Consider the following 71,812-nt stretch of genomic DNA (forward strand, 5'->3'; position numbering starts at 1 on the left):
CCATCCCTTAAGGGAGGAGCTATTAATGGGGATTCTCTATGTCTTACAGAAGAGAAGAGGATAGAAATTGATAAAGCACAGGCAGGAATTGAAGAGAGAAAGTCAAAAAGGAGAGAGTCCTATTCAGCTACATCACATGAAGGCAGACAACTAAATATTGACACATTTTGGAAGTATTTGTATACAAATGCTTGAAATCTAAATCCTAAGATAGTGTTAAATGAGTGCAGGATATTAACAGGCATTGCAGAAACTTGGTGGAACAATGATAATCAAGGGACATGGTAATACCAGGGTACAGAATATGCAGGACTGGCAGAGTTGGGCTGGTGAGGGAGTGGAAATATATGTGACAGAAAGAGTCTCAAATATAGTACAAATCTTAAATGAATCAAACTGAACCATAGAATCTCTCTGCATAGAAATTCCATGCCTGACCAATAGGAATATAGCAATAGGGATACACTACCGACCACCTGACCAGGATGGCGACAGCAACTGTGAAATGCTCGGGGAGATTAGAGAAGCTACAAAACCAGAAAACCCAACAATAATAAAGGGGGATTTTGGCTATCTGCATATTGACTGGGAACATGTCACCTCAAGACAGGATGCAGAGATCAAATTTCTAGGCACTATAAATGAGTGCTTCATGGAGCAACTAATGGTGGACCCCACAAGGGGAGAGGCAATTCTTGATTTAGTCCTATGCAGCATACAGGGTCTGGTCCAAGCGAGGAACTGCTAGGTAACAGCAGCCAGAATGTAATTACATTTAATATCCGTGTGTGCATGGGGATACCAAAGAAACCCACCACAGTAGCATTTAACATCAAAAAAGTGTCTGTACCAAGGGAACACTCACGTCTCGTGAATTCCTCTCGCAGCTGCATCTGGTACTGCAGGCCTTTCCCTGCTCCAGGCATCCCCTGTAGGCTGTTAACTAACTCTTCACGGCCTCGGCCCTCCGGCCAAGTCTACACAGAGTAGCAAAGAGTTCAACACACTGTTGGCCCCACCAGCGTCTCCAGCCCCGTCTCTGAGCCCTTTGTTCGGCTTCTAAACAAGCCTTGTCCCTTTCTTGGGGTTTAGGCCATTTTCGCAGAGCCTGCCACTGCTCCAAGTTCCAGCCCGGGGACCCTATAAACAGCAGCTATGAGTACTGCTCCCTTTAATTAGTTGCTGAGCCTCTTCCTACCTGGCCCCTTTATCTTCACCCCTTAACTATGATTACAATTCTCAGGTCCCCACTCCCCCAGATCCAGTAAATGCAACCAGGCAAACTCATGTGGCCACAGGAGACCACCACCACTACCCCTCTGGTCCCAGCAAGGGCCTGCTTTGGTCAGCCTCTGCTGTTCCTTTTATCTGAGCCTGCTGGGCTCCGATTGGCTGCTGCTATCCAGCCTTTCTAGACATGCATAGAGGATCCACCTTCACTGCTCCTTTCTTCCCTCCACATGGCAGAAGATATAAAAGCACCTGGCAACACCTCTATTTTGCCTCTTTCCTGCTCAAACCTCTGCACTATGGCGTTCTACTAATGGGAGCATTCTGGCCAATAGTCTAAGGTCCTTCCAGTGATTTGGAAACAACCAGAGACCTATTAAGCCAGCAGTTTATCCCATCACTGCTACAAGCCTGAACGAACTTTGCATTTATTGTATGTATTTGATTCCTTTAACCAATTTTAACTCTCACCTTTCTTCCTTTTGTTTTTTGAATAAACCTTTGCATTTTAGATTCTAAAGGACTGACAACGGCATGATTTTGGGGTAAGATCTGAGTTATATATTGACCTGGGTTTGTAGCTGGTCCTTTGAGATCAGAAGAACCTTTTATTTGAGGAGACTGGTTTTAAAGAACCACACATCTCTAAGTCTAGTGTTTTTGGTGGATACAAAGACTGGACTATCTAAGGAAACTGCTTTTCTGAGTCGTTGTTAGCCAGTGTGGTGAAACAGAAGTTTACTTTTGTTGCTGGTTTGGTATATCTCATGGGAGAATAACCTCCAGTTTTGTGGTGTGTCTGTCCTACTTCTCAGCGGTTTGTCCTGAATCTGGTATCCTCAGTTGTGACCCACGAAACCACAGTTACACTATACCACAGTGGTAAGACCATTAATGGGTACTGTGTCCAGAACTGTGTCCCTACTTTAAAAAAGATGTTGAAACATTAGGGAGGGTTCAGGTGAGAGTCACAAGAATGACTTTGGGCCTGGATATTCTGCTTTCCAATGAGAGCAGCAAGGTACAGATACACTGCGATAAAAGACCCACACCATGGCTGCAGCTGACTTGCGCTTGCGGGGCTATAAAATTGCAGCGTAGCCTCCCAGAGCTGAAGAGACGAGCTGAGGGACATGTGGATGAGGCGGCCCTGGAACACACGACTGTCCCTGCCCCAAAGAGCTCACCACCTAAAAGGACATGATGGACAAACGGTGGGAAACAAGGTGTGTTATCCTTTCTGCTGGACCCAAAGCCACACAGCCAATCAGCGGCCTAGCCAGGAACAGACCTCAGCGCTGAGTCCCAAGCCAGGGCCCTCACCATAAGACCAGCCTGCCTAGCAACAATCAACAAGTAAAAATATTCGGACATGTTCTATTTAAGGCGGCGCGAGTCTGTAACATTGCGTGTCTGTGCACATGTCCCTTACGCTAACCCAGAGCTCTGTCCCTCCCTAGTGGCTGGGCCGGAGAGGTTATGTCCGTCCAGTCTTTGCGCTAACAGAGCTGTGCCTTTTACCTCAGGCAGGAGCGGCTCATGCTTTTAGCTCTAGGGATCTCGAGTTCAGTCCCTACAGCCAACCCAGGGCATATTACCACACGCACACTCGGATCACATGTGTGCATGGGCACCCAGGCTCTGACTCCCCACCCCATCACACCTGTTTACCCCCAGGCAGAGGCCAATGACGTCAGTGGAGTTACTCTGGTGTGCAGCTGCATTGACAACCAGCTGACCCAGCACTAGTTTTCACAGCTTTCCCATCCTGGGGGGACACCTTTTGCACTGCTCTCCACACCAGGACCGGGGAGCTCCTTGCTTCACACTCTCCCGGAGTGACCTGGTGCCGAATGTTCCCTGGCCCTTCAGCAGCTTTTGTGGTGCTAGCTGGGGGAATGTTTGAATCCCTCCGCTCCAGCTCAGGGGTGGGATTTCCAGCTTCCATCAAGGCTTGCTCTTTACAGCGAGTGTGGCCTTCAGGATCCCTGGCGAGACTGAGCCCACCGGCAGAAGTGCAGCTTGTACACTAGAGTGGAAGCATTCGAACGCTTGCTTGGGTAGATTTACCAACTCTGCTGAACAGCTCCTAGAAGCTGCGACCGAGGTTCTGTCTTTTCTCTGTGGCTGATTTAAGCTCACATTTCAGTGCTGTCAGGCCTAGTTTGGAGGGAAATTCACTTTTCTTCCTACTGTGTCCCACATCACTGCCTCCTCTCCCATGCATGCTGAGCTGTGGTATTTCGGTTCCATACAGCCTTTCATGGCAGCTGGGGAGCCTTCAAGTCACATTCTGAGACAAGCAGGCTGGAGAAGAGTGGCAAGGAATTTGCTCCCGCGGTAAAGCTTTGATGGTGGTGACATGAGAGAGGAACCAAATTTGGCTCATCCGGTAAGTACTGATTTTCTTTCCAGAGACAGAGCTGCAAATTTATTTACCAGAAACTAATAGAAGGAAAGGCTACTAGGGAACCTAGAGGCTGGCTTGCTCCTTCCAACTGGAAGGCGGTCTGTATAATAGGGTTGTTTACTTTCCCCCCTTTTGGCAAATAAAGGTTCCCTTTCTCCCAGATAATGGAATTCCTAGTATTTTGGGTTGAATTCCAGATAAACCACAAGGTTCTATCCTTTGAAAGGGTTTAAGGTGTCATTTCTTGATATTAATTACAAATTCCCAGTGCCCAAAGAAGAGGAATAACACATGTTGCCTCACAATACATATTTCTTGTGAATTGACAATAAATAATGAGAACAGTGTCTGTTAAAGAAGCATCCAAACCTCCTGGTCTTGCTAAGAGTGGAATGTTCTTGGGTTGAATTTAACACATCTCCAGTGTTTCACCCCGTTCGAATTGCAGCTCTGCGCCTTGTCGTGATTAATGGGCCTATTTATGAAGATATTGTTTCAATCTAGTCTCTGACAAAGAGTGACTTTTGTTGTCTCCCACAGCCCATTTGGAAAAAGGGGAGTAGGGAGAAAGAACTGGAGTGTTTTCGATTTCCTATGGTTGATAACTCCCTGTAGATTTCTGGAAGAGAACAGGGAGCTCAACCAGTTTCCTGCCCAGTCTGACTGATATGCCATTTCTGAAGCTGTAAGGCCTCTGCTTTCCATAATTAGAGACTTTAATATTTTGGTTTTCAGATCATTTCTGAAAGGAATGGAAGCTCTCCCGCCCTCCCCTTTGTAAAGAACCATAAAACCAGATGCAACACTGAATAATTCATAATCTCAAGTAATGCAACATTGAACGTTGGTCCCAGCCTTATGCTCCTTCTTCAGGCAAGTGTGTAAGTTCATGATTCTATAACTGTCTCCACCCTGTTCTCCTTTCCCCTCCTTCCTCTTGTCAGTTACACACTCATTCTGTTCTGGTTTTCAGGGCATCGATCATTGTAAGCAAAGTTGGGTGGAACGTTTCAGATGAATAGCGTGTTTGCCGAAAATGCAAACGTTTTGCAGATTGATGCTCAGACCCAACAGGAAAAGTCAAAATGTTTTGATAAATGTCCAATCAAAATGTTTCATTTGGGTAGGCAACATTTCATGTGGCTTTGCACGCATTTTCACAAAAACTAGGGAAGAATGATCAGTCACCAAGCAGCCGAGGAGGAGGAAGTACGGCCCCTGCTGCCTCCCTTAAAAGCTTCAGCCCCCTGGTTCAGGCGCTCACCTGACTATAGACCCCATCTTCCTCTGGGCGGTGACTACACACGATATGGTTTATAGCTGTGCTTTCCCTCCCCTGGGGTAGCCTGGGGGTTGGCTTGATGGAGGCAGCTGCCAGACTGCCCCAGGGGTGATGGGATCAAAGCTCAGAAGGAGGGGGAGTGAAGGGCATGGCTGGATGGAAATGAATTGCTGTGTAGGGTGGGCCTGGGTGCACACAGAATGGGCGGGTGTGGACTGTGGGGATGCACGTGCACGAGTGGCTCAATGTGTGTGTATGTGTGTGTGAGCATGCACGTAGAATGAGTGATTCTATGCTTGCAGTGTGTGTGTGTGTGTGAGCATGCATGCAGAATGAGTGGCTCTATGCATGCAGTGTGTGTGTGTGAGCATGCACACAGAATGAGTGGCTTTATGAATGTAATGTGTGCGTGCAGTGCGTATGTGTGAGGATGCACTCAGAATGAGTGGCTCTATGTGTGCAGTGTGCCTGTGAGAGAGCATGCATGCAGAATGAGTGGCTCTATGCATGCAGTGCATGTGTGTGAGGAAGCACGCAGAATGAGTGGCTCTATGGATGTAGTGTGTGCATGCAGTGTGTGTGTGAGGATGCACGCAGAATGAGTGGCTCTATGCATGCAGTGTGTTTGTGAGAGCATGCACACAGAATGAGTGGCTCTATGGATGTAGTGTGTGCGTGCAGTGCGTGTGTGTGAGGATGCATGCAGAATGAGTGGCTCTATGTGTTCAGTGGATGTGCGTGAGGATGCACGCAGAATGAGTGGCTCCGTAGTGTGCATGCGGAATGAGTGGGGGCAGTTGGCGTGTGGAGGAATTTGGATGGAAAGCGAGGACGGAGGGACGGTAGGAGAGGATGGAATGCCAGTTGAAAAGCATGGAGTGTGTCTGAGTAGGACAAACAAACCAACAGGTCTCTCAATGAGAATCTACTGGTGGTTTGCAAATGTCGGTGGGTTTGCCTTGAACCCCTCCCAAGGATAAGGACATTTGTACCAGCAAGGTAAAGCAGAGGCAGGGCACAGCAGGGCAGAAATTCCCCCAGAGAGTAGCTGCAGTAACAGCTGTTGTTGGGTGTCGCCTGCACAACTCCCCCTGCTGTGAGGCTAAGGGCTTGTCTACACTTACAGCGCTGACTTAGTGAACATGCTGCCTATGTCGACAGGAGAACGTCTCTCGGCGTAGGTTCTCCACCTCCCCAAGAGGCGGTAGCTACGGTGACAGGAGAAACCCTGCCATTGACACAGCTCTGTCTACACCGGGGGTTAGCTCGGGTTAACCACATTGCGCAGGGAGTGGATTTTCCATCTCTGAGGGACGTAGCTGTACCGACATAGGTCTGTAGGGCAGACTAGTCTTAAGGCAGCTTAGAGATGCCTGGCATTATTGACTGACTTACTCTGCAAATTGCTCTGCATTTGGATGCTGGGCCTGGTGTTTCCTGGGAGCCTTGGTCACTGCCCCGCATTTACACAAACGAACCCAGTTTTCAGATTCAGGCTTGTTCCTCAGGCAAATAAACAGGACTACGGGAAACATGGAGGGGCCCATGCTAAAGAAGAAGCCAATCAGAGTGAGTGACACTTTGGATGTTGCTTGATTATTTGGTTCAGTTTGCACAGCTGTCCCCATTGGGTGATCTGGCCAAGGTTTGAATGCCAATCATTGCAACCTTTCACAACTCCCCAGAGAGATTTAATATCCCTATTCATGATACCACGGGTGCCCTTTTGGGGAATAAATCTCAACCAAAATTTCCAAAAGGTGTTAAGTTTTTTATTCTTTTCTTGCAGCCAAAGACTATGTTGTTGTTTAACCACACTAAGCAGGTGTATTAAAGAAGCATGCACAATGTAGTGTTTTGTGGCTAACATCTGAACACACTGAAAATGAGGAACAGGTGCCTAACAATGGAAGTGGTGATAACTTGTAACTGTACTATGTATGTGTAAGCATCATATCTACATATGCAAACCATGCAGACTATTTCTGAATCAGAATTGCTGCCTTCTACAACTGCATAAACAGAACTAACAGCATAGGCAGTGGTTTATCAAACATAAAATATTCACATCTCACAATCCCTTAGCTCAAGCCCTAAACACGATCAAGATATATTTTCCCAATAAAGGATAAAATTCATAGTCACTGCAAAGTATTTTTGTTATAATGTTCTCATGGAGTTTTTCGTTTGGACTCATCCATTAGGATAAAAAGAGCAGTTAATGCATTTAAAAAAGAGTGACCTAAATGACGCAGTGGAAGGAAATGTATATGGTTTAGATGAAAACAAGCTATGGTTGAATTGTTCTGTGTCTTTGCTAAATGGTCAACTAGTTTAATGGGTGTCAAGGGAAACTGTCACAATTGTTGACGCATTGATGGAGATCTTTGGTTCCTTAAGAAATTACAATGCTATCAACAATGCAATTCATCAGGCGACTTGAAGGATCAGAAAACAAGGCATACATTGACTTTTCAATGGATTCCATCACCCATTGGTTCATATGGGAATGAGGTGGCTGATGATCTGGCCAAAACTGGAAGATTGGAAAATCAGGTTGGAGTGACAACAATTGAGGATATTGATGCCCTATCAAGGGAAATATTAGCTGAAATGGTCAAAAGATTGAAAGATCCCATGATTGATATCAAAGCAACAGCTGATTCACATGGCTATAAATTATGTACTGTAACGCCCTTCGCCGCGGCTCAGCCCCGGGTCGCAGGGGCTGCGCGAATGGAGTCTGTAGTCCAAGCCCTTAGGTAAGACGGGGCAACGAACAACAGGTTAGGGGCTCTGGCCCTGTGAAGCAGGGCAGAGCAATATGCAGTCTATGGGCTCTGGCTTTGGATAGGTAGAGCAATAGGCAGTCTAGGGCTCTGGCCTTCGGGACAGGGCAGAGCAGTAATCAGTCTAGGGGCTCGCCTTTCGGGACAGGGCAGAGCAGTAATCAGTCTAGGGGCTCTGGCCCTTCGGACAGGGCAGAGCTACACACAGTCTAGAGGCCCGGCCTTGTGGGCAGGGCAGAGCTACACACAATGGGAGGCGATCAAGTTCAGCAAAGGAAGGGGGAGTCTGCACCCTTAAGGGTGGCAGGGGGAAGCAGGCCCTCCACTCACTGCGTTCCAGCCCGGGCCTAGTAGCGGCGGTCGCCGCTAAGGGGTCAGTTGGATCCCGTCCGAACACACTGACCGGGTGGAGCAGGCAGGGTTCCTACCGAAACACACTGACCGGGTGAGGAGCAGGGTTCCCACCAGGAACCACACGACCGGAGGTCAGTGGGATCCTGCCGACGCACACGACCATCGGCTCGGGCCTTCTGCGGCCTGACTGTAGTCAGCCGCCCCCGGCTCGCTTCCAACCTCCCCTCCTGGTACCTGCCCTTCGCTGGGTCGTCCAAGGATTCCCAGACCCATGCGGTCCTCAGCTGGCTCGGCAGCAGGGGTCCAGTCCAGTCCTCGGGGCGCCGGGTCAGGCGGTCCGATCCAATCCTCAGTGTCTGGGGTTTGGGCGGGCCGGTCAGTCTCGGGGTACCGGGTCAGGCGGTCCGGTCCAGTCTCGGTACCGGGGTCGGCGTCCGGTCAGTCTCCCGCAGGGGAGCGTCGACGGCGGGCGGCCCGCCGCTCTGGGTGCTGGCCCCAGGGGAGGTCAGGCCAGGACCCCTCTGGATACCGAGCGAGGGGTAAGCCGGGCCCAGCGGGAGCTCGGGCATCCACGTCTGCCTTCTCCGGCGGCCTCCCTCTAACTGAGGGCTGGGAGCGGGGTTTTATACTTCCTGTCCCGCCCCCTGACTTCCTGTGGGCGGGAACAGGCCGAAGGGGCCTTGCACTTCCGGTCTCGCCCCTTGGCTTCCTAGGGGCGGGGATAGGTGGCCGGGCCTCTGCCCGGGGCTGTAGGGTCCTTAGCCTATGCCCAGTCGCAGGAGTGGGAGGGAGGGGACCCCCCTCGCTACAGTACCCATGGTGTCATGTGGAATGAACTTCCATCTCAAATGGTCCCTTGCAACTCTTCTTCCTTCATCAAAGATTCAATCTGTCATCAACTTTTCATCTCAGCAATTCGGAAGCTAAGAGGATGTTTAATGTAAACTTCTGTGTCAAGGCAATTGCCTATAATAATAATCCTCCTTACCTAGGAGTCAATCTCAATCTCAGACTTACCTATCAACAACATGTGAAGCAGGTAAGCCATAATATGAAGATTTGCATCAATATCATCCAAAAGCTAGAGGGTTCTAGCTGGGGTTGCGATGCTTGAATGCGACAAATGGGAACCCTGGCTTGAGTTTATTCCGTGGCCAAGTAACATGCACCTGTTTGGGGAAGGAGCTCACACATGGACCTCATTGATATCCAGCTGAATGTGGTTAGTAGATTTGTAATGGGCATCCTGAAGTCCATTCCACTGTGTTGGCTTCCAGTCTTTGCAAACATCCTTCCTCCAACCATCCGACGAGAGATGGCAACGTTGCACAAGCACAAGAAAGCTCTCACTAACCAAAAGCTCCTATTTCATGACAACCTAGTTCACACACCTCACACTCGTAAGTCTTGCTGACCATTCTGGGCAGCTGGAGAAGCTCTTCTGTCATCCAACTTCAACCCAGAAGAAACCTGGTGGACACAGACTCTGATGTAAACAACAAGCTCCTCACAGATGATCCCACCATTGAACCGCCTGGTTCCTTCCTTCGTCAAAGACAGTGGATGACCATTAACGGTATTAGGATGTCACATGGAAGATGCATGCACCTGATGCACAAATGGAGAATCAACAATTCACCACAGTGTGTATGCGGAGACCTCCAAAGCATGCATTCCCAGGAAGTCTAGCAAAGGTGCACGCTGCATCTCCTGAAGCCCTCAAATGGATTTCTAATCTTTGTATTAACTTGTAAATGTTGCTATTTCCAGCGGAAAGAAGAAAAGTCAGTATGGGAGGATTTAGGCTTCTTAAATCCCTCAAAAATTGTATCTTCCAACCCCATTTGGGGCTGTCCTCATGCTCTACATCCTTCAGCCTCAGCTCTTTAAACCTTCTGTAGAAGGCCACTTTTTTCTGCATGTTGGACATGACCTCATCACTTCCGTCATCTTATTCTTCACTGGTGCAAGGCTGCAGCTTGCCAGGACTGCCTCATTGTGACAAAGCAACTCGGGAAATCACATCCGCTCTTGTGAGATTGCAGACAGGGCATACTGCAGGAATGAAAATCAACAGAGAAGGGACCAGGATCTATCCTTTGTGCAAGGTGTGTCCAGAGCATGCTTTAACCCTTGTCCACACTATTCGATTTAATATTGCAAGGAAAGGGAAGCTTTTCAGATCAAACACCCTTCCAGAGGACCCCATGTGAGTCGCCTAATTCATTCTCAAACTTCATGGCCTGATATGATTGTTGTGGGACACGACTGACAACAACTGTCACAAGCCATTCTTACTGGAAGCCATTTTAATTAATGCACACGGTCTAAACAGACAGAATTGTTTCCCTTGCCCAGTCTCTCTCTCTCTGGCCTTAGGATAAACAAGAATGATTTGAATGCCAGGGGCGGCTCCAGGCACCAGCAAGCCAAGTGCGTGCCTGGGGCGACAAGCCAAGGGGACGCTTTGCTGGTTGCCACGAGGGCGGCAGGTAGGCTGCATTCAGCGGCTTGCCTGTGGGAGGTCCGCCGAAGCTGCGAGCCCAGCAGACCCTCTGCAGGCAAGCTGCCGAAGGCAGTCTGCCTGCCGTGCTTGGGGCATCAAAATGCCGAGAGCCGCCCCTGTTGAATGCTGTCCCTTTATAAAGCCCAGAAATTCCGTTTCCCAGTTGCTGAGCTACAAAGGGCTGACTCAGAGCCACTGACGTCTGAATGTGATGCTGCCGTCCCGTATTTCTTACTACCCTACGCTCCAGGCTGCATTCTCCTCCTTAGTGTCCCAGAGCTGAGAATGCTAAGGAAGCGCCAAACCCTGACCTGGCCCAGCAGGAAGGAGATTAGATGCTGCAGGCTGGCACTGGGCTTCAGGTTTCTGGGGAGCCTTTTCCTTCTGTCCTACGGTTCCCTTGTCTGCCTGAATCTTTTTACAATATGAAAGGGGCTCTTTGTGGACTGGCCCATTGCTCTGTTGCAGCCCCCTTATCTCTTGCTATGGGGAGACGCTTGTGCTGATAATTTTATTTTCATTCCAGCACTTCGTGGCTTGCTAGTTTCATTCATTTTCATGTTCCTGGCAGTAGCAGCTCATGGGGCTCTGAGCATGGGTGACTCCTCCCAAGGCCTGAGCCCGATCCACATTCTGGTTGAAACATTGACCTCAGTTCTCCTCCTGTTTCTTTCTGAAGCTGTCACTTGTTTCCCCTCCCAGCACCTAGCTGTGAGAGCCACCCCAGTGCTCCAGCTATGGCTGCAGTGGTGGCGGGCATGGGCCATGCCTGCCCTGGAGCTGCTCCAGGCTACTCATGTGGGTGCATGGCTTAAATCTGCCATTCCTTCAAGGGAGGACTGACCAGGTCACTTCTGTCATGGACTTGGTCTCAAAATCAAGCCCAGGGCCACTCTCAAAACCAGAACTATATGTGCTGCTGCTTAGCCACTCTGGATCTCTCTATATGCAGGTTCTCCTATTGGCACCCAGCAATCTGAGCGCCTCTTGGTTTTATTTTGTTCAAGTGGCTGGAAAAGCTGTGCCAGGATATTGAGAGGACACGGCCAAAAGAAGCAACATTGTTTATGAAACCCAGTTTAGCCACAGGGCATTTGTTCGCCCAGTCCTGCCCACAGTACTTACAACCGAGTAGCTCTGGGGAACTGGCCTTTTACTGAAAGGCGGGCGAGAGGTTTGGCTGCATTTGACTGGTTAAGCTCAAACGCCCAGGCCAGTAGGGTCACACTGAGCTCTGGTAGGAAACGCGTTTACGTTCTTTCTCCCTCATTCACTGCCTGACACAGAGCTGAGAGACGGCGGCCTTCTGACCAGCCGTGGGAACCAGGCTGAGACACATACAGTAAGTAAAGAACATTTTGGAGAGCTCATCTGTGACTTCCATATCCAGCAACAGTGATTTCCGGGGAGGCGGAAGCAGTGCTATTTTGTCTCTGCAGTTTCATTTACTTGACAAGTCAGTCAACTTGGTCCTTGAAGGGGACGTGCCTAGAGCATTGGACTGGGACCCAGGAGATAATCAGCCACTGGCCTGCTGGGTGATCTTGGGCAAGCCCTTTCACCTCTCCATGACTCATTTTCCCTATCTGTAAAATGGGAGTAAAGCTCTTAGAGATCTATTGATGAAAAGTACTATGAAAACTGGGTATTATGATTGCCCACAAGGTGTTGTGGAGGGCCAGGCTGTGCTTTACTGCTCAATGGATTTGAAAGGTCAAGCAGGGGCTGAGGTGCCAGGGGCTCCCTCGTACCCCTGTGCAGCAACAGGGCACCAGTGCGTTTTCTGTACTCTGGTCCCCGGCCTCTCTGTGCTGGAGTGCTCCTGGAGCCCCCAGGGGAAGTGCATGTCTGCCTCAGTGGCTCCAGATATCTGTGCTTGAACTGAGAGAAGAGAGCCTGTAGCCTGTCTGGCTCTAACACAGCTGCACAGGCCTAAGCCCGGAAGATGTTATCGGGCTGGTAGAAAGCCTACAAAGCAAAATCCCAAGTGCATGTGTATTTAGATTAAACAACAACACAGATTTCAAACTCCAGATGTAAATGGATTTAGGATTACGCAAAGATAATGGGCCAGAGTCTTAGCTGGCGTAGGCAAGCGTCTCAATGGAGCTACCCCCCATCTACACCAGTGGAGAATCTGGCCCAATACTGGTAGGACTTGCCAGGGGAAAGAAACGCCCAGTGTCCAAGAGCTACAGGGTTATTTGTGGGCTGTGCACCAGGGATCTGAGCCAAAGCCCACTGAACCCAAGGGCAAGATTCCCATTGCCTTTAGTGGTATTAGCTCAGGCCGCACTTGGGGGAAAGTCTGTGGGTTTGCGTCTCCCATGAATGTGCAGGAGGAGTTTCCATGGGGAATCGCCATCAGCGAGTAGGTGCTGTGTGTCAGATCCTCCTGTGTAGCCATGTGAGCATGGCCTCTAGTCTCCTTCCTGTGTCTGAATGATGATACTATAGCATAAAAGGAAGGCGCATGACCCTCTCACCACAGGGTGCAGGTGCTGGTGCTGGAAAGAAACAGACACATTTCATCTTGAGAAGCAGCCACTGCAGTAATGTGCTGAGATACCTGAGTGATGAGAGCAGGCTTAAAAAATGAACAAACCAACAACCCCCCCCAAAACCCTAGCTGGATGGTAGCTGAATGGACAACACTCCATTCTTCTGCCAGCTCCATTGTTTATCAAGCCACTGAGCCAAATTCTTCCCAGGAGTAGTGCCAGTGATTTAACCCCAAGGCAAATTTGACCTATGAGCTTCTCTGGGGCTGCAGGAGTGAAACTGGGAGCAGAATTTGTCCCAAGCAGTGTAAGACAGCACACACTATTCTGCATTCAAAATGCAAGACGTGGGGCATGGTGATGTCACAAAACCAGCCATTTTCATTGTCTGATGTGAGCTACAGGAAAAAAAAAGTCTAAAAAGAGGCAGATTGGGTCTAAATTGTGAGCTCAGTACACATCTGGAGTAACTCCACTGAAATCAATGCAACTATGCTGATTCACACCTGCTCAGGATCTGGCCCATAGAATTTAATACAGAATGATCCCCTTTCAATAGTTTTTAGAACCATCCAAGGGCTTCATTAACGGGGGGAGGAGGGGTCCATCAAACTCTATGGGAGGGATCAAAATGTCTATGCTAAATGTGAGACTTGGATTCTAACTCTGGTTATGTCAGGAGTGAAAGCAATCGGTGGTCTTAGTCTACTCCACTGGAGATCCAGCCACCCCACAGAACTCCCACTCATGGTGGTGCAATTCAGAACTCAAGGAACTTTGGCAGCTTCCCCCCTGATTTGAATGGGAGCACGATCATGCCCTTGGTAGACTGCGCTCAGTAGCAACAAATGGAACCAGAACGACAGGAGAACTGGAGCCACTAGCTCAGACCTGTCTTACAGAGAATCTTCCAGCGCTGGATACCATGCCCAGCCTGTGCTATTGGCTCCTTGCGCGTGTGTTCACTCCTATTCATAAAACTGATTCAAATGAGTTTTCTAAAAAATGTTCATGGCCTTAGTTAACTGACATCTACAGACTTCAACCCTTTATTGGGGCAAACGCGTTGGGACGCCTTTTTAAGGGGATTGGACAAGGACAAAGGAGTTATAAGCAACATCCATTTGTTCAAAGATTTCACACGAGCCCGTTTTTCCATTGATGGGGAAGCTACTTGTTGTTATGGTGTCACTGATAACTGGTGGGCATGTGGCCCATTGCTAATCTGACTGCAGGGCAGGCCAGATTTCTGGGCGGATGCAGCTGTTGAGAGCACGTGATTTCAGTCACACTTCGTTGCCTGTTTTCCATGTATGTGAGTGTAAAACCAGCCAGAAGACAGAGCAGACAAATCAACCTGAAATCTGGTAGAAGGATATTTACTCTATGGAGGCTTATATAGGCTATAATCTGGATTTCATTGCTACATCTCTGTTACTATGATTAACATTCCTGGAGGCATGTGCTACAGAAGATGGTGAGAAGCAAAGTCAGAAATGTCCAGAGTCAAAACTTCTCAAGAAGAAATGAGTCTGAGATTATTGCAAGCCCCATCCTGGCATTGCCAGAGTAATGTGGTTTGTCTTGTCTCTCAGCACTGGGCTTTTAAGGTCCTGTTTTTTTAGAACTGCTGCAGCGCTGTGGCCTTTCACCATTTCGAAAGGAAGGAATTTCGTTCGAGTCAGCACTGAAAGAAAGCGAGCGATGAACAGGAACAGTCCTTGTGGCTGTTTATTTGCTGACTTGCAGAAATTGCGTTTCTTTAAAACTCATAGGGAGACACAAAGACTGTGATCTTGGAGACATGCTTTGCCTGGAAGGTGCGATCCAGATACTCAGACATGTCCACCTCCACCTCGATGGTCTGGGGTCCTTTCAGGCTTTGCACAAGGATCAGTTCTCCCGTCTGCCGGTCGGAGCGCTGCATCACAAAATGCCCTCGGTTGTTGCCTCCAATAATTCCGAAGCGCAGGCTGTCAGGCCCCGGCCGGCCTGGGGCGGAGGCAGTTGCCATGCGGAAGAGAGGGGTGGGGGTTATTAGATTGGAAGGCAGAGGGAGATAATGGAAGGAGATGGACTTTGGGGCATGATGGCACAATCTGCTGTCCATTGGGCAGGGGTTGCGTTCACATTGGCTAACAATGAAAGAAAGGACAAGGGTTAAGGCAATCCTGGAAGTGGGAAGAGCTGTGCACTCTTACATTGTTACCATTGGGCCTTTGTGTTCTGTTCTGTTTCTGATGATCCATTAAGGATCATGTGGAGAACTGACTGTCCCGTTTATTGCCCACGCATTTCCTAAAGCACCTTCCCCAGAGTAACATGGTGATAAACCAGCACTCACGTACGGAGCCCCTAAACCACTGGAGACTCACGGCTCTAGTGATCTGGGGCAGCACTTTCATGACTTGGATTCCTGCAAAGTAGCAGACCAGGGGGCAAATTCTGTTCTTAGTTAAACCAGTGTAAGTCTACAGGATCTCCACTGAAGTCAACGAAATGAGTTTGGATTTATACCTGTGTAACTAAGGACAGAAACTGGTCCCCCCAGCGACTGAACTAGGGCCTCCCAACCTAGATGCAAAGCCTCTCTGGGTATGTCTACACAGGAGGTGGGAGCCAGCCTCCCAGCCTGGGGAGCCTGATTGTCCTAGCGGGGCTTGAGCTAGCATGCTAAAACAGCTGTCTGGACATTGCAAGACCAGCAGAGGCTCAGGCTAGAGCCTCCATCCTGCCTGCTGGGTCTGAGCTCCGGGAGCAGCCCAGGGCTGCACCAGTGCCGCGACATCCACACTGCTATTCTTAGTGCGCTAGCTTGAGTGGAGCTAGCAGGAGTCTGTCTCCCTGAGCTGGGAGGTTCGTTCCCAGCTGCAGCGTAGACAGACCTTACGAGAGCTGGAGCTAGAAAGCCAGGCTCTGTAGCAGAGGCTGTAGCAGACATCTGGTATATCCCAGACACAGCAGGGGACATGAAACCCATGCTGACCAGTATGTCACACACATATCTCTCTGGAATGCCTGGAGGAGACCCAGGCACTTACGAAGGGTTGGGTATTGCAGCTGAGATCTGCTAGGTGAAGCTGAGGGTGGAAACCAGGAAAGTTAATGGGAGTTTTGCCATTGATATCAACAGGGCCAAGATTTCATCTGCAGAATGGTATTTAACCCTATATTCATAGATGATACGCCCCGAAGGGGCCATTGTGAGTGGCCATCTAGGTGGTCTTCCTGTCTAGCACTGGCCACAGGACCTCCCTGAATTAATTCCAGTTTGAACGAGCACACCCCTCTGCAAGATGCTCCCCTATTTTGGATTTAGTCAAATGAAGAATTGAACTAACTTCCAGCCGAACAACCTGGGAAGGGAGGAACTCTGTCCTCAGGAGTGACAGCGATCTCCCCAAAGCAGGCCTGTTTTAACACTGTTGTTCAAAAAGGTAAATACCCTGTCGAACTTTTCAGTCATGGGCGGTTTTCTCTGGCATTGCCGGGGGTTGATTCTCTCACAGTCCCCTACTACTTACAATGGCGATGTTTTCACATAGCTGGCATTTCCACTGGGCCGAGGGCACTCAGCACTGACGCACTGGAAGCCTCCTCCTGTATTAATGCACGTCATGCCCCTGCTGCAGTTGTGCTGGGACAGGCTGCACTCGTCTATATCTGCAAAACAGCGAGAATCTAACAGAGCACGCCAGACGGAACTGCTCAAAGTGCAGAAAAGTGACCATCAGTCGACACTGAGGGCCTGTCATGGCCGCCGGACTCCTATAAAGCACGCTCTCTTTTACAAAGGGAAAGATGGGGGCATTTTTTAGAGTAGATTTGCCCTTGGAAGACTTCACGCAGCAGAGCGACTGCATTGTCAGAGACATTCCAACTCCCCTTGCGTTATATCTGCCTCATTAGAAACGATTGTAAATAACGTTAAATGTTGTTTTACTGAGTGGAAAGGTTAACACTCCATTGTCACTCAGTCTTGCCCACCTACATTTTATCTCGTTACTGGGGAAATTTGATCTTTTGGGTCAGAGGCTGCTCTTATCTCCTTTTTGCCTATTATCATCATAACAGCTTCTAAAGTGGTTAAATGGTTAAATATAAAGAAGAAAACATGATAGCAGCAATTTTCACTGATCCCTCTTCCTCTCTTTATCTAGCCGTCAGTACCTTCTAAATACACATTAACTGTCTCCCGCAAAGTGAGTTTTTTAAAAAAAAGCTAATGAAAATCATTCAGACTTGATAGAAATACTAGCATTCTCCATCTCTTCCTTTCTTCTGTCCTTCTGGCACATAACGGGATGCTTTTTCTACTATAACCTCTGTCTGTAGATAGGTTAACCCTGCTGGCCCAGGAAAATCAAAAAAGGTCTAAACTAGACCAGAAAAATTAAAATCTATTTTTGCAACAAATTTCAAAATTACAGTTGTTTGAAACTGATCTATTTTTTAAAAATATGAATAGAATATTTTAATTAAAAATCTTACCAAACCATTATAAAAAATTCAGTAATTGCTCCTTCCCCCAGCCCCAAAAATATATTAAAGGGCACTAAATTTTTCACAGAAAAACACATTTTGACAAAACTGATGCTTTTTCCTAATGAATTTCATTTTTGAAAACAGGCTATTTGATGAAAATCTATTCACCCAAACAATTTCAACCAGGTCTAGTCAAATCTTTTAAAATAACCAGCAAAGTTTTTCTCCTGTGAATTCAAACTGGGACAGGTGCAGAGAAGGGCTACACGGATGATCCGGGGAATGGAGGGCCTATTTTATGAGAAGAGGTGGGAAGAGCTTAGCTGAGCAAAATGAAGGCTGAGAGGGGATCTGATCACTCTCTGTAAGCACATCCGGGGGGTAAATACCAGGGAAGGTGAGGAGCAATTTAAGCTAAAGGACAACATTGGGACAAGAACAAATGGGCATAAACTGGCCATGAACGAACGTAGGCTGGAAATTGGAAGGAGGGTTGTAACCCAGTATAGACAGTACTAGGTTGATGGAAGAATCCTTCTTCTGACCTAGCTACCTCCTCTCGGGCAGGTGGGTTAATTATGCTGATGGGAGAACCCTTCCCATAGGCACCAGCAGCATCTACACTGAAGCGCTACTGCAGCGACAGCGTTTCAAGTGTAGCGAAGGCCTTTCACCTGACCTGCCAACTCCTGTGACACCCGGAGGCTGCCTTCCTTCACTAGAGTGAACTCCAGCTAGTGACACACCTTTTGTCCCAGTGAAGACAGGGCCACACAGATACAATAAAAGCCAGAGGCTAAATAATGTGCTTCCTAAAAAGCGAACTGGCCCAGCCCTCAGCTCTGAGCCATTCCAGTCACACACAGGGAGTGGACACTGCCCTCAACTCCCATGTGGGAGAGTCCCCAGCCAGAGAAGAGCCAGCCAGGGGTCGGCTGCTAGGCCACTGCCCTGGAGCCCTGGAAAAGGGATGTCAGTGGGAGGAAGGTGTTGCCGGAGCCCAGCCTAATGGCTCTTTCGTTCCTTCCCTGCCGCACTGGATAACTCTTTGGCTGCGTCTTATCGGGCTAAGTCGACCTAAGTTATGTTACTCCAGCTATGTGAATAATGTAACTGGAGTCGACGTGGCTTAGGTCGACTCACCGCGGTGTCCTCACTGTGCTGCGTCGACAGGAGATGCTCTCCCCCCAACTTCCCTTGCTCCTCCCATTCTGGTGGAGTCCTGGAGTCGACCGGAGACTGCTCTGCCGTCGATTTCGCGGGTCTTCTTCATGAGACCTGCTAAATCGACCCCTGCTGCATCAATCACAGCAGCGCCGTAATGAAGACAAGCCCATTGTTATGGCACAGAATCCAGCAGTGAGCATTCACCACTACTGCTGACCCCTAAGCAGAGGCACCAACTTCCTTTCTACCTGGGGGTACTTGACTCCCAACTCTGCCCCAGGCCTGCCCCCACTCCACCCTTTCCCCCAAAGTCCCACACCGCCATGCCTCTTCCCATCCCACCCTGCCTCTTCCTGCCCCCTTCCCTGAACGCACCTGGTCCCCGCTCCTCTCAGCGCCTCCTGCACGCCGCGGAACAGCTGGTCACGGCAGGCAGGAAGTGCTGGGAGGGGGAGGAGTTAATTGGGGGAGCCACCGGCAGATGGGAGGTGCTGGGGGGGGAGTAGAGGTGGGGAGGAGGGCTTGGCAGCCAATGGGTCCTAAGCACCCATTTATTTTTTTCCATGGATGTTCCAGCCCTGGAGCACTCACAGAGTCAGTGCCTATGTCCTGGATTATTGAAAAATCATGAGCCAGACCACCAAAAAAAAAAAAAAAAAATCAGGAGACTTGAAGCCAATCACGCGATTTATTTTATTTATTTATTTTTTTTACTTTGGGTTCTTTTTATTTACCTCCTGGTTTTTGAGCTATTAGAATCATGTTTTCCCAGCTTTTTTCCACAGCCCAGGAGGGCCAGACCATGACTTCTGTGTAAATGAAAGCTGGGATTCTCACCAAGCACCTGACTTGAGTTGAGGCTTTCAGAAAAACACCTAATATTGCCAGACTCATGATAAAATCCAGAGAGCTGGAAACATCGAGGCCCTGATTCAACAAAGCACTAAAGCACAAGCTTAGTTTTGAGTGAGGAAAATCCCACTGCCTCTCCCTTTTACCTCTCTCCCCCACTTTGTTCCCACTGGGAAAGGGGAGAAAAAGGTGAAAAAAGGGAGAGAAAAGGATGTTTTTGACCAGCTTTATTAAAGATCCACCTTCCACAGAATTCGGGAATGTATCAATCTTGATGAAATTCCACCTGGTGTCCTGCCAGCTCACCCGCTGGCTCCTCACCAGTCAGCCTGGGAGGCTGAAACCCCACCTCCCAGGCTCACTGATCCTGGACAGCCTGTAATTACCACTCTCCACCCAGCTCTAACAATGGACACTGGCAGGGTGAAATCTCCGAGTCAACAGGAGTTTTGCCATCGACTACACCATGTGAGGATTTCAGCCCACTTATAGCTTCCTAGCTATAAAATCTCTGCACACATTCGGCTGGACCCAGCAGGTCTTTGTGACAGGAAGATACACATGAAATCAGAAAATAATACAGCTTCTGGAAATGCACTTTTGTTTCCTGCAGCAGGCCCCAGCCTGCGGTGCCCAGCTCTCCGAGCGTGCTGGCTCACCTTCACAGCTTTTCCCGTCTCCGAGGAGCTTGTACCCGCTGGGGCAGGAGCAACGGTAAGAGCCGGGAACGTTGACGCAGGCGTACATGCACAGACGAGGGGCTCCGTCCAGCTTGTAAACCTCACACTCGTTTACGTCTGCAGAGGAAACACACTGTCCCATACAGTGCAGACCCTGCACAAAAGGGTCCACCCTGGCAAAGAATTCCTGCTGACAACCCTTTTGCTCTTTGCCAGGACAAGAGCACCCAGGAATAGCAGCAAACTGCTCAGGTCCTCCCAAAAGTGGCCAGGAGTGGACCACCATGGAGAAACTAGTGAAACTGCAAAGGCACAGTGTTACCAGAGCAAAGGTATTTCGGTGCTTAGTGGTGTGTGGGATAAAATCTGACTCACCCCCACTTTGGGGCTGTCTGGCTTGATTCCAGCCCATGCTATATGACAATATGAGCGAGCAGTACGTATTGTCATGGGCCATGCAAAATGTATACCCAAATTGGACTAGTATTTCCTTAATGAATGGGCAAGTCTGCTGGGTTCTGCAAGTGATGGAGTTCTCGGGATGCTCCCAATTGCAATAGACATAACTAGATTAGCTGGGTTTAAAATGCTTGGCATTTATCCTGTCCCTTCTACCCACAGATCACAACGCACTGATTTACAGGTAGGGGTCGTTTCATCCACTACTGAAATGCAGGCGCTTTGGGGTTGGGAGGCTGCAGCCAGGGGATACAGCCGATTAGGACACTAAGTGGAGGAGAACAGCTTGGCATGGAAATGCAGGGACTCTGGCTCCAGGGTATAACGTGGCTTGCAGGTACATAGAAAGTCGCCCTTGCATGGCATCTGCCTGAAACTGCAAGAGCTCTCCTGCCGACAAAGCACTGTTCACTCTGGCACTTTCTGTTGGCAAAACTTTTGTCATTTGTGTGTGTGGTTTTTTTCACACTCCTAAACAACAAACGTTTTGCTGACAAAAATCCAGTGCAGACAAAGTCTTAGCTTCTTCCAAGCAGTTCTGTCCACCATATTTGTCCGTAAAAGCTGCTGCACCTACTGAACATTCAGCTGCTTAGATGTGTTGTGTGTGCACTGGGCAGCAGACTGGTGAAAGCTGCCGATGGATATTTCTGCTCATCTCCTACCCTGACATATGCTGTTGTCGGCCGTGCCGCTCATGTGGAAGCCGGCTTCGCAGCTGCAGTGCTGGGTCCTGTCGATTTTCGCACAGCGTGGCTTGCGACTGAAAGCTGGGTCATTCGTAACACTCCATGCAGGTGGGGCTAAAAGAGAGAAGAGAGGAAACTTTAAAGTGCTTCTCGGACACCTGGCTCACAGGCTCGCAGTAACATTTTCAAAAGTGCCTAAACCACTCAGGAGTCTCAGTCCCATTTTCAAATGCAACTTACGCACTTAGGCCTAGATCTTTAAATGCACTTTTGAAAATTCCACTCGATGCCTCTATGCATCTTTTGGCACCCAAATACTTTGAAAAATCTATCCCCGAGGAGCTTAAGTCTTATTGAAAATCACTGGGAATTATACTTTTAAGTCACTTAGGGACTTTTGAAAACGTTACTCTTGGTTCCTACTAGAGCCATGTGATTTTAATTTATTGTTCCTATAATTTTACTTGAGTTTTTAATCACAATTCCTCTTGTTCAGGGGCATAGGTGACATGTAGGGGCAGGCATGCGGGATCAAGTGCCCCCCAAGATTTCTGTCTGGCCTGGCAGGGGAGAGTGAGGGTACGTCTACACTGCACGATTATTTCAAATTAGCTTAAACCGATATTACAAAACAGATCTAATAAAATCGGTTTAGCGCGTCCACAGTGGGATCCCGAAATCGATTGTTTCGGTCCATCGGTCCAAAGCTTGACCATCGACTTCAGGAGCGGGGCACTGTGGGTACTGTCCTCAGCTATCCCATAGTCCACTTCCGTGTGAGAACAGTGCCTGATGGGGCAGAAAACACTGCCCGGGTGGTGCTGGTACAGCCTCACCCCTCCCTTTGTGAAGGCAGCGACAACCCTTTGGCGCCTTTTCGCGGAGTGCATTGAGCAACGCCATAGCACAGCAATCTTTCCCTTTTTTTTTCACGTGGTGGTGGGGGGAAAATAAACTGAGGAGCTGTTCCCGAAACCCGCCAGACACTGTGTTTACCTACAGACATTGGGAGGCAGCCAAGAATGCAAATAATTTTCAGAGACGTGCTTGGACTGTGGGATAGCTGGAGTCCTCAGTACCCCCTCCCTCCCTTCATAGCGTCCATTTGAGTCTCTGGCTTCCGTTTAGCTTGTCACACAGCGCTGTTGTATCCTGGAGTTTTTTATTCAAACGCTTTTGGCATTTCGTTGTCTTTCTGTAACGGAGCTGGATACAACAGATTTGTCTCCCCATACAGCGATCAGACCTAGTATCTCCCCTACGGTCTATGCTGGAGCTCTTTTTCGATTTCAAACTGCATCGGCCGCCGTGCTGATCAAGGCTCCACGCTGGCAAGCAGAGGAATGTAATTCAAAAGTTCGCGGTGTGTCCTGTTTACCTGCCCGCGGCATCCGAGTTCAGATGTGTCCAGAGCGGTCAGTGCTGCACTCTGGATGCGCGCGAGGCCAATAACATCGATTTCGGTCCACTGAACCCTAATCCGATTATCACTATCGAATTAGCGCTACTCTCTCGTTTGGAGGAGTTCGAAATCGATTTTAGGGCCGTTTAACTCGATATTAATGACGACGTCGTGTGAACGGGTACAGCGTTAAATCGTATATCGCCATTAAACCGATTTAAAGTCGCAGTGTAGACCTGGCCTGAAAGAGGCTCCATTCTTCCTCCGCTGGGCCTGCCTCCGGCAGCCTTGGCCTGTCCCTGGCAGCGGCCGGAGGGGGACTATTTGCAATTCATTAATCATGTTGTGTGACTGGTTACCAAGTGTCACATGACATTTTTCTCCTCCTTGATGAGATGTGTGAAAGTAGAATGATTATATTTGTAAAAATAAGAATGAATTAAAGGAATGTTGAGTACCTTATGTGACAAAGTTCCTCCTCTACTTTGGTGGGTCCTGAGCTTACTGGCAGATTTGCTCACCTCATGGATCTTCCTTCAATCTGGATAAACTCCTCCTGTGTCTGATCAGGAGTTGAGAGGTTTGGGGGGACCGGGCCCGCCCCTACTGCGGGTTCCAGCCCAGGCCCTGTGGATTGCAGCTGTCTATAGTACCTCCTGTAACAGCTGCATGACAGCTACAACTCCCTGGGCTACTTCCCCATGGCCTCTCCAAACACTTCTTTATCCTCACCACAGGACCTTCCGCCTGATGTCTGATAACACTTGTACTCCTCAATCCTCCAGCAGCACCCCCTCTCCTTCAGCTCCTGTACCTCTTGCTCCCAGCTCCTCACACACACTTCCTCTCCTCTCGGTCCCTCCTGACTGGAGTGGGCTCCTTTTTAACCAGGTCCTTGATTAGCCGTTTGCCTGATTGGCTGCTGGTGTTCTAATCAGCCTGTCTGCCTTAATTGATTCTAGCAGGTTCCTGATTACTCTAGTGCAGCCCCTGCTCTGGTCACGCAGGGAACAGAAAACTACTCATCTAGTGACCAGTATATTTGCCCTCTACCAGACTCTGTACCCCACTGGATTGGGTTTGTCACAACCTTTAAGCAGAAATAAGAAATGTTGAAATACAGGTGCCAGGAAAAGAAACATTAGGCATAAACAATGGTGCTAATGGTGAAACATTAACAGAAGATTGGTAATAGTTAGTAATGAAATAAGATATGCATGCCTAGTCCAGGTAAACTTATCAGATTCTGCTTCATTTATTATCTTGTTAAGTTCTTGCTCTTTTATCTGTATAAATAAGATAGTTTGTGTCTTGTATGCTGCTCACATTATCTGGGTGTATTAGCAGAGCGCTATGCTAATAAAACAGAGCTAACTTTGACAGATGGGGCAGATTTTGGAAGGTGCTTAGTCTTTGGAAGCTCAGGGCCAGGGACTCTCCTTTTGTTCTGTGTCTGTACAGCACCCAGCACAGCGGGAATGGGCTTCTAAGTACAACCACAATGGAAATTACTGTCATTCTGAGTGTAGAGGCTGACATCTGAGACGGGGCAGGGGCTTCTGCCTTGTAATTCGTCGTCTGCCTTGCTCGAGTCTCTTTCTCTTTCACACCTCACCTGGTTACATACCTGTTTGTGATTGGTACTGGCAGTTCTCAGCAGTCCACCCTTGAGGACAAGTGCATTTGTACTGGTTCACTCCATCCACACAGGTTCCACCATTCTGGCAAGGATTGCTCCAGCATTTGCTGATCACTAAGGGAAAAAGCATTTTTAAAAACAAACTACACTGGCTCTCTCTCTCCTAACGTAAGGCCGGACCCTGCAGTCCGTCAGTCGATGTCAGCAGGAGCTTTGTCTGAGTAAGGACTGCGCGATCAAGCCCATAATTTTAATACTACATTTAAATCAGGATTTTAAAAATGGGTGCCAACATTTAGGCTCCTAAGACTTCCATAAATGTTAATAGGGGGATGCTGGGTGCGCAGCGCTTCTGAAAATCAAGGATTTAGGAGCCTAAAATAGGGATTTAAGAGCTTAAGTTGAGGCCCCCCCCCCATTTTTTAAAATGTTGGCCTTAATTTTAAGCACGCCTTTCCTTGCCAAGCCACCAACACTACTACCCACATAGTACCTTGATGGCTTTAGTGCCATGTGCATGTTTTCTGGTTGGCTGTTTCAGGTCAGTAGGTGTCTTACTGCTGGTGCAGCTAGTTTGTTTAACTGCATCGCCAAAGTAATAAACCTCCCAAAGGAAATTTTCAAATTGTTTTTATTAGCAGCAAGTAACCCCTTTGCGATGACTGGCCCCCATCGCTTGCAGAATCAGTCTAAAAGCTATCGTAGATGGTTAAACAACAAAGGCGACAGAACCCAGTGCAGTTAGTCACACCTCCGCCCCAGGATCATGTTGGCCTAAGTTGGGACAACCCCCAGCTTTGGAAACAATAGACAGTTCAACAGACAGATCCAGCCTGAAGTACTTGCTGAGTTTGGTCTGAATGCTCCCAAACTCCTGTTCGCCTGAGCAATATTGTCACCCCTGCCTGGCATATTCTCTTCTTAAGTTGTTAGTTCAAAGGAATGGTGGTGAAGAAGCAGGCTGTGAATGCTACATGGCTAGCAATTCCTAAGCACATGCGAAGAGCCGAGCTTGCTTGGTCATCAATAGCATATTCTAAATATTTCAGGACTGCTAGAGCATGAAGTTATTGACCAAGACGTGAGACAGCATTAACCGCCCCCGTCCTTGAATTTGCTGCCAGCAGAGATCCAAATCTCTCATCTCACTTGCTCTCTGCGGTGATTGTGTGCAGTGGGCTGCACTGACACCTGGCTGACAAGCTGAGGGGGGAGACAACATGTCCCAAAGTGGAACGCACGTCAGTGGCTGCACAGGTGTTCAGCAAAGGAACGCAGGGTTGTGTTGGTTGCCAAGCACTTTCATGTCAAGGAACACTACATAAAGCCTCCTTTATTTCTCATCTACATACCGAGCCTGGGAAGATTAAATGGCTCTCTGTCCTTAACCCCAGCTCAGTCTAGTCTCTTTCTACAGACAGTCCAGGCTGTCAGCTTATCTAGTATGGCTGAGTTCATCTCTTTAGGCACTTCATAATAGACCATTACAGTGCTCTGTGATGTCAGCAGTGCAGGGGGTACATGTTGGGAGCTTAATCGACCATTAGCATTTTAGACAATGTGGTGGAATTTCCTTAAACAAACAATACTTTCAATCTGCAGAGCTCCAAGCTATTTAAACTTTGTGAGCCCCACTGCGTGAATGTCAACTACCCAGGCTATAAAAAGTATGTTACCCATAGGGGACTGTTTTAGGATCCAAAAGACTGATACAAACATAGGCTTTATCCAGAACAAATTACATGATGTGTCTTGCATGGCATCCATACATGCCTGACTTTAAATTAACACTCAAATTCAATACTTCCCTACGAATTGCTAGGCATGAAAGGGCTGGTACTAAAAAGACTCATGCAGAGCAGCTGGCAAGGTTTATTTTTCAAACTCTCTCCCATAACTCTGCCCTGAACATGAGCTCCCCCAGCGAGCCACTCCACATACCAGCTGAGGTGAGTTCTGGGAGAAGTTTGTGATGTGGACAAACTCCTTATACGCTTAACAACAAAATCAAAGGCTCCATATGGTACGAGATGGCTCACTCTCTTAGCAAAAGGAGAACACAGATTTCTCAGCAGCAGGCAGCAAAGATCCCTAAAGATCAGCTGGGGAGAGAGGGGCGGTGCAGTCAGTGACTTCGTGATTCTGAAGTGTTTGCTTGTCATAGGCTAGGCCGTAATTCATGTTCTGATTGCGTATAGCTTTGTAGGATTGTTTTTAAATCAATGAACACTTTATAAGCAAAGCAGGTGCCCCTGTTCACAGCCCTCCAACTTTAAACAGTTCATTGCTTTACAGATAGTTTAGCATCAAGATCATTTACTTCACGCCTGGCCAAGAGTTTGATTTTAGCAGGTCTGTGAGGCTCCGATCTCTTTCTCAGCTTATCTTTGGGCCTCCTGGGGAGCTTGGTGTTTTTTTTTAGAACTCTTAAGCCCACTCCTAAAAGAGTTTAAATACTAGTAATACTTAGTGCTTCTCTGGCACTTTTCACCAGTAGATTTCAAAACACTTTATAAAGGAAATCAGTATAATTATCCCCATTTGACAGATGGGGAAACTGAGGCAGAGGGCGATGCAGTGACTTGCCCACATTGACTCAGCCGGTCAGTGACGGAGGCGGAAGTAAAACAGCAGGTCTCCTGAGTCACAGCCCAGTGCTCTAACCACGAGGCAATGCTGCCTTGTATAAATAGCCACATCAAGTTGAACATGTTTCTGAGATTCTAGGTTAAAACTGGCCTGAATATAGAGCATCCACTGTAAGTTCATTGGCTTCCTGGCTGAAGCATCCATGTTGGGAGTGGTTCAGTGGGAGGTTTATGTAGCATAAACCATTCTTCTCCCATAGGTGTTTCTTAATGGGGGAATCTTTGGCAGATTCATGTGCATTAAATGAAAGCAGATGTCAATGTCTTGTAATCGACTCGTGCACAGTTTCTAGAAATGCTGCTTAACAGTGTTTCTTTGGACTGATTCAAAATGCTGCATTTGGAAGGGAATGAAGCCCAGCACAACTCTGGGAATGACGAGGGCAAGAGAATGACAGAGGGATTCCAGGGTGGGTTACTGTGAAGAGCTGCCAATATTTTAACAAAGGACCCCTCCGAAATGTTCCCTCTTTTTCTGAGATCAGGCCGATGTGCCAAGGGCTGAGCAGTGTTGAGAAGAGATGTGCAAGAGGCGCTGAGCAATTCTGAGTATCTTCCTCCGGGGAAATGTTTTTAAACAAGCTGTCTTTTGGGGCGATCTGGGCCATTCCCAATGCAAAACAAGTGATGGTGAGAAGTGTTTCCAAGCTCCCCAAGTGGTCAAAAATTATGAGTTGGGTATTCAAAAATCACAAGACTGGTTTAAACAAACAGCTCTGGCTCCACAGACTCACACGTGCTACTTTGGATGGTCAATCTTGAAAAACACTTGGTGCCAGAGGACAAACTAGTATGCAAGTGCCCTTGCAAACAAGCGCCTCGCACCTGTGCCACATCCCTGAAATACACAGTGTTTTAACAGGAAGAATAACCAGTATCCTCGAAATGAGAGACACGTTACATGACAATGCATTATGCCAATTTTAAATGGGTGTAAATTGGATCATAATTTGACCCAAAAGGAAGACAAGAACATGGATCCTGCTGGTAGAAAGCTCAGATGTTGTTACAATAATGTATATGTGAATTAGAAATACATGTGAGAGCAATAATTTCAAAGTAAATTTATTCTCCACCCATTGCACTTAGAGAGGGTCTTTCAGCTGAGGATCTCCCTGTGGGTGTGTCATCTCCCTGTTATATAGAGGAGGGAAAAGAGCCATAGAGACGTTAAACAAGCTGAACAAAGTCACAAAATGACTGAGTGGCAGAGAACTGGGAACAGAACCTGTGACCCCACACTGAGCGCAGGAATGCTGCTTCCGCGCAAAGTCTTTCTTTCTGGTACATGGAAATTTGTGGGGATTGTATTTCTGTTGAGTTACTTTGGTGGTCAGAGCGCCACAGTGGGTGCTGTAGGCTTTGAATACCAGTTTCAATCAGTCTTGTGGTTTTGGAAAACATACTTTAAAAAAAAATCCTTTTTTGTGCAACCGCATTAAGCCAAATGCCTGTTAACTACCATGAAACTCTGCCCAGGAAATTATTTTTAATAGAGGTAATTAGATATAATTTTCTTGTTTGGCAATTTGGATCAATCACATGTTGGACAGAAAGGCAGCCATCCAAATAAACATCTGAGGGGAATTATTATGAATGTGATGTGCCAGCTGCTTCAGACCCTGATATTTCTTGTTATGAAATAAACTGTCTATTGCGGAGTTAGTTTTATGCTCAGAGCTTCAGGACAAGAAAAGCGGAACAGATGCGAGGTTGACTGTTAGAGCCGGGGACCCCCGTTACGCAAAGCTGGAAACCAGCCGAACTACTGGTACACAAGGCAACGTACTCAGCCATTATTATTCCAAGCTGAATAGGGGGACTTTTCCAGTTCAGTGGAGACTGTCCAAGCACAGCTGCAAGTGCGTGGGCTTGCTGAGGCCTGCAAAGGGCCAGCTGTGAGTTCTGCAGGCAGGAGAGGACTAGCTGTGGCATCTCCACATCTCCTGTCCCTGGGAGTTGGTACACCTCTACCCCGATATAACGCAACCCAATAAAACACGAATTCGGATATAATGCGGTAAAGCAGTGCTCCGGGGGAGGGGGGGTAGGGCTGCGCACTCTGGCGGATCAAAGCAAGTTCGATATAATGCAGTTTCAGCTATAACTTGGTAAGATTTTTTGGCTCCTGAGGATAGCATTATATCGAGGTAGAGGTGTATTTGCAAAGAACAGAACATCACTAAGCTAAATGCTGAGGTGACAAGACCAGCCCACTACTCAGTAAAGAGTGTAAGGTTGCTAAAATTCAGGAGAAGAATCCTTAATGGATAAAACAAACCCTCCCCACTCATCACCACACTTACGCAAGAAGCTGAAGTTGAGGAGTTAACTGACAAGCCAAGGGGAAGCAATAGCATCAAGGAGAACCTAGGAGATGCATTAGACTTTCCTGCACACCAACCATCTGCACTAACGAGTTACGACATTTTACAGTAGGGTAGCTACACTGGTTTTGTTTGCTAACCGTGGCATGCACGGGCCTGTGCGGTGACATGAAGATGGGCTCGCACACTCAAACCAAGGGCATGAAAAGGCAAAGTACCTTTGCACTGTGGTGCTTCTCCAGTCCAGCTGCCATTTGCCTGACACACTCGGGTGCTGGAACCAGTGAGCTGAAAACCAGGTTCGCAGGTGAAATGGACTTCATGGTCCACAAAGTACTTGGTACCAAATCTTTTGCCATCCATGGGGGCATCCAGTGCAGGGCAGGACACTGCAAAAGCACAGTGGGAAATGTGGAGGTTAAATACTCAGTATGCTAGCCTCCCCTGGAGTACTCAGACAGCCAGCTGGCTTACAGCCTTCAAACTCTCAGCTCAGTATTGTTCCCATGGAGTAACAAAGCCACCTCCTAGGACAGCCTGAGCAATTGCAGTTGTTACCCCCGGGTGTTGGTCAAGCCATGCCGTGCCTCCTGTGTTTAAATAGTGAAAGACCTAGAATCTGATGTAGATCCTCACAAAGGAGAATTTTATGAAGAACAGGCCAGATACTGAGACTTGTATTTATAGCGAGCGATATTTGAGGCTGGAAGTAGTTCCATTGACTTCAGTAGGGTTACTCTCAGGGTAAGGCACTAGACAAACTCCCTCAGAATCTGCCTGCAAAATATATGGTTTATTTTACATTAGGTATGAAATAATCAGAGAAAAAGTTTATGAAACATCAGCTAGCAGAGCCCACTCCTCCAGATGCCGTCTTCTGACCGAAAGCAAGACAGAAAAGTGAAGTATTGACATTTACAAAAAATCCACAAACCACAGGAGGAGAGTGAATTTGCTGTATCATTAAAGAATGCTCTGGCCTCAGCAAAGAAAATCAGCATGTCAATCATAGGTTCGTGTTCAGAGCCCGCTGGTCTATTTCATGACAGAATTATATTAGTGCCCCGATGGCTAGTCACGTATGAAAGAAAAGAAAGAAAGAGCTGATACCTCACAATGGAAGATTCTATCACATCCCTACTTGTACTTTCTGGGAGGTCCCTACTCTGAGTAGCCATTGGCCGGATGAAGCATTTGATAACATTCAATTGTTACATGCTCTGGGCCAGATCTTCTGCTGGAGTAAACTGGTGCAGCGCCACTGAAGTCAGTTTAGAGCTGCACAAACCTGGCCATCTTTCTGTTTTACATGAAACCTCTTCGCTTTCCCCAGAATGAGAAATACGTCTCTGCGGGAGTAAAACGGCCCCTTGCTAGATGTCAAAAAAGTGACTCTTAGGCAGAGGTTGCAGAGCACCATGTAGAGTGGTGGGGCACAGGTTTCCCCCAACTCTCCTCTTGCTGTCTCATGGGCCTCCCCCGCAGCAGCCTGACTCCCCTGGCCCATGAGTCCCTACACCCACCCCCTCCAAAGCTGAGTGGTGTTGCCACCCTGCGTGTCAGGTCACATCTCACTCTCTTAAATTTGGCCTGCTTGCACCACTGTCATGACAGAGGGGCCACTGGGTCACGTTTCAGTGAGTGGGGATGTGAGCTGGTGCACAGGGTCGCAGAGCCACTCACATGTGGCCTGGCCAAAAAGCAGTTGGCCCATGGCCTGGGAGGCCCCTCTGGCTCTGTGGACTATGCTTTTGAGAACCTGATCCTGCCAATGCTACAGAGTGTAATGCTTCCTCTGGCACGGGATCTCACACCTGCACAAACTGTGTGAAAAGTTTAGGTTGCCATGTCGAGCAATCAAAAGTCACAAGTGTCAGATCCATGGAGCCCCACGCAAGCTTCATTCAGCCTCCTTGTGTATCCAGCCTGCCCACTGAATGAGGCAGGGATCTAGTGGGTGAGCCCATAATTAAAGACCGTACCTGAATGCAGGGTGATGCGAACAGCGCCAGCCACCACGGAGAGGCTCAATATTCCTGTGTCCTAGCTCCAGTGCTGTATGTAAACATGCCCCCCATTGAATGCCTCCCTGTAGCAAGTCCAGTCAGCAGCAAGCGGGACTGGGGCAGGGGCTGGTTTGTCTCATCACCGTTAATGTTTCAAACGGCTGGTAAAAGGTGAGATGGTTTCAAAGGCTCACCCAGCACTTGTGAAGTGGGGCACTCTGATGGCGCTGCCCCAGAGAGGTGACAGGCGTTGGGAAGCCATTCCAGGCAGAGGGGCAGCAGAGCAGAATGCAGAGAGGTCTGTGAATGAAAGGGCTATTGTTGTAGCATTAGCAGAGCAGAGGGGGAACCTGGTGGGGAGGGTGTTTGCGGCTCCCAGAGGGAGTCAGCTCTGGAGAAAGGCTGCTGGGATTTCTGGAGTGTGTATTGCAGTCTGTCAGGTTGACTCTGTTCACTGCTTCGTTGTTTTATTAGCATCACAGGGCAGCAGTGAATTTTATTCAGCATTCTCAGAAATGTTCTCTGACACTCTTCGCCCCCAGTGGCAAAGCTCCCAGATAACACTCAGCCAGCTCTCGGAGATAAGGCCAGCTATCCGAATCTTCACCTGCCATGTGAAGATGTTTGGCCAAAGGCACTTCTGCTAAGTTAAAGCTCTTGGTTCTGGGTATGCCATTCAGTGCGCTATCAATTCTGTTACCTTACAGCAATGTCAGGTAAGAAAGTGAATCAGTAACATCTAAACTATACCATGAAACTGAAAAGGGAACTACAGGGAACTTCATTTATACTTTTCAATTTGGACATGCATTCTACTGACATCAGGTGCCGTGCCCTGGCAGCTAGTGCCTGTGCTAAACAATATCCAGAAAAGAACCCTGCGGTGGCAGAGAAATGGATAGTGACTGGCAAGAGTTAGGAGAACGGAGGGGTAACATTTGCAGGAACATCCGTTGGCAGTTTAATTTCAGTGAGAGCTGGATTGAACCTAATGTGAGACTTTCCATGGACCTCTGGGAGATCAGATATGTGTATGTTGGAGTTGTTTTGGAACTCACTATAAGCGCTTCTGAAAGCGGCTTGTAGGCTGAGTTGATAAAATGACTACATCTTGACCATACATGTACAGCTCACGTCTTTCATGGAAATGCCGTTGTGAGAGACTTTCATTCTGTGCATACTTCTGTTCTATAGGTGAAAGAGACTTGGATGCAAAAGATACAGGCTCTTAATCCGGTAGCAGGGTAGCATCCAATCCCATCTCATTAACATGAGTTAGGAAAAGAACCTAAGTCTCCTGACTCAGAATAATTGTTCTACACACTAGACAACACTTCCCTACAAAGTTTAATCATATGAGATTGCACTGGAAGGGCCTGATTCTCCACAGCCTATCTCCTTGGGGAGTCATTTGCACTGTGCAAATGAGGTGCAAGGTAGCTCATACATTTCAAGGCAGGAAGCTCCATTATGATAATTTTCTCTGACCTCCTGCTAGCCCAGGCCAGAGAAGTTTGCCCAGTGACTCCTGCATCCAGCCCAATAACTTGTGGCTGAACTACAGAGATTTTTTAGGCAGACATCCAGGCTTGATTTACATACCACAGGTGACAGAAGATGTTCCTGTGGTTAATTCCCATTCTGTGTTAAAAATGTGTACCTTGTCTCTAGTTGCACTTAATTTAGCTGGAGCTTCAGCCACTGGATCTCGTTGGATGGATGTAAGTCACAATCATGAAGATTTGGATCAAGTAATAAAAGAATGTGAACATAAGAACGGCCGTACTGGGTCAGACCAATGGTCCATCTAGCCCAATATCCCACCCTCCAACAGTGGCCAGTGCCAGATGCTCAAAGGGAATGAACTGAACAGGGCAATTAGCGAGAGATCCATCACCTGTAGTCCAGTCCCAGCTTCTCTCAGTCAAAGGTTTAGGGACACGCAGAGCATGATGTTCCGTCCCTGATCATCTTGGCTAATAGCCATTGATGGACCTATCCTCCATGAATTTAATTAATCCTCGTTTAACTTGATTATCCTTTTGGCCTTCACAACAAACCCGGCAATAAGTTCCTTCCACAGGTTGACTGTGCGCTGTGTGAAGGAGCATTTCCTTATGTTTGTTTTACACCTGGTACCTACTAATTTCATTGCGTGAGCCCAGATTTTGGTCTTATGGGAAGAGGAAAATAACACTCCTGTACTACTTCTGCCACCTGGTTCATGATTTTATACACTTCTATCATATCCCCCCTTAGTCCTCTCTTTTCTAAGGTGAACAGTCCAAGTCTTTTTAATCGCTCCTTGTATGGAAGCTGTTCCATACCCCTAATCATTTTTTGCTGCACTTCTGTATACTTTTTCTAATTCAGATATAGCTTCTTAGTTTCGAGATGGGGTAACCAAAGCTATATGCTGTTTTCAAGTGTGGTCATACCATGGATATGTCAAGTGGTGGTTGATATTTTTTGTTTTATTATCTATCCCTTTCCTAATACGCTTTTTTGACTGCTGCTGCACATTGAATGGATGTTTTCAGAGAACTATTCATAACAACTCCAAGATCTCTTTCTTGAGTGAGAACAGCTAATTTAGACCCCATCATTTTATATGTATAGTTGGGATTATATTTTCCAGTGTGCTCTACTTTGCATATCAATATCGAACTTCATTTGCTGTTTTGTTGCTTACTCACCAATTTAGTGAGATCCCTTTGGAACTCTTTGCAGTCAGCTTTGGACTTAACTTGAATAATTTTGTATCTGCAAATTTTGCCACCTCACAGTTTACCCCTTTTTCCAGATAATCTATGAATATGTTGAACAGCACTGGTCCCAGTACAGATCCCCGGAATATCTTGCTATTTACCACTTTCCATTGTGAAAACTGATCATTTATTTCTACCCTTTGTTTCCTATCTTTCAAACAGTTACTGATCCACACACAATACGACCTTTCCTCTTATCCCATGACTGCTTACTTCGCGGAAGAGCCTTTGGTGAGGGACCTTGTCAGTTCAAGTACATTATATCAAGTAGATCACCCATGTCCACATGCTTACTGACATCCTCAAAGAATTCTAATAGATTGGTGCACCTGTATTGATTCTTCCCCAACATATTGTGTTCATCTATGTGTCTGATAATTCTATTCTCTACTATGGTTTCAACTAGTTTGCCTGGTACTGAAGTTAGGCTTACCAGCCTGTAATTGTTGGGATTACTTTGAGAACTTTTTTTTTTTTTTTTTAAATCAGCAATACATTAGCTATCCTCCAGTTATCTGGTATAGAGACTGATTTAAGCAATAGGTTACATACCACAGTTGTGCAATTTCATATCTGAGTCCCATTAGAACTCTTGAGTGAATCCCATCTGGTCCTCGTGACTTATTACCATTTAATGTATCAGTTTGTTCCAAATGTCCTTTATTGACCCTTCAATCTGGAACAGTTCCTCAGATTTGTCATCTAACAAGAAAGGCTCGGGTGTGTGAATCTCCCTCACATCTTCTGCAATGAAGACCCATGCAAAGAATGAATTTAGCTTCTCCACAGCAACCTTGTCTTCCACAAGTTCTCCATTAGCACCTTGACACTCCAGTGGCTCCACTGACTACTGGGCAGGCTTCTTGCTTCTGATGTACTTACAAACAATTTTGTTTTTAGCAAAAGACACAAAAAGTAGTTGCTCTTCAAATTCTTTTTTGGCCTTCCTAACGACACTTTTACAATTGACTTGCCAGAGTTTATGCTTCTTTCTATTTTCCTCAGCAGGATTTGAATTCCAATTTTTAGAGGATGCCTCTTTGCCTCTGAGTCTTCCTCTGCTGTTTAGCTATGAACAGACTTCAGACAGACTTCAACGAAAAACTGCAGGACTGGAATTAATTTGCAAACCTGACACCATCAAATTACTCCTGAATAAAGATTGGGAGCGGCTGGGTCACTAGAAAAAATAATTTCCCCTCTGTTGATACTCACACTTTCTTGTCAAGTGCTGGGAATGGGTCACATCTACTTTGATTGAATTGGCCTCATAAGCACTGACTCCCAGCTTGGTAAGGCAACTCCCATCATTTCACGTGCCATATATTCATACCTGCCTACTGTATTTTCCACTCCATGCATCTGATGAAGTGGGTATATCCCACAGAAGCTTATGCCCAAATAAATGTGTTAGTCTCTAAGGTGCCACAAGGACTCCTCATTGTTTTTACCACTACAGACTAACACGGCTACCACTCTGAAACCTGTTTAGCTATGGTGGCATTTTTTTATCCTACTTTCTTTGTGAGAGGGGGCTGGGGTGGTTATACATGTAGTTTGAGCCTCTATTATGGCATTTTTTAGTAGTTTCCATGAAGATTGCAGGCATTTCACTCCTGTGACTCTCCCTTTTAATTTCTGTTTAACTCACTTCCTCATTTTTGTGTAGTTCCCCTTTTTGAAGTTAAGTGCTACCACAGTGGGTTTCTTTGGTATTTTCCATCCTACAAGGATATTACATTTAATTATATTATGGTTGCTATTACCAAGCGGTTCAGCTACATTCATCTCTTGGACACGATCCTATGCATCATTTAGGACTAAATCAAGAATTGCCTCTCTCCTTGTGGGTAGCAGGACAAAATGCTCCAAGAAGCAGTCATTTAATGGTGTCTAGAAATTTTCTCTGCAGCCCTTCCTGAGGCAACATGCTCCCAGTAAATATGGGGATAGTTAAAATCCCCCATTATTATTGGATTTTCTGGTTCTGTAGCCTCTCTAGTGTCCCTGAGCATTTCACAATCATTGTTATCATACTGGTCAGGAGGTTGGTAGTATATTCCTACTGCTATTCTCTTGAATTCCCTACTTGAACAATCTCTTCATAGAGGTTCTTTGGTACAGTTTGATTCACTTAAGATACTCTTTCACATATAGGGCCTCCCCCACACCAGCATGACCTACTCTGTCGTTCCAATACATTTTGTACCCTGGTATTACTGTGTCCCGTTGATTATCAATTGTTCCAGCAAATTTCTGTGTCACCTATTTTATCACTGTCCTCATTTAATACCAGGCTCTCAAGTTCACCATCTTAGTATTTAGACTTCTAGCATTTGTATATAAACACTTATAAAGTTTGTCAGTGTTTGGCTGTCTGTCTTCCGGTGATGTGACTGACTGGGACTCTTTCATGTGACTGTTTCTCTTCAGTTCCTACCCGGACTTAATCACCTTCTATCCTCTCCTCGTCACTAAGATGTTGAGTTTCCCTTTTAATAGCTCCTCCCACTGGCCGAACTGCGTGCTCCTCTCCCTGTCGGCTTCCCCCAGCCCTTAGTTTAAAAACTCCTTGACAACCTCTTTAATTTTAGATGCCAGCAATGTAAGATGCTATGCAGTGTTGCAGTGAAAAGGCCGGGAAACTTGAAAGTCAATATGGAAATGACCTTCTTTTCAACAGACATAGGAGAATTAAGTACGAATCCTGGGGGCTCGAAAGACCCTAAGTGACTTAAATTTCAATGGGACTTGTTCTCCTAAGATGCTTCTATCAATGTCAGCTGACAACTCTCAGGGCTTGTCTACACTGGCAATGTTAAAGCACTGCCGTGGCAGCGCTTTAACGTGGCTTGTGTAGTCACGAGACAGTGCTGGGAGAGCTCTCACTTAAAAAGCCACCTCAATGAGGGGCGCAGCTCCCAGCACTGGTGCACTGTCTATACTGGCACTTTACAGCACTGAAACTTGCGGTGCTCAGAGAGTTTTTTTTCATGCCCCTGACAAGAAAGCTGCAACGCTGTAACGTGGCAGTGTGGATAAGTCTTCAGTTTCTACACTGTTGTGACACTGCAAACCGTGCATGAGAAGTAAAGCTTTCAGGCACTATTGTTTTCCACAGAAAATATTATTTCTGCTTATCATATGCTGAGAAAACTGAATATCATTCTAGAGCAGTGTTTCCCAAACTTGGTATGCCACTTGTGTAGGGAAAGCCCCTGTCGGGCTGGGACGGTTTGTTTACCTGCTGCGTCCGCAGATCCGGCCGATCACGTCTCCCACTGGCCGTGGTTCACCACTCCAGGCCAATGGGGGCTGCGGGAAGCGGCGTGGGCTGAGGGACATACTGGCAGCCACTTCCAGCAGCTCCCATTGGGCTGGATCAGCGAACTGTGGCCAGTGGGAGACGCGATCGGCCGGACCTGTGGAGGGGCAGGTAAATAAACTGGCCTGGCCTGCCAGGGGCTTTTCCTGAACAAGTGGCGTCCCAAGTTTGGGAAACTCTGCTCTAGACCATAGAGAGACATATTTATTACTGCATGTGTCTCCACTATATATGGAGACGAAGCAGCCCCCTGAGAGAGAAACAGGAAAGAGGATTTAGCGAGTGAGCGAGCACTATAAATATACTGACCTAATTTTAAGATCTAAAATTAAGATCATGGGCTTGAGCCCATGTGTTCACAAGGTGGCTGTGTGGGAAGAGCAGGTCACACTGAACATGATCTACTGTAGCTACTTTGGGGCAGATTCCAGATCTACCAATCTGCATGCAAAGTGATCTGTACAGCCATGGGATGAGACTGATGGACAGTCTGGTATGGGGAGAAAAGGTGTATTGGGGCTGTCCCACAATGTCTGGCACCATTTGGGTGGGACACATGTTCCCCTTCTCTGCCAAAAAGTAAGGAGTGGAGGGGGGAAGAGACAGGGGCAGCAGCGCCCCTAGGTCTTGGCAGTCGATAGTGCAGCGTGGCATGGTGGGCAGTAGGATATGCCAAGAGCCAGCTTGCTAGGCCCTCGCTCTCCCTGTCGAGGCGGGGCGGGAGAGGAAGCAGCCTGTCGGTACTAGTGTACACCACAGCCAGATGCTCTATGGCTGCTCTTGTTGCTGAAAAGCCAGATGTGGGTTTTTACCAGATGGTGGGTCCGGGGTGACTTTCATTACTGAGTTCTGCAGAGTTATCAGCCGGTTCTTCATGACGCGCACTCCCTCTGCAAACCGCGTTTCCTGCCCCTTTAAGAACTGCTGCATTTGGCGGATGGCAGCCAGGAGCTGCTGTTTGTTGAGACAGTTCTGTGAAGAAGAAAAAGAGAGAGAGAGAGAGAGAGAGACAGCTGTTTCACCGCCGAGCGCACACGGCATGCAACTGCACGTTAGCTCCCTTTATCTGCAGCTGCTAGGGACAGCTCATTCAGCAAAATTAGCGAGCAATTATTCCAGTGTCTGCTTCCCCTCCTAACACATGTGGTCCATGTACATTCAATGGGGTTCTGAACGGTTTTATTGGCGCACCCAGGCCTTTTCAGGGATATGCTGTCAAATAACTGCAACACGGTAATCAGAGTGAGCAGCCAGAGCTTGTGAAAATTCATCCTATTTTTAACTGTAGCAACAGCAGTTCAACCCCCGGCAGCATCGTCCCATTCTGCAATTCCTCCCTGCAGCCCCAGTGGAGCCATGTGCCTAGTGCCCCCTTCCTTGCCAACCCTCCAGGACTTAGAGATTCATAATTAATTAAAGATTATGTCATGTGACTAAACATCCAGGAATACATCCAGCCAAAATCAGCAACACTTTTGCCCATCCTCATCCCCCTCCCGCATCCCCAGCGTTTTGTAACTCTGTTTTATTTACACATGAAGGGGCTCTGGTGAAGTTTGGACCCTCAGAAAGACCGAGTCAGTATGGCATCACCAATGAGTTCCAGGCACTTTGTCGCACGGCTAAGTGCCAGCATTACGTCACACTGCCCATCTAGCACTGGACCTGCAGTCACCCCATTGCCGGAGCCTTTCCTAAGCAAAGACAATTGCCAGGTAGATTGGTGAGGTGGCCCAGGAGGTATCAAATTCAACGTATAGAAAGAAATGGTAGAAAAGCCATGCCCTGATCTGTGAGGTGTTATGTCGCCACTTGCCATGCACCCTGGGGGCCCCACAATGCTTTGCTACTGTAGCTCCCAGCCTGGACTCCTGCAGATCACATCCTGGGTGTTTGTGTAAAGCCACCACCCTGGTACTGCAATTCTGACCTCAGCTGCCTGTGCACAGCCCCACAACCTTACTCCAGCTTCCACCAGCCTGGGTTATAACAAGCAAGGTGACCCCAACACACTCCCCATCCCAAATTTTCCAAAAACTATGTGCGCTGCAATGTCCAGTCCTTTCCTGGACAACTCAGAGAACTAAAAAGGTTTGTTTGTTCCTCTAAAGACACAAAAGCACATCACAGCTTACTAAGTTAATTGGGTAAATACACCCTTCTATTTAAAACACAGCACTGAGCTGGTTTATAGTAAAAAATAAAACAAACTGTACTAACAATAGGACACAGGTTAAGGGATGCCAAATAAAAGGAATAAAGTTAGAAAGGGTTGCAAGCAAATAAGCGTGAAAATGTGTATCTAAAAGTGTACAACAATCTAGCAAGGTACAGATGTTGTTCAAGATGGTTTCTCAACTATGTTCAGAATATATGAGGTACACTATGGCCTGGTCTACACTACGCGTTTAAATCGATTTAATGGCCTTTAAATCGATTTAACGCTGTACCCGTCCACACTACAACGCCCTTTACATCGATATAAAGGGCTCTTTAAATCGATTTCTGTACTCCACCCCGACGAGAGGAGTAGCGCTAAATTCGATATTAACAATTCGGATTACGGTTAGTGTGGACCGGATACGACGTTATTGGTCCGGGCGGTATCCCAGAGTGCAACACTGACCGCTTGGACAGCAATCTGAACTCGGATGCAGGGGGCAGGTGAACAGAAAAGGCCGCGAACTTTGAGTACATTTCCTGCTTGCCCAGCGTGGAGCTCTGATCAGCACGGGTGGCGATGCAGTTCAAATCCAAAAAGAGCTCCAGCATGGACCGTACGGGAAATACTAGATCTGATCGCTGTATGGGAGACATCTGTTGTATCAGAGCTCATTACAGAACACGAAATGCCAAAGCGTTTGAAAAAAAATCTCCAGGATACACAGCGCTGCGTGACAAGCGTAACGGGAAGCCAGACTCAAATGGACACTCATGGAGGGAGGGGGGTAGTGAGGACTCCCTATCCCACAGTCCACAGCAGTCTCTGAAAAGTATTTGCATTCTGGCTGAGCTCCCAATGCTGTAGCTTCAAACCAGTGTCTGGCGTGGTTCAGGACAGCTCCTCAGTTTCTTCCCCCCCCCCACACATGAAAGAAAGGGAAAGAATCATTCCTTGACTACTTTCAATGTCACCCTATGTGTACTGAATGCTGCTGGTAGACGCGATGCTGCAGCAGTGAAGAGCAGTATCCGCTCCTCTCCCCCTCCTGTGGTAGACGGTACAATATGACTGATATCCGTCGTGCCATCAGCCCGTGAGTGCTCCTGGCTGCCCTGAGGTGAGGCTGGCTGGGGGCGCCTGGGTAAAAATGGGAATGACTCCCATTACTCCTAGTAGATGGTCCAGAACGGCTGGTAACCGTCTTCATCATAGCAACTGGGGGTGAACTTCATCAGCCCCTCCCTTTCCTGTGTAAAGAAAAGATTCTGTACTGCTGGACTGTCATAGCCCCGGGAGGCTGTCTCCAAGTCTCTGTTTCTTTTTCCTGCATTCTTTATAACTTCATGACCCAAATGGGAGGGGGGGGGACACTGCCACGGTAGCCCAGGAAGGTTGGGGGAGGAGGGAAGCAACGGGTGCGGTTGTTGAAGGGGCACCCCCTGTGAATACTGACACGGAGCAGCTGTGCTCTCTGATACACTGGTTCTCTAATACACTTGCCTCTTATTCTAGGCAGGACTGACTCTATTTTTAGAACCATAAGGGAGGATTGACTCAGTCCCAAGTGAGTCAATCCCAATTTTGCTTTCAAACATTTTCAGCAGGGGCACTCATGATAGCAGCAGACAGTACAGAGAGGGAGAGATAACCGTCATTCATTGCCAGTTTACTCCGGCAGTAGACGGTACAGAACGACCGGTAACCATCTCTGCTATCATTGCAAAAGCAAGTGAATGCTGCTGTGTAGCGCTGGAGTATCGCCTCTCTCTCCGCGCATCCAGTACACATACGGTGCCGGAAAAAAAAAAGCTGAACGGGCTCCATGGTTGCTGTGCATGCATCTGCCAGGGCAATCCAGGAAAAACGGCGCAAAAGGATTGTCAGCTGATGTTTTCCCGGGGAAGGAATGACTGACGACATTTACCCAGAGCCCCCGCGACAATTAAGATTCAACCCTGAATTCCAAGGGGCGGGGGAGACTGCAGGAACTATGGATAGCTACGGAAGTGCTACCCACAATGCAACGCTTCAGAAATCGACGTTAGCCTCGGACCATGGAGGCACAACGCTGAATTACTGTGCCTAGTGTGGCCGCATGAAATTGAATTATATATCAGTTTTATAAAAACCGATTTTAGCAAATTCGATTTTATCCCGTAGTGTAGACGTGGCCTATATGTTGTGATAGGTATGTATAGGATCCATGGATCTTGAAAGGTGTGTTGATCATCATGGCTGTGGAATATGCCACAGGTTTTGCATTTGTTGCTCTGGCAGGGTCTGATGCTGCTTTGAGTTGACGTGGCCTGTCTGTGGGGGCTGCCTCTGATGAGCATGGAGGAGGTGGGGGTTGCTTGAAGCCAAAGACAGAACCGGGAAAGATTTCTTTCAGGATGGGGCCCCACTGAGTATGGGCTGTAGTTGTTTGATGATACCTCATGTAGGTTCCAGGTGGTAGGTGACAACTAGGGTGTGCAGTGGGGCGGGGGAGTTATTTCTGTATTAAAGAAAGTTCTCTCAGGGTATTTGGTGGCCCATTGCATGATGTACTACTATTTCTGCTGGGGTATTCTTGTTTGGTGAAGGTGGTTATGTGTGTTTAGATGTGTCTCCCGAACTTTCTCTTTGGAGCAAGATTGTTTAAGGGATAGTGTCTCTTCACCTGGAAAGGGTTAACAAACAGGGAACTAAGCACCTGACCAGAGGACCAATCAGGAGACAAGATACTTTCACGTGGGTGGAGGGAAGTTTGGGTGTGGGTCCTTGTTCTGGGGGGGGGGTGTTCTCTCTCCGGGGTATGAGAGGGACCAGACATTATCACAGGCTCTCTAAAGTTCTGTTCAAATGTAAGTAGAACAGGCGATTTAGGTTTTTAATTGTTGTTTTACTCTATTTGCACATGTGGATCTGGCTGGTTAACTTATATATGTAGTTGCTGGGAATATTTTGATTTGTACCCTGTAATAATTACATCTTGAAGTTACAGAGATAATTCTTTACTTTTTCCTTTCTTTTATTAAAAGATTTCTTTTAGAGAACCTGATTGATCTTTCCTTGTTTCCCTTGTTTTATCCCACGAGATTGGTTTTGAACACCAGGACTGGTGGGGGAGGAGGGAAGGGAGAGAGAGAGGCTAATTTCTCTCTGTGCCAGGAATACTGTCTCTCTCAGGGAAAGTCTGGGGGCGGGGAAGGGGGTATGGTTTATTTCTCCTTGTTTTAAGAATCCAAGGGATTTGGGTTCTTGGGGTCCCCAGGGAAGGTTGGGGAGGTCAGAGTGCCCCAAAACACTATATTTTTGGGTGGTGGCAGGCTATCAGATCTAAGCTGGTAATCAAGCTTAGAGGTTTCATGCAGGTACCCAAATTTTGGATGCTAAGGTTCAGATTTGGGAAATATACCTTATGACAAGCACATTCTGTGGTATCTGAATGCCTGGCTGTAGAGAAGAGATTTCTTGGTGTGTTTGGTCACATACAACAGAAGTTGGTCCAATAGAAGATATTACTTCACCCGCCTTGTCTCAGGCTCTCTCATGAGATTCAAGAGCTTTTCCTTCCACAACCCAGGTGGGCAGGGGTCTGCGAAGATGGAAACTGAAGTCACCCCATTTATTTCAGACCTTGTGAAAAGTTCAGTTCCTGAGGTTCCAGAGTGATTCTAATTTTATCCAAATGGGCTCACACCAAAAACTGACTAGGTGAAGATGATAGCTGACTGTTTCCGAGGAATATGCCCAGAGAATAGACAGGTGGGGCAAATTTTCAGATCGATGGTCAGTGATTTGTTCATCTAAATCCCAATGCTACTAACTTCCATATTCCCTGCACACTGCTTATGATCATCAGTCCACCTGAAAAAGAAACCAAAGGGGATCCAAGTGTGCTCAAGGGTATGAACCACATGAATATCAGTTATCTCAGTCTAGCACTTAGTCCTCAGAAGTGCTGAGGCATTGCAGTCAGTGGGTGCTCTCAGAGTTTGGCTCCCAGGAATTTAGAGGGCCAGTAAAGAGGCAGGATGCTGGGGAGTGGAGCCACTAGCTAGCCCCTTAAGAGCACAGGACAACTACTATCACTTAATGTCTGCAGAGAAGGTGAAAAGCTACCCCAGTTCCCATCAATGGATGCTGCATGGAGGGAAGAGTGTGCCATTTGTGATACTTCTACATTAGGCCCTCCAAATATGGGCATTATCTTGACTCCTAGTCAAGGCAATGACAACCAGAATACTCACTCACAGCAATGCTCAGTAAATAGCGCTCTATCTGGGAATCTGGCTACCGGTACTATCTGTCATCTCATCACAGGCAACGGCAACTGGGTAATACCACCTAGCTCTTCTGTAGCACTTTTCATCAGTAGGTCTCAAACCTACCGGTACCATTCCATGGAGATGCTCTGTACAATAGCTATCAATAAATCTACCGGTTAAGTGTGCAGTGACTGATAACGAGAGAGTTCAAAGTGGAAATTTCTTGTCTGACAGAACTTCCTTCCAGTAAACACGTGCAGGGCCGTGACACAGTGGGAGTTACAGCCGTGACATGCTGGTGTAGAAGACATGAACCTCCCCAAAAGGAGCCATTCTGTATTTTGCAGAGTGTTGCGCAATCACTTGTTATGATGTTTCACTCTCCCAGACCCAAATCTGTTCTGATTGCCTTTGATTTGTTAAACCGTCTCTCCTGGTTGGGTTATTACTGTGGAAAAAAAATATCTCCTCAGAGAGAGAGAGAGAGAGTTTTGGGGGACAGATTGGAGATCCTGTTCCGCTGATCAGGAATCTTGGTCATAGGAGAGTTATTTTCCAAGCACACACAAAGCTGAACAAGAAATCTTCGTGTTGTAGCTGGAAGTCACTCATGTTTTCTTCCTTTTCCAATATTTGAGTCTTCGTTGGTTAGCACTGCCCTCTAATTACAATGAGCAGACACTAAAATCAACCCTTGTAGCTACATTGCACTCCCAGTTCTTGATAAAATCTTCATAAACGTAAAGAAATGAGTTTTCCTAGGATTCATGCTGACTGAATGTGTCCCTGCTGAGCCCAGCATGGGGCTTGCGGGTTGAATCTGGCTCCAGATTTGGGCCTTGATGCTGCTTCCAGACAAACCTCCCAGTGGCTCTGATGGAAAATTCTTTGTAAGATCTGTCTGGGGCAGATCAGGACTTTCTGCAGAGTTTGCTTTTCATGTGACCAGACTCTTGAGTCCTTCATCCTAATAAAGAAATTCTTACTTCAAGGACAGCTTCCTGTGAACTACTTGTAAGAGAATAATTCAAGGCTGAGTATGACAAGGAAGGGCTGTGATTACTTTGGAAATCCTGGGAGGGATTCCATAGCTCATGTTAAGTCCTTTTGGAACCAGAGCTATATTCCACTTCAGTTTTACAAAATAATAGGAAAACAGATGTCTTGTCCTTTCTTAAAGTGCCAGGAACACTTGTGAGATTTATGCCTGAATGCTAACAGTTCTGGTTTGAAGCCGGAGGGACTGATTCACCGGGGAGGTGTGGATCTTTGTGACAACATGCAGCAGAACTAACTTAAAACCAAAAAGCAAGCCTGAACTAAACAGGCAATTCTGTAGCTCAGACTCTCACCAAAACTCGGTTTCCCCCACAAATAAGCAACTTCTGTTCTACTGGGAAATGCCTCTTGTCAATGGGAACAGAGAGAAGATATGGTTCCTGCTTCTTGTCAAGAGCATTTCAGAAGGACCATTGAGTGCATAGGGACTGTCATACAGTCTTTAGCAACCTGCTTGCACACTATTTGCTCAACTTGGCCATGGCCTCAGTCAGTGCACAGAACAAACAGCGAAGGAAGAGAACGATAGTCTTGGGTGCTTAGGGCATTAGCTCAGGACTCAGGAGAAATGGGCACTAACCCTGGTTCTGCTACAGTTGCTGTCTGTAACTAGCTTGGTGAGAGCGGAGAAGTAAGCTGCACCCTCTCCGAGGCTCTCTGTCTGAGGAACGACGTTAGACCCCGAGCTATTCCCGGGGTCCCAAAAGCCACATCCACCTAGTGTTATGGAGGGGTCACCAGATGGCGCTGTAGTGTGGTGCAGATTCCTTGGGGAGGCTGATGCAGTCAACAAGGGAATTTGCTCTCTGCTTTATTCACTAATTAGAGGCAGTTGGGGCAGAGTCCCTTGCTGGGAGCCAGGCACTGGCATTTGGGCCAAGCTCCGTGGTAGGAAGTGACCCACGTTCCTTTCTTCCCCCAGTGAAGTATGGCTTTTTGGCCTAGATAATGGATTTATCCCAAGCGCTACATGTGGGGCAGCTAGGACCCCCTTACCCCAAGGGGGACAAGAATTTGCTACTGGCCCTTACTAGCAGGGAATTTCTACGTCTATCTGCCAAGGTTCTGCCCACTCCTCCACTCCCTGGCCATCTGCTCTTGGGGCAGGGCTGAAAATGGGGCACACAGTGCCTCCCTGTGCATCAAGACCCAAGGTCTGGGGAAGCCAAGCAGCGTAAGGGGCGGGCTGAGGAACCTATTTTCTATCATGCTGCTGAATAGACTGACTCAAGCCTAGTCCTTCAGTCTTTAGAAAGCTCACAGGTGTTTCCTTATAGATGGACAAGCAGCACCAGCAAGATCTGTGTTGCTCCCCGCCTCTTTGAAAGAAGTGGGGAACAAAAATTCAGGCACAAAATATAGATGGCTACATCTGGAAGATGAGGTGTCCCAGCTCGCTCACAGGCAGGGCAGAACAGAACAATTAAGAACTCAACATTTCAATCCTCAAATTTTGGCAGAAATTTTTAATTTTGACCAAAAAGGAGGGATGATTGGGGGTGGAGGGGAGGTTGGGGAGTTTTACTCTGTTTTTTTGACTGGTTGTAATCACAGGTACAGACAGAACATAGCTGAAGGCAGGTCTTTCCCCTGCATCTACCACTCTAACACCTCCTTGAGGCTGTCTAGGGCCACACGCAGAAGCTGCTAGGACACAGGATTTCCTGCCAGGGTGCAGCCGGGAGTCATTTGACAGAGGGGTTCCAGGAATGTGGGCAAGGCTGTGCACCATGGTGGGAAAGTTCACACTGGCAAGTGTTCAAACACAGACCCCTGCCCCCAGGCACACACCGGGCTCTCCGACAAACACAGGCAGCTGGGACCAGCAGCCAGGAAACGTCTCTGACTCTGCCGTGGCGCTGCTCAGCACGACGTTTGCAGAGACTCCAAGGCCAGAAGGAGCCATTGTGATCACCTCCTCTCCGACCCTCCTGCCTAGCACTGGGCAGAGAATTTCACGCCAGGATTCCTGCCTGGACTCCCTGCCTTCTGGTTGACTGACAGTAAATCTCTTTGAAAGACATCCAGCCTCGATTTACAGATTCCAAGTGACGGAGATGCCCTCACATCCCAAATTACTTTGTTCCAAGACTCGATTCCTCTCCCGGTTTAATGATCTGTCCCTTCTTTTCAGTCTGAACGTGTCTGGGGTGACCAGATGTCCCTATTTTATAGGGACAGTCATGATTTTTGGGTCTTTTTCTTATATAAGCTCCTATTACCCCCTATCCCCGTCCCGATTTTTCACACTTGTTCTCTGGTCACCCTAAACATGTCTAGCTTCCGCTTTCCACCATTAGAGCTCACCGGCCCTTCACCTGCTAGAGTAAAAAGCCCTCTGTTCGTTGTGAGACATCTCCCCATCTAGGTGCTCTGGGCGGGGGGGAAACGCTCACTGTGACTAGGGAAGGGTAGAGAGAATGGACGGGGGAGCTACTCCGACTCAAGGGCTGACCCCCAGCACGGCGTGCTGATGTCCTTGCTCCCAAGTTCTTCCCTTCCCCAGGGCTGGGGGTTTCCTACCTACTCCCCAGAGACTGGCCCAATCTGGTGCCCCATGGCGGCTACTCCAGCCCCTCCTCCAGGTCTCGCTCTTGTCTCTGTGCCCCACACATGCGTGCAGGGGCAGAAACACAGCCTGGGCCCATTGTTTTCAATATTTCCATTGTGGGGGCATTAGATCCCTCTGCTTCCACCACTGCTGTAAGCTCCAGTCACCTCTTAAATGTCTCTTCACACAAGAAAGAACTCGGGGCCAGTGAAGCTTTAATCCTGCCCCCAATTGCAGGTTCACCCCGGTTTGTAGTAGTGAGGCAGACTATAGTGGGGGGCGTCTGAAGGGAGCTGGTTATGCCTGCACAGCGCCACGCCCTTACTCCTGGACTTAGCAGCAGCCAGGAAGGATCAGGGCTGGCTTATTAGTGAAAGATTGTGGCCGGCGATTCACTGTCCGTCGCAGCACGTTTTGCCTTGTGCTTGTGCCCTGCCACGCCCTAGGGCTTTGCCCGTGGTGTCTGTCAGAGCGCCCTGCCCCACAGTAAGCCCCACACACAGAAAAGTGACTCACCAGTCAGCCCCCCAATGTGGCTGGGTGAGGGCTGACGGCCGCCCAGACCCTGCAGAGGTCGGGGTCGGTGACTCCGGCTAGGTCACACTTAAAAGCTCACTCCCCTTGCAGGGTACGTGGTCAGGCCCTAAGCTGGCTTCCTGAAAGCCCCTGATCCAGCTCCACCTGAGCCAGCAACAGTCTTTCCGAGCTGTACAGACCCGCATACGAGGAGCCCTCTTCGACCTTACCTTTTGCGATAATCATGCTCTTCCTTCCGGAGTCGCTGGGCCCTGGGCTTCTCCCTGGGGCCCTGCAGGAGAGCTCAGCACTACAGATCTGCCACCACCATAGCCCTGCTGCAAGCTCAGACCTCCCGTCCCTCTGGGGCTTCTCCTCAGCAACACCAGGCCCCGCACAGCCTCCCGGGAGCCTGACCTCGCCCCGGGAGCCTGACCTCGCCCCAGGGCCTGCCATAGGAACTAGCTCCACTCTTACAGCTGTCCCTTCCCAGCTGAGCCTCAGCTGCTCGGCTTCCTCCCATTTTATCCCACACCCTGCAGCTGTGGCAAGCCAGGGCTAACCCAGGCCTCCTCGTCCTTACAGGAGCAGGCCACCCTGTTACAGGGCCTGTCAAACAGAGCTATTCCTGCACACCCTCCTTCCCAGAGCACGACGCATGAACGAGCACCATGCCAATGCAGAGCGTTGCTGATAAACAGAGAACACCAAGTCCTCACTTGCAGGCCACTGCTCTAACCACTAGACCGCACTCCCCTTCCAGAGCCAGAAATGGAACCCAGGACTCCTGACTCCTTACATACACAGCAAATAGTGGTGAAACCCACTAGCAAAATGCATCTTACAGCTCTCTCTGGGGGCTGCCCCGCCGCAAGGATGATAACAACTTTCTACTGCTGCCAGTCACTTCATTTCTTTAGCTCAGCTGGTAGACGTCTGTGCTGGAAATCTAAAGGTCTAGGATTCAAAACCTGCTAATGACCCAAGAGAAGGGTCACTACCATGGCACATAAGATGTCTTTTTTTTTTTTAATCTTTTTTTAAAAACCTAGGTAATTCCATTAAAAAACCCAAAACTATATTAACAGAACATTAAGGTTGCAATTCAAGCACTCAGAAGTTAAGAAAAGCCAGATTAAGATTACCTATGAGACTTTAATTTGGCCCCCTTGTGTTATGAAACAGTCTTTAATTTCCTGATACCCTCCTATTTGTTCTACAGGACCGCTGCATCATTCAGTGCCCAGGGCAGGCAGTAAACGAAGCAGGAATGAGCAAGAAGTGAAATATTGTTGTGTGATTGAGGCACTCGCCTAGCATTCCAGAGAACTGGATCCTATCTTAGCTTAAATTAAAGAAGGTTAAGGGGTGATGATCACAGTCTATAAGTATCAAACAAATATTTAATAATGGGCTCTTCAATCTAGCAGAGAAAGATCTAACACCATCCAGTGGCTGGAAATTGAAGTTAGGCAAATTCAGACTGGAAATAAGGTGCAAAGTTTTAACAGCAAGCAATTAAGCAGTGGAACAATTAACTGAGGGTCATGGTGGATTCTCCATCACTGACAATTTTTAAATTAAAATTGGATGTTTTTCTAAGGCTCTGCTCCAGGAATTGCTCTGGGGCAGTTCTCGGGCCTGTGCGATACAGGAGGTCAGACTAGATGATCACAATGGTCCCTTCTGGCCATAGGATCTAGGCATCTCTAGTTCTGCTACCAACTTCTTTTGTGAAGCTGGACAAGGTCATGCATTTAGGGATTAATAATAAGAATTTTAGTTATAAGTTGGGGACACATCAGTTGGAAGCAACAGAGGAGGAGAAGGACCTTGGAGTATTGGTTGATCACAGGATGACTATGAGCCGCCAATGTGATATGGCCGTTAAAAAAGCTATGCGGTTTTAGGATGCATCAGGCGAGGTATTTCCAGCAAAGATAAGGAGGTGTTAGTACCATTGTATAAGGCGCTGGTGAACCTCACCTGGAATACTGTGTGCAGTTCTGGTCTCCATGTTTAAGAAGCATGAATTCAAACTGAACAGGTTCAGAGACGGGCTACTAGGATGATCCGAGGAATGGAAACCTGTCCTTATGAAAGGAGACTCAAAGAGCTTGGCTGGTTAGCCTAACCAAAAGAAGGTTGAGGGGGGATATGCTGCTCTTTATAAATATATCAGAGGGATTATATTAGGGAGGAGAGGAATTATTTAAGCTTAGTATAATGTAGACACAAGAACAAATGGGTATAAACTGGACACTAGGAAGTTAGACTTGAAATTAGAGAAGGTTTCTAACCATAGAGGAGTAAAGTTCTGGAACAACCTTCCAAGGGAGTAGTGGGGGCAGAAGACATATCTGGCTTTAAGACTAAGCTTGATAAGTTATGGAAGGGATGGTATGATGGGATAGCCTAATTCTGGCAATTGATCTTTGATTATCAGCAGATAAGTCTGCTCAATGGTCTGTGATGGGATGTTGGATGGGATGGGATCTGAGTTACTGCAGAGAATTCTTTCCTGAGTGCTGGCTGGTGAGTCTTGCCCACATGCTCAGGGTTTAGCTGATCGCCATATTTTGGGTCAGGAAGGAATTTTCCTCCGGGGCAGATTGACAGAGGCCCTGGAGGTTTTTCGCCTTCCTCTGCAGCTTGGGGCATGGGTCACTTGCTGGTGGATTCTCTGCAGCTTGAGGTCTTCAAACCACAATTTGAAGACTTCAATAAGTCAGACGTAGGTTAGGAGTTTGTTATGGAAGGGGATGGGTAGGATTCTGTGGCCTGCATTGTGCAGGAGGTCAGACTAGATGATCATATTGGTCCCTTCTGACCTTAAAGTCTATGAGTCTATGAGTCTAAGGTGTTTAAAGGCTTGTGCATACCCTGGCTTCAGAGGCCAGAGTTGCCAGTTTTGCCTTTCATTGAGCTACCTCGCTGGGGCATTATCAGAGTAAGTTCATTATCATCTGGGATGGGTGCTGACACGCTCCATAGAAAAGCCCATGAGAAAACAAAAAGCCCCTTCTTTGGTGCAGGCTTAGGCTGGTGGGCAGTAAATCTGGGACAAGGCCACACAGTGAATGAGGGGGATAAAATAGCTATTGAACAGCCTCTTTCATTGAAGCCATGTCTACCCTATGCACGGAGATAGGCTGGGTCAGGTAGAAAAAGGAGTATGCAATTCAAGACTGCCTCATACAGCATGTGCACCAAAGGACTGACCTGAACTTGCATGGGCAACTAACTTTTGAACACTTAACTCTGCAACCCCAATGTTCTTTTCTTTGTGTGGAATATATCTGTAGATATCTAGGCCAACTACCACTTGTTGTCCAACACTGTCATAAAAAATTGTAGCAGCTGGATGTGGTATACAGAAATCTGGGAGAAAAAAAAAGTTGATTCCTGGCATGTGGTTCACTTTTATAATAAGTTCTTTGTTAAAAGGCTATTTTTAATTTGAACTGCCAGACATACTGCAGCTAGCTTATGCTACCCAGAATAAACAGCACTAGGGAACTGCTCTCAGAAAATTGGTTCTAGTCTTTGTCCCTAATAGGCCAGCAGAGTTTGTCAACGTGATTAAGCATGTGCATTGTATTCAGGATGTAACTGAAAGAGCTAAGTATTAACCATACTGTTGTCTGCTGAGAAAAGGCTTGTGCATACCCTTTGTGATTCTCCTGATAATTATAAACTGTGTTACAGTCGCTGGGTTGTCACAGGACTGCAGAGTTCAGATACTTATGTGACATCTATGCAAGGATCCAAATTCACCGCCAGCATAGTACTGTGAGAACGGACGTATTGCATGTAAAAGCTGCAGGGAAGATCATTACGCTGGGGATACAGGTCCAAAATGTCCAATACTTTTGGCAGTGTGTGGTGAAGAAGAGTTTGAGAATGATGCAGGGTGAAATTATGAAGACTACAGTACCTGTATTTTCATGGATGTGACTTTTAACTATTACCTTGCCTTTGAAAGAGAAAAATGTCAGTGACAGAGAATAGTCAGAAGTAATGGCCTGTGACGGGTAGTTTTCCAGAAAGTTTATTCACAGGATGGGTCTAGAAAGGAATATCACGAGTCCATGAAAAGAACAAGCTGAAGAGCGATACAGTCCTGCTCTGTGCAAACTATTCTGTTCCATAAACCAATTTTTAGCAACACAATTTTCTGCAAATGCACAACTGTCGTTGCTTGGTTAGTTCTGTGAAAGAAAGCTGGTTAGCACTCACAGGCTACCTATGCACAGTCTGTCACCTACATGACATGGAACTGGCTTGTAAAATACACACATCCATTGTTTGTCTTCTACATCTGGCTGAGGATAGGCAGATTCTCCAAATGCCATGGGAAGACATAAAAGACAGTGGGGGTTATAGGGGGTAAGAGACAGGAGACAGCCACCTTTTATGCTGTAGATAGTGTAATTATATGATAGAGACGGAGGCTTACCTGGGAAGCTGGAGATCCCTGGCATGCTGTGAGGCACAGGAACAGAAAGAGGCTGTACTGAAATCCAGAAACCATGGTCCTAGTTTCAAGGTAAAAATCTCTTCTCAGATTATTTTCAAATGCTTTCCCCTCCTGAGTGTTTTCTCAACCTGCCTTAGAAGTCCCTGGGAATGCCTGGAATGCAGCCGAGGGACAGCTGACTCCGGCTTGCCAGCACCAACCTGGCTGCTCCTCTCACGGAAGGGCTGAAGAATACCACTCAGTTTTCAAGTCCTCATCAGCTGGCTGCCCTTGCAGCAGCTGCTGCTGCTGCTGCTGCTGCTGCAATCTGGTACTGCTGCTGCCTGTGTGAGCTCTGACAATCCTACACCTAAGCTGTGTGGGTCTGGCTGGGGGATTGGTTTCTCCCTCCCACTGAAGGTAGTCATGGAAGGCTGGCTGGCTAGCTGGGTCCTAGCAGTAGGTGTTGATCTCAGTGGAGAAACACTTGCCAAATGGATATCTCCTCGTGGCCCGCACACTGGGCAGTGACCAAAGTGGGAGAGACTCTTCTCATTTGTCTTCTAGGAGAGGTTGGGGCTGTATTTCCCCAGAAGGCCCCTGAGAAAGGAGCACTCCTTTGGAATCCAATTGGTTTCCATTAGCCTTGCTTCCTTCTCGGATGGAGAAGAACGGCCCCATGTGCAATGCTGATCTGCTGCAGAGCAACTGGAGAGAGGAGGATTTGGGTGGAGGTTCATCCCTCCCTTGCCCGGCCTTCTAGGGTGCTCTTCTGGGAGCACAGGGTTCAGGTGCATGTCACCACACTTCTGCCTTCAGCTCCCATGGAAGCCTGTGGACTCATGCATGGGTGTGTATCCAAGGGCAGAACTGGGCCCTGGGCCAGAGCCAGTGAGAATGCCAGGGTGCACTCAGCTGGAGAGCTCCCTTCCTAGAGAGATTGGGTCTTGTCATGCAATACCCAGCAGCTGACCTCGAAAAGCTTCTCCGCACGCCATCTTTGGGGGTTCCCTCGCCGTCCAGCCTGCTACCAACAGCTCCACCTCGGACACATGATGGCCAATGCACCGTGTTTAACGCTGACAAACAGCCACTTGAATATAGTGGTCTTTAGACTCCTCGAGCCACCTGGAGGCCTCTTTACAGACACAGTGGGGAACATTTACTCTCTTGGTCCACCTTGAAGCTTTACAAATCCTATAGCTTCGTGATTGATTTGAGGTGAATAGCTGGGGCTGCACTGATGGCTGAGTAGTGGCAGTGAATACCCCTCCCCATCCAAACCCTTCCCCTGGTAGCTGCTGGTCCCCTCTCTCTTCTCCTCTCTAGGCTCACCTGCAGCCCAGGAGTAGAACTAGGAGTGAGGGGGGGACATTAAGCAAAGGAAAGTGGAGCTGTGTTGGGTGTGGTGGGATCAGCCCTGGGAAGTGAGGGAAGCCACTGATACTAGACAGGACAAAGCAATGTCAAATATTGCGGGGAAAACACTGCCAGCAGCAGAAACCTGGACAAAGTGGGACTGGGCAGGAAACAGTTTTCTTGGACCCTGAGTAGTCTGAATAGTTCACAGTTCTTTTCCATTGTGAATTGAGGAAAAATCCTCAAAATATTTGCAAACCAAAAAAACCCCACCAAAAACAAAACAAAACAGATTTTTTTAAACTCCTTAATTAGTCTAATCTGCTTCAATTTCTAAACAACCAGAATGGTTTGGTGCAAAAGCATCCAAACAAAAATGTTTCAATAATTTCAAAACTCCCCCTCTCCCCCTCCAATGTTTTTCTGAGTCAGGAAATTCATGGAAAATGACCTTGTTTGGCAAATGGTTTTGATTCTGATTAATTGACCTATTTATTGACCAAAACCCCCACAAAGCATAAAAAAAAAATCCCACCCAGCTGGCGTGCTGGCAAGACTTGCTTATCTCTGTCCTATGTTATGGCCAACCCTACTGGGGAAGTCCAGAAGCTAGAGCTTTTGACTAACATAAGTAGCAGTGAAATGGTTAATAGTTTAAATTGCTACAGGAGTAGGAGCAGGATCATGATCATATTAACTCCCCATTGGGATGTTCAGTGGGTGGGGGGCGGGCAGTTTGCAGCTCTCTGAGCCCTTCCTCACAGCCCTCTGGCAGCAAATAACAATTGAAAGGTTTTCTTCAGAACCATGGCAATGAAAGACACCAGCCCAGCTCACAAGAAAGCCCTGAAATGCTCCCTCTTCACATTCCCTTCCAGCCCCGGGTGAGAGATGGGTGGGAGGGAAGAGCACCTCCCCCCCCCTTAACTCCTGTTAGCACAGCCACTTCTCGGGGGTAGGAAACCCAGAGAGGCGATAGCCCTTCTGACCTCACCGCTGGGAACAGGGACTGAGTCACACGGTTTGGGTTATGTGGATGCTTTTGGCTTTGATGCTAGGCGGCGTTAGCAGCCTGTGGCATACAAGGGGGGCAAACTGTGTGAGCTGGTGGCCTTAAACTCTAGGACTCTGTGATGGCTCTGCCAATATCTGCCCTTCTTGGTCTCTTTTTTCTCCCCCTAGACAGTCTGACCACAACAGAAGTCTTAGGTGGGGAGCTTTGTCACAGGACAAAGAGATATGTGTTTACCCACAGCAGTAGTCTGCACTCAGCACTTGTGCTCCTCTGCTCGTGGCTATCCTCACGCTAATTAAAAACCACATACATCCTATTATATCGTGCGCCAGTCGGAGACATTCTGACATTTGCATTTGTTTTATCCCCACCAGCTTCTTCTAGCCCAGAGGTTTATAACTGTGGCCTGCAGACGCCTGGGGGGCAGGCGACCATACTAAGATTTCCAGAGGGGTCTGCACCACCATTCAAAATTTTCAGGGGTCTGCAAAAAAAAAGGTTGAAAAGTCCTGCCTTGGCTATCCCCTATGTTCCATGGCTAATGTCTAGGTCGCACACTCCTCAGCGTTGGAGCTGTACCTTTTGTACCTCTGTGTGCTCCATACACACTGTCAGTGTGACAAACCTGTTAATTAATACTAACAGGATTATACAGAATAGGGATATGGCAATTTGAGCAACAGCCATTTTACATGCCCTAAGTGAGTTTTTATGAGAGTAGCCCCGGTTACTCTTGGGAGCTAACTTACTGACGTCCATGTGAACAAGGTCTGCGCAATCCACTGGTACGTGGTGAAATGTTAGACTTGCCAGTTCCAGTGATCTGGTGGTGTCGGGGGGGAGGCAGTGGAGAATCTGCCCCAAAGATTTTTCTTTTTGGACAAGGACAGGACATCAGTTATCCGAGGCGGTTCGATCAGATTTGCACTGTAGGGGCATGTTCCCGCAATGCCACACACGTCTCTCAAGCCAATCGTACGTTTATGGACAGAATGATCCTAACAATGGTCCCAGCCCAGGGGTGCTGGAACAAGTTTTATAATGGGGGTGCCGGGAGCCATTGAACCAAACTGTAAACCCAGTGTTTGATGGAAACCACTTCAAGCCAGGGAGTGTGGCAGCTTCTCCAGCACCCCTAGTTCCAGCACCTACGTCCCAGACAATCCGGGACCTGGTCTTCGGAACAGGTGTTTCCCCAACAGAATTCTGAGCAGCAGCTAGACGTCTGCTGAGCTCTGCTGCCACCTATTGGACAATATGAAAATGTGGAAGTGCTACCTAGCAGGCTGGTGGGGACCCAAACCTGGGACCACGAGCTCTTTGGGGCAAGAGCTGACATTGATCGTAAGCTTGTACCGGGCCAGCACCGTGCGCTGCCACCTGAGGGAGGTTTTTTGCCATGACCCCACTATAAATGTTAAATAGTAAAGACTGTGTTGGTCCTGCTGCAAACCTGGATGGGTGGTGGGCTCGCCTTGATATGAACTGGTCGCTCCCACTGGAACTACCTGAAGAACAAATAAATGGCCACACTGGGTCAGACATGATCTCTCTAGCCTAGTATCATTTCTTCTGACAGTGGCCATGGCCAGCCAGGTGCTTCAGAAGGAATTAACAGAACAGGAAAATTATCGAGTGATCCATCCCTTCTCATACACTCCCAGCTTCTGGCAGTCAGAGGTTTAGGGACACCCAGAGAATGGGATTAGATCTCTAACCATCTTACTTAATAGCCATTGATGGACCTATCTGACAACCAGAAACTTAGCTAATACTTTTTTTTAAAACCCAGTTATACTTTTGGTCTGCACAACATCCCTTGGCAACAGGTTCCACAGGCTGTGTATGTGTTGCGTGAAGTACTTCCTTTTGTTTGTTTTAAACCTGCCGCGTATTAATTTCATTGGGTGGCCCCTGATTCTTGTGAAGAGGTAAAGAACACCTTTGTATTTACTTTCTCCAGACCAGTTATTTTATAGACCTTTATTATTTTCCCCCTTCCTTGTCTCTTTTCCAAGCTCATCAGCCCTAGACTTTTTAATCTCTCCTCATACAGAAACTGTTCCATACCCCTAATCATTTTTGTTGCCCTTTGCTATACTTTTTCCAATTCTAATATATCTTTTTTGAGATAGAGTGACCAGAACTACATGCAGTATTCAAGGTGTGGGCAGACCCTGGATTTATACAGTGGTATTATGATATTTTCTGTCTTCTAATCTATCCCTTTCATAATAGTTTCTATTAGCTTTCTTGATTGCTGCTGCACATTAACTGGATGTTTTCACAGAACTAGGTGTGATGACTCCAAAATCTCTTTCCTGAGTGGTAACAGCTAATTTACATCCCATTGTATAGTGGGGATTATATTTTCCAATGTGCACTACTTTGAATTTATCAACATTGAATTTCATCTGCTATTTTGTTGCTCAGTCACCCAGTTTGGTCTAGTGAGATCCCTTTGTAACTGTTCACAGACAGCTTTGGACTTAACTAACCTGAATGATTTTTTATCTTCTGCAACCTTTGCCACCTCTCTGTTTACCCCTTTCACCAGATCATCTATGAATATGTTGAACAACACTGGCTTCAGTACAAATCCCTGGAAGACCCCATTATTTATTACTTTCCTTTGTGAAAACTGACCATTTATTCCTATCCTTTGTTTCCTATCTTTTAATAGGTCACTGATCTCTGAGGGGACCTTCCCTCTTATCCCATGACAGCTTACTCTGCTTAAGTGCCTTTGGTGAGGGACCTTGTCAAAGGCTTTCTGAAAGTCCTAGTACACTATGTCCATTGGATCACTCTTGTCCACATGTTGTTGACCCCCTCAAAGAATTCTAGTAGATTGGTGAGGCATGATTTCCCTGTACAAAAGCTGTGTTGACTCTTCCCCAACAAATCCTGTTCATCTGTGTCTGATAATTCTGTTCTTTACATTAGTTTCAAGCAGGTTGCCCTGTACTGAAGTCAGGCTTACTGGCCTATAATTGCCAGGATCGACTCTGGAGCCTTTTATAAAAATCAAAGAATGGGATGTGAGGCATAGAGAGAGCTTCCAGCAGTGATGCCTCTCTGTCCTTGACCAATCAGCACAGAGATGGGTCGGGAACTCCCATTCCTCTAGATCTCCCCAGACCACACCCAAGAGGCATACCCCATCAGTGTTTGTGTTTCCTTCTAGGGGGGTGAGCTAGCCCCCATAACCTTTACTGCAGCCTGCTCACATTCCCCTCCAACAGTCAGCCTCAATCTATGTAGGGATACTAAAGAAGGTTTATATTAGACATGGTTTATATGAAAAATTATTTATTGTTAAAAATGATTTATTGTTAGAAATGATTTAATGTTAATTAATGCTTTATAACTAAAGGTTTATATTAGAAATAAATGTGATTACCCAGATTTAGCCTCTAACCTGCAAGCCACCAGCTGTGTCTGTGTGAAGCCTGCTCACAGAAATACTTTGTATAAAACTTGTTAAAGGTTAATTAACTCTAAGTTCCCTTCTCTAAGTGAGACTTTGTAGTCGCTACTGTACTTTGTAACGGCCGCTGTGAGCCAAAACAGTAGCTGTTAATAGTACATAGATAGAGACCCCCACCCTCTGTAAGTTTTCATCTCACTTTATTTTTAAATGATAAAAGACAAAGAGTCTCACATAAATTGGTAACACCCCAAAAGGTAAAGAGACAGTGAAATAGATGGGATTAAGATAGAGAATGTATGTGAACGAGTGCCTAGTTTAAATGATGAATGAATGGTTAGGGAGTTACCAGCCTGAAAAATTCAGTGTCCGCCGAAGAAGGTGTCAAGTGGAATCAACCAGATGACCCCCGGAGGGCGAACTGGAATCCACCCCCAGCACCTAACAAACATCTGACAGAATGGAGCCAGTCACCTGCTGATTGACCTTGCAACAGCAGAGTGAAACAACTCCCATGAACTAACAGAGAAAAAATCCCTATAAAACTGGACTCTGAAGACTGAGGACTTTGAGTCTATGGTTCTGCTGCCAGCCTCCAGGAGCATCAGGAGCACCTGACCCGGACTCGGCTCCACTCTTGTGTACAGGGTACCTGGCCAGTATTCTGTCACAAGCAACTTTAGTCTGGTAACTATAATATCTACACAGAACTTGTATGAATGATTGTGTGAATGGATATATATATATATGTAATCATAGGAATAAGTAGCCAAACAACGTTGTTTGCTGTTATTTTATTATGGTATTTACAATAAATGTGACAAATGTCTTGTCCCCTTTAATAAGATCCTGCTAGTTTTTATTGGTATAACATTTAGGGCTCCATGCAGGCCTGAGTGGGAGCCAATCAGTGAGGCCTTGAGGTTGGTGGGATGCCTGAGGCTCAGCCCAACCAGAGAGGGTACCTTAGTACTTAAACTTAGCATGTAACCATTGCCTGTTTGATAGCATCAGTCTGGAAACCCATTAGCCGTCGAGGTATGAAAGAGGGTGTCTTGTTTAAAAAGCCCATTTTCAGAAATTGTGAAAATGTGGAGCAGAAACTTGGACTCCTTCACCAACCCTCATGAGAATGACGGACAGTGTTTGAACTCTGACCATGTTCGGGCACTCGCAGAGAAAGCTCTACATCAGTGGCAGTCATGAAGGAGGGCAGGAGGAGGCTGAGGGGATCTCTCTGACCCAGCTGCTGCTGGGGACTCTGGAACCTGACTGGGACCCCTGACTGATTGTGACGCCATCTGACATATGTGGTGCCCACCTGTTGTCTGAACCTATGGAGGAGGATGCTTCATTCAAGGCTGGGGAATCTCCCTCGAACAATTTGAGCCACAGAGCTGAGTCATAGGTAAATAGGACACAAAATACCGAAGGCTGGACGAGCTGGGGTGGAGGAAGTGACCATGGCTGTGTAAATGTATAACGCATGCTTACCAGTGATTCTTTAGGGAAAATCTCTCAAAAGATGTACAACAGCTACTAGAGAAGCGGGAGAACCTGGACAGTGTTAGAGTAGAGGATGCAGATGACACAGCCCCAAAGTGCTTTTCCCCTCCCCAAGACAAGCTGTTTGAGAGGACGCCGAGGATAAGAATGAGAACAGTAAGAGGTCGCACTCACGTCTCGTGAGTGCCCCCTGTCCGAGTGCACGTGCCTGCACTTTCTCCGTTTGTGGTGGGTCTTCAGTGTCTCAGCCCTCCGGTCAAGTCCCACACCACTGGTATGTGAAATAAAATGCCCTTATGGGGTAACAGTCTGACATGGGGGGCCTTACCTCAGAGCCCTGCCCTGGTTGAGTCCCAGCAGCCAATCTGAAGTTCCCTCTCACTCCTACCGGTCTCTGCCAGCACTGCTCTGTCCGAGGTCCTGTAGCTTCCTCAGCCAGCCAGGCACACTATCCATGCTTCTCCAGCTCCTGCAAGGAACTGAATGCTGTGCTGCACTGCAGCTCCTTTTATATGGACCTGCTGGGCCCTGATTGGCTGCCCCCTGCAGCCCCTTTTTGATTGCTTGTGTCCTATACAGCCACTCTAGGCAGCTTGGAGGTCCCTCTCCATTACCCTTTTCTGGGGCTGGTGTGGCAGGGCCATGAGGCCTCTAGCAGGGGGCCTCAGGGCCTGGTTCAACTGCCCCAGATAGCTATAAGGAGCTCACTAGGAACAGAGCTGAGTCTGTCATGTCACAGTACCCTTAAACACTGCCACAGGGAGTAGCTTTCTGAAGGTTGTGAGGGGTGTGTTAAAGATGTGCCAGGCCACTGACATCATGGCTGTGAACTGGACCTCAGTGGATCTAAACCGTGAATTTCTGGCCCTTTATGTTGATCTTTGTCTGGAAAGCGTATTAAATGCTGTTATCGCCTTAGATTAGGCAGTGTGCTTTCTGTGCTCATCTCAAGAAAACTTAGCTGAGGGGGTGGCCTTGCAAAATGCTGTGCAAACGTTGCAAAACAAAAGGACAAGGCCGAAGGCTGACTGAGGGTGCAATCCATCCCAACATCCAGATCATTAATCAAGATCTGGCTGCATGTCCACACCTGCCAGACCAGAGCAGGGTTTGTCTACCCGGTCACATCCCCCATGTTCTTCTGTGCTTAGAGCCGCAGGTGGGGCTGCTGCTGCCAGGCCTTGGTGCAAAGGGAACACTGATAAGATCACATGTCAACTGCGTGTGCCTCAAAGGGGCTTTTCCCAGTTACCCTGCTAGCAGGCCCAGTGTGCAGGCCGGGCAGCAGCTTAGAGTCTGCACGGCTCTGTGGTGCCCCTCTTCTCTCTCTAGGATCTGTTTGGGCAGCTGTTTCTTGCACTCCCAGAGCCAGATGTGCATGGGGTCGTGCCACGGACTGGCACGTCAAGTGGCCATACAGGCCTGGCAGCCTGCATCCCATGGGACTCCTCTCCATGCCGGCCTTGCGGGGTAGCAGTGGAAGGGATGGATCTGCGGGCAGCTCTTTCTGTAGCTTTATTTTCCGGCACAAGCCGCATAGCAGGGCTGCGACTGCTTGTCCGGCCCAGGGCTGGCTCCAGAGCCTTCTGCGGTGGAATAGAGCCCACCTGAATTACGCTGGCCTGTGCGGTGCTGTGAGCATGCCAATGGTTTTTGGAAAGCCACGTGTGTCCCCGCAACACAGTGAGATCTACTGCAGGAGACAGGAGCATCCACACTAAAGAGGAGAGGAAGAAGCCATCTCGCTGCACTGTATTCTCTGATCCAGCAGGTGGTACTCACGGGACGTAACTAACCCCATCCAAGGACAGTCCCACTGCAATCCCCCAGCCCTGTGTTCTGACATTGGCGGCTCAGCTCTTGTTCTGAAAGCCAACAAATCTGGATCTCCACCTCCTGGGTCTGTGCCGCAGTCGGGCATTTTCCAGGTTTCCCTAATAGAAACGGAGTCTCACACGGAGGGCAGGGGGTGGCAGATACAGAAAGCATCTGGCATGGTGAGAGTGGACATAACTGGAATCTCGTACCGCTGAATCCCAGTGCTGGCTCTGACATCTCCATCTACCGCTGGGGAACCGGCCCATGGGTGAGCAGCATCTTCTAGAGGCTTTATATAGACCCAGCATGTTGCCCAGTGCCAGCCCTTTTCCCACGCTGGGCAGCCCTGTCAAGTTTTCCAGAGCCACAATGTTTTCACTTTTTGAATCCTCTGCTCAGCCTCTATCATTTTCTCTCAGAACAGAGCAATGACGTGTCCAGTGAAACAACCAGGCCTGTGTTTTGCTCCCATAGGAACTTCCAGACTGGATCAGACCTGGGGTCCATCCACTCCTGTGTCTGTCTCAGAGAGTGCTCCGCACCAGGTGCTGCAGAAGGGAATATTGTGCCCCCACATTAATTGTCTCCATGATCTCTAACAATTAGAGCCTGGCTGAGGCCCTGCCACACGAGTTTTAATATCCCTTCCGGAATTTTTGTTGCCATTCATTATAATGACATGCAGATTCTCGCTATCTGTAGAAACATCCAGTCCTTTTTGTCAGAACCATTTTCAGGGCACAAACCCTGCAATACAATCTGTGTATCTGCCATTCAGGTGCTCTGCAGATTCGGTCTCACTAACCACCAGCGCCAAGTTCCAGAAATCCAGCACAGTCCCTTCTCCGCTGCCAGGTGGACAGCACTCCTCACAGCAGCAAGAGAAGTGGAATTGGGCCCCTCATCTCTGGGAAAACATATTTTCCCGATTATTATTCAGTTATGCGATTTCGTCCACTCAGTCCCATTTGAAACAGCACAGAGCAGAAACAGCACAGGGAGAGTCCAGGAAGGAAAGGAGAAAAGTACAAAACGACTGAGGCAGAGTCTGCTCTCCGCCTACGCAATGCACCTTGGAAATGAACTTTGCTGTGTTGGAATCAATGGAATCACCGATTGCTGAGTTCCTCCAACTGCGGCTTTGTCCCAATGGACTCCCGAGAACAAAATTTGACCTTTTCAGACATGTCAGAATCTAATAAACAGGCTTCCTTCTTTCCCATTATCAGTAGGAAATGTCCCTACGTTACAAAGAAGGGACGCAAAGCAGAAGAGGAATGTGTGTCACAGCTCTCGGATAACCATTATGGACAGCTTTGAGTACATGGTGTTAGAGAACGACATGGAGCTGTCACAGATTAGGCCATCTCCAGAATGGGAAGTTAGAGACACTTCCTTGCACATCTCGTGGCAGGGAATCTGGCAGTCAGCAGCTTTTAAGAACAAGCCCGTGATTTACAGCTAAAGTGACAGCAATGCAGATTGCAAATATCGTAGGGAAATATTCTTAGGGAACCTGTGGCTGTGCCTGGGGACTGAGCTGAGAATCCTGCTAAGGCTCTGACTCCATCATGTCAGGTATTGCAGCCAGGGGTAGGCAACCTATGGCACGTGTGCCGAAGGCGGCACGTGAGCTGATTTTCAGTGGGACTCACACTGTCCGGGTCCTGGCCACTGGTCGGGGGAGCTCTGCATTTTAATTTAATGTTAAATGAAACTTCTTAAACATTTTAAAAAATGTATTTAACTTTACATACAACAATAGTTTAGCTATTTATTGTAGATTTGTAGAAAGAGACATTTTAATGTTTTTAGAAGGTATGACTAGCAGGGCCAGCTCTAGCCATTTCGCCGCCCCAAGCACGGTGGCATGCCACGGGGGGGGCGCTCTGCCGCTTGCCGGTCCCACGGCTCCGGTGGACCTCCCGCAGGCGTCCCTGCAGAGGGTCCGCTGGTCCCGCGACTCTGGTGGAGAATCCGCAGGCACGGAGGTCCACTGGAGCCGCAGGACTGGCGAACCCTCCGCAGGGATGCCTGCGGGAGGTCCACCGGAGCTGCGGGACCGGCAGACCCTCCGCAGGGATGCCTGCGGGAGGTCCACCAGAGCCGGCTGCTGCCCTCCCGGCAACTGGTAGATTGCCCCCCGCGGCATGCCGCCTCAAGCACATGCTTGGTGCGCGGGGACCTGGACCCGGCCCTGATGACTGGCATGTGAAACCTTAAATTAGAGTGAATAAATGAAGACTCAGCACAGCACTTCTGAAAGGCTGCTGACCCCTGGCCTAAGCACTCAGGATTCACCATTAACTTCCGATTTCCCTTGAATAATATATTTGTTTCTTACGGCTGTCATCTCTAATAATCCCTGGGCCTTTGCCAGCACGGGGAGAAGGACATCACACCCACGCATGCCTCAAGGATTGAGAACAGTGCCCTCGCTTGACTCCTCTTGAGTACTCCTCCCTGCTATGTTGCTCCCAAATCAAATCCCTTGAGTTGGGCAACTCTGCAGGGGAAGCCAGTGAAGGGTCAATGATGTTTTTGAATGTGATACAGAACAAGTGACCAGTAAGGCAGCCAGTTTGGGCAGGACCAGAAAACATGAAACCATATTTCCTATTCCAAGTGCCTCTAACAGCTATCAACACAGCAACTGAACAGGGGAATCCTGAGCAGGAGCAAAGAGGTTATTTTACCTCTGTGTTTGGCACTGGTGCAACCACTGCTGGAATCCTGTGTCCAGTTCTGGTGCTCACAATACAAGAAGATGTTGATAAATTGGAGAGGGGTCAGAGAAGAGCCAAGGGAATGATTAGAAAACCTTCCTTACAGTGATAAATTACATAGATTGAGCTTCCTGTGACTAGGGTGACTTGATGACAGTCTATAAGTATCTACATAAGGAACAAATATTTAATAATGGATTCTTCAGTGTAGCAGACAAAGGTCTAACACCATCCAAAGGCTGGAAGTTGAAGCTAGACAAATTCAGAGTGGAAATGAGGTGTAAATTTTTAACAGTGAGAATAACTAGCTTTTGGAACAACTTTCCAAGGGCTCTGATGGATTCTCCATCACTGACCATTTTTAAACCAAGATTGGATGTGCTTCAAAAAGCTCTGCTCCAGGAATTATTTGGGGGCAGTTCTCTGGCCTGTGTTCTCATCTACTCTGACCTCCTGGATGACAATGGTTCCTGCTGGCCTTGGGATCTATGAACTAGACATCCTGCTCATTCTCCCTGGCGCCTGGTACTTCTGTGCTCTGCTCTTATGCTACCATCATACCGGGCTCATGGAGCCCTGGCAAACATCCCTCCAGCTCAGGTGATAGCTCTTCCCATTAAATCATGAACCCTCTGTGACAGGCTAAGACAACCAAGATGTTTGCTCTCTATAATCCTTCCACAATGTTCTGAACTTGTTAACTTCAAAACAGGGGTTTACTCTGCACGAGTGGGGTCTCTAGTCCTGACAACATAACTTGAGGCTGAATGAGAAAACACCTTGTCAGAGAACAGTGGAGCAGAAGAAAGGCTGGCAGGTTCCATGCGTGTCCTGTGAGGGACAGGAGGAATGTATGTCTATCATCAAATGCCATTATCTTTTCCCTTCCACATAAGTGAGCAACGATGAGGGAAGTATGAGACCCAATGAATGTAATGGGGTAACAACTACTTCTTACTTTAAATCTGGCACCTATCCCCATTTCAGTGAAGTGTGCATCACGGCTATTGTAATAGGGAGTGGGCTACAGTCTTATGTTTGTCAGTCCGTAAAGCTGCAGGAGAATTCTCCCCCCCCCCCCCCAACCAACGGCCATGTTCTGTTCTACCCAGTGACTGGCTGGAGAACCCAATTTCCAAGGGAACACGGTCCATAACTGGATGGCAGCACGGTATGTGTCTAGATCGGACCAGAGACTCCAGCACGCTCAAGACAGTTGGGCACCAATGCTTAGATTCATGGATTCTAAGGCCAGAAGGGACCCTGGGATCATCTAGTCCAGGGGTCGACAACCTTTCAGAAGTGCTGTGCCGAGTCTTCAGTTATTCACTTTAATTTAAGGTTTCACGTGCCAGTAATACATTTTAATATTTTCAGAAGGTCTCTTTCTATAGTCTATAATATATAACTAAACTATTGTTGTGTGTAAAGTAAATAAGGTTTTTAAAATGTTTAAGAAGCTTCATTTAAAATTAAATTAAAATGCAGAGCCCCCCGGACTGCTGGCCAGGACCCGGGCAGTGTGAGTGCCACTGAAAATCAGTTCGTGTGCTGCAGGTTGCCTACCCCGATCTAGTCTGACCTGTATAGCCCAGGCCATGAAGCTTCCATTTCCCAGCCTTATTAACCAAAGCAAAGTACAGTGACAGGCCAACACAGGAGAGCCGGTTCACGGTTACCCTATTGGTATGATCGAACCACTTCTTTCAAAGTGATCCTCAGCTACCTGGCCTGAGCAGACCTGACCATGGGCCTGATACACCAAAGTGCAAGAACTGTGATACAATCCACTGACAAGGGGAAACTGGGGCCAATCCTCTCCTACCAGGCTCAGGTCGAGATCTGAAGGGAGATCTGAGAGTTTGACAAGTTTGCCTGATACTCCCTGGTTTTGGTGCCTGTTTCTCATAACCGAGTGCACAGTTCCTTTGTCTCCAAAAGAAAACAAACGGATAGTAATGGGCACCCCTTCTGCCTCCTCATCTTTAACTTTGCATTAGCCTGATGGCACCAGTAGCTGTCAGCCCCTTTGATGCACGCTGGGAGATTCCATAGCTTGGTCCATGCCAAGTGTTTATTGCCCAAACCAGAGTATGTGTCTGCTTTCTGCATGCTCCCACCTGTGGGCACAGCCCTTGGTGCCACTCAGCTCCCATTGCAGCCACTGAGTGCCATGTCTCAGCAAGGAACGCTATATTAACAGTGTTGGGAGGAGCAGCGCACATCATTCCGGGATGTATTAGCAGGAGTGCTGTGAGCAAGACATGAGACGTAATTCTCCCACTCTGCTCCGCACTCATTAGGCCTCAACTGAAGTATTATTTCCATTTCTGGGCGCCACATTTTAAAACAAGGGTTTTTTTTAGTCTAGACAAGACAAGGCTGAAAGGGGACATAACAGTTTTGAAATACATAAAAGGTTGTTACAAGGAGGAGGGAGAAAAATTATTCTCCTTAACCTCTAAGCATAGGACAAGAAGCAATGGGCTTAAATTGCAGCAAGGGAGGTTTAGGTTGGACATTAGGAAAAACTTCCTAACTGTCAGGGTGGTTAAGCACTGGAATAAATTGCCCAGGGAAGTTGTGGAATCAGCATGGTTGGGGATTTTTAAGAGCAGGTTAGACAAACACCTGTCAGGGATGGTCTAGATAATACTTAGTCCTGCTGTGAATGCAGGGGACTGGATTCGATGACCTCTCGAGGTCCCTTCCAGTCCCATGATTCTGTAATTGGGGCATGTTGAGACCTGAGTGCTGGGTTCCGCTCATGATAAGGAGCTGGGGTTTGGAGCCAAGGTCTTGGAGCTAGTATAGCTGAGGTCCAGTGCACATCTCTGCATGGGGAACAAATGGGATCACATTCCACATTACACACCTGGGGCTTTTCCGCATATTGTTTAACCAGAAGGCAAACCCTGGAGTCCAGATGCCTTATGAGCAGTGACATGCGCTCCCGCTGACTGCCCACAGCCACGCCCGGTAAAATTAATATTTACCCGTCTTCTATTTGCCTGGGGTTACTGGGGTCTGCTCAGACTTGTGCCCACATGAGTTAAATGCAGCAATACCTTTTGCAATTACATTTCTGAGGCAAATACTTTGACTTGCAGTTCCGAACATGTCACAGTTCAGGAATTTTCCATCCCGATCTGTTTCCTGGCCCCTGGTGGGTTGGCAATAAATTACACCTGATGTAATGCACAAGCCAGCTCAATAAATCTCTGCTCAGAAAAGCAAGACAGAGTCCTCAGCTCAGGAACAGGATTATGCCTCCTGCTCCATGGGCCATGCTGGAGGGGGTGGCTCAGAGTCCGGCCCCTAGACCCAGCTGGAATCAGAAGCAGCTATGGACTCTCTTTCTCAAACCCACTCGCTATTGGCCAGATCCTTGGCTATCACCGAGTGTCCCTTGTGCTGCTGCAGCCAAGGGGACTCTGAGCTGCCTAGGATTCTCCAGCAGATGGCACAGCCCTGCTCATCCCAAGCAGCAGAGCAGTCCCTAGAGGAATGCTCCAGCACAACCGAGAGCAGCCCATGTAGGAGCAGCACTCTAACCTGACTGCTGGGCAGTGCTTGGCAAACACAAGCTGCGGAAGGGCCTTTCCCCTTTGCATTTACGAGAATATGCTTCTGTTTTCTATAAATCAGTCGGGGACTGGGCTGATCTGCTCAGTGCATCTCAGAGCCAGCCAGAGGCTCTGTTATTCCCGTTGCAGCTTTGGGTTCGGTGACAAAGCGACCAAACAGAAGAGGCTAATGCTGACCTTGTAAATGGCACTTGGTGCCTGCCCGGTGCAGAGTGGGCGTGTGCCAGGAAGACTGACCAGTTGCTAGCTCTGTTTACAGAAAACAGAAACATGTTCTACTCACAGAAGAAAAGGCCTCTCTTGGCTGGTCCGCTTTGCACTTCTCAGCAGTTAAGCTCGATGTACATTATTTCCCTGCTGACACAGCAGGTCAGGAGAGCTACAGGTATCAGATTTCTGAATCGTTGACCAATAGTGACCTGAAAGGTTTTAGTTTCGTATACACTCCTGTGACAATTTGGAATCTGTCTATGGATGGCTTAAGAATGCCAGTTTGCAGTTATGAACTCTCGTATATCTGTATCTTTGTCAAACTGCAAGCAAATGTGGGCCTCGTCTGTCTCCTGTGCTGTCTTTTTACCTCCATGGTGGACGGAAGTCACAAGGAGTGGAACAGGCTAACAATGGAGGGTCATTCAACTTGGATGGCCCTCTAATCACAGAGAAGTCCCCTTGGACAAAGAGTTAGCTACTGTCCAGAAGAACCAGTCTGCCCAGGTGGGCTGGTAACTAAGCTATGGATCACCTGGTGGCGGGACCTTGATTATTTTATGAGGCTGCTCATGGAGTCATCTGACAAAAGGGACTGGAGGTTATAAAAGCCAGGGTCTCTCGGTGGCCATTTTAGAGACAGGGAGAAGAGCCCAGGAGCAGAAGGAAGCTGGCTGAAGGAAGGAGAGGAGACTCCATGTGTGAGGGGAAAAGCCATGTGTTAGAGAGGGACACTGGACACCCTACAGGACTCTGACTTGAGCCCAGAAAATGGTCATGGGCAGTGAGGAAACCTGGCAGAGAAATCCATACAGGTGTTCCATTGATTTATCTGGATCTGTCTCTCTCTTCAGCTATCTAAGATAAAGAGTGATCGTGCTGGAAACTTTCACAAGCCTGTGTGTTATGTGCTTCAAGTATCATCAGTCCCTGATGTTATATTCATGGCAAAGAAGTTAGATAAAAACACAAAATACTCTTGCGGGAAGGTTGCAATGCAACACTGCATTATTGCTTAGAATTCAGAATGACAACACACCAGAACCCCAAACACAGAACGACAAAGCAGGCTGCTCTGTAGAGCAGAGAGGCACACCTCGTCCATCTTAGTCTAGGATGGCTTCTGCAGAGTAACTGCAGAAGACCCAGCTCATGCACTGCTCTACACAGCTCCCTTGCCTGCAAGCAGGACCAGGAATCCCCTCACACATTTAATCTGACAGCTTGTAAACGTAGCACACCTTTCAATACACTGTCCGGACCTGGAGGAGGAAGCTAGGTGCCCACAAGGGTAGAGCCCTGGGAAAGGGTGTGCTTAGCTCCTGGGATGTACTGGTTCTGGGGGCCTAAGAGCTGGACCGTGAGGAGGCCCCACTCCCATGAAGGGGGAACACAAGGAGAGTCTGTGCCCAGGGAGTGTGCCACAGAGGCCGAAGAGAGGGACAGCGCTGGACCCTACCCAGACCAAGGAGAGCCTAAGAGCACACAGGACCCTACCCCAGCAGCCAGTGAGCGTCCCACCCAGGAGCTCCCCCAGGCCTGTGACATCCTGATGACACACACAGAGGTACACAAGGTTTCAGTTTCTTCTCCGCATCTGGTCCAGGCTGACGGCACGTGGACATGTGACAAGCATCTGGCTGTGCTCAGAGCTGCACAGCACCTTGGGCAGTTGAACCAGGAAGCAGCAAAAGGCGGCTACTACCTGAAATAACCAACAATTGCTACCACCAGTTTGCAGCACTAGGGTTTTGAGCGTTGTCTCAACCAGCTGTGCACAGCCTGGGGCTTTGCTTTGTGGTGCGGCTCCTGAACCCAGGACCGCAGTTTGGTCCATACGGCTTCGGCCATGAAACATCCCTTTCATATTAGCTCTGAGGCTCAAGCACCTGTGAGGGGCATGTCTGTCAGTCTGTGCAGGGTGAGTGCAGCGCTTCCTGCAGGCTGACAGGTACCCAGCAGGATGAGGGAAGGAGAGGGAAGTGCAGACCCGGGTGTAGGGCTGAGTGAATCAACACACTCTCTGCTTCCTTTGTGAAACTCCTCTTCTCGTCAGACTCAGGAGCGGGGGTCACATTTGGCCTTCTACGGCAAGCCAGCCAGCCAGCTTTGGGACCTGGATACATGTGGACGTCAAGGGTCTGCCCGCCACAGATCCACAGGACTGCACAGCTCCCTGAGGACGAAGAGTCTCCCAAGGACTTTTCCTCTTTTCTCCATTCTTTTCCCGGCAGGCTGAGTGACAGATGTTGGCACCGTGCCTCGGAGTCCAGTGATTCTGTTAATGCAGCTGGCCTAGTTTAATACAGGATATACGACTTGCTGTACAGAATGGCACAGAACTGTGAGAGCTTACTCAGAATTGCACCAGTCTCTCTCACCCCACTAGCGAGATGGCAGCATTCCCCAAGTGCTCCGAGACTGGGCTAGCTGAGATGCCACAGGAGCTGCAAATAGCGGCACTGTCTCAGTAGTGCGACTGGGTAAACACTGACTTTAGCCTGCCCTGTGAAATTGTGAGTCTTCAAAGGGTGCACTGAGTTATGCATCTGGATGGGTTTCACTCTGAGACGACCTAGGCCAAAGCTGCAACCAAATTCCTAATAAGGAACAAAGAGTGCTCTAAAAATACCCCCTGGCATCTGTCCAGTTTCAATATGACCAGAAGGCACCACCACAAAAATTCCAAATACGCTTCACCTTTTTCACACTTCGGGTCAGACTTCACCATGGCCCTGCAGAGGCAGTCGCTCCTGTTGATTTACAAAGAGCTGGGGACAAACCTAGGGAACAAAAATCTCTACTGGCATTTTATTAAAGAAGAGACACTTGATTCTTGTCAACAAATGTGCCGGTCCCATTCCCTGCTTTAACAACTCTCTATAAACGGGACAGATGCTGCTGTGACTGCAGGTTTGTAGTGACACTGTTACTAATGCCGTGTAATTTAGATTGGGAGGGAAGCATGAATGGACAAGCTCAGAGATCTAGTGCAGCAAGGTATTTCAGCACACGCCTAACGGTGATTCAGTGGGAAGTCCTATAACATTAATGCTACTGCTTCCCTGCTTAAAGTTGGACACATGCTAAAGTATCTTGTTGAACTGGGTCCACACCAGTGCAGGCTCCAACTCAGCAAGACAGCTAAGCGTGTGTTTAAGGTTTATGGATTTCCACGGAGGCTCAGCATGGGAGTTTCATTAAGCACATGCTCAGTGCATTACTCAACCGGGGCCGACAATGGGAAGCCAACACCGTCAGACCTGAGTGCCTGAAGTTAGGCCGACCCCCAGAGCCAGCTTTATGCAGAATAAATGCCCTGATTTTTGGGGGTTCCCTGGTCCCCTTGCTCACATGCTGATACTCCAGGCCACCTGCAAGGGGAGTTGTAGGTGCTCTGGGTGCCTGAAAACTGGCCACTTATTCCGGTGCCTGAATATGGATTTAGGAGCCAAACTCTAGATTTCCAAGTTTGAAATTTTAGCCATGTGCTCTAAAATAAAAAAAGATATGAAAAATACCAGCGGCAGTTGCCCCAGCAACCCACCCAGTTGTTCTCATGTTGTCAACAGGGTGGTTCCTCAGTATGGTTCTACCAGAAACATATCAACTGACTGTCTCCGAGGGGCAAAGGATGCGT

The 71,812-nt window shown here is 47.9% G+C and overlaps 1 protein-coding gene across 1 annotated transcript; it reads right to left on the bottom strand.

Moving 5' to 3' along the window:
• Nucleotides 1–14,435: 14,435 nt before the first annotated feature.
• FBLN7 (fibulin 7) lies at nucleotides 14,436–53,305 on the bottom strand. Its single transcript, XM_032770569.2, has 8 exons — nucleotides 52,522–53,305; nucleotides 38,332–38,491; nucleotides 29,639–29,809; nucleotides 24,434–24,559; nucleotides 21,381–21,518; nucleotides 20,236–20,373; nucleotides 16,597–16,735; nucleotides 14,436–15,207 (listed from the first exon to the last, which is right to left on the bottom strand). The coding sequence occupies exons 1-8, from the start codon at nucleotides 52,594–52,596 to the stop codon at nucleotides 14,835–14,837; spliced, it is 1,320 nt and encodes a 439-aa protein (XP_032626460.1). The 5' UTR covers nucleotides 52,597–53,305; the 3' UTR covers nucleotides 14,436–14,834.
• Nucleotides 53,306–71,812: the final 18,507 nt, after the last annotated feature.

Source organism: Chelonoidis abingdonii, chromosome 3, assembly GCF_003597395.2.
Source record: "Chelonoidis abingdonii isolate Lonesome George chromosome 3, CheloAbing_2.0, whole genome shotgun sequence".
Classification (NCBI taxonomy): domain Eukaryota; kingdom Metazoa; phylum Chordata; order Testudines; family Testudinidae; genus Chelonoidis; species Chelonoidis abingdonii.

What these genes read in the sequence shown, in the direction of transcription:
- FBLN7 (XM_032770569.2), bottom strand. Translation starts at nt 52,596, where the DNA reads ATGGTTTCTGGATTTCAGTACAGCCTCTTTCTGTTCCTGTGCCTCACA. An exon ending in AGGGATCTCCAGCTTCCCAG is followed by an intron (nt 38,492 to 52,521) that starts GTAAGCCTCCGT and finishes TCTTCTTCACAG; the next exon opens with AACTGTCTCAACAAACAGCA. An exon ending in TATGTGAAAACATCGCCATT is followed by an intron (nt 15,208 to 16,596) that starts GTAAGTAGTAGG and finishes TTTCATTGTTAG; the next exon opens with CCAATGTGAACGCAACCCCT.